General features: G+C 55.8%; 2 protein-coding genes across 2 annotated transcripts in view; one reads left to right on the top strand and one right to left on the bottom strand.

The window, feature by feature from the left end:
- The window catches only part of LOC309595694 (actin-binding protein WASF3-like), a gene marked incomplete at both ends in the record, with an annotated part of 5144 nt that extends 1416 nt beyond the window's left edge, over window positions 1-3728 (bottom strand). Inside the window, 6 exons of the mRNA XM_082322953.1 lie at window positions 209-475; window positions 895-1070; window positions 1262-1379; window positions 1711-1864; window positions 2006-2140; window positions 3596-3728. Of these exons, the coding sequence (XP_082179079.1) occupies window positions 209-475; window positions 895-1070; window positions 1262-1379; window positions 1711-1864; window positions 2006-2140; window positions 3596-3728 (983 nt within the window). The remainder of the gene's footprint in view (window positions 1-208; window positions 476-894; window positions 1071-1261; window positions 1380-1710; window positions 1865-2005; window positions 2141-3595) is intronic.
- A 19152-nt stretch (window positions 3729-22880) lies between these two features.
- Window positions 22881-57047, top strand: SLC16A2 (solute carrier family 16 member 2; the record flags this gene model as incomplete). Its single annotated transcript, XM_082323117.1, has 6 exons — window positions 22881-23211; window positions 48875-49019; window positions 53040-53502; window positions 53969-54112; window positions 54661-54889; window positions 56214-57047. 6 exons carry the CDS (start codon window positions 22881-22883, stop codon window positions 56432-56434), a joined length of 1533 nt encoding a protein of 510 aa, XP_082179243.1. The 3' UTR covers window positions 56435-57047.
- Window positions 57048-69544: the final 12497 nt, after the last annotated feature.

Raw genomic sequence — 69544 nt, 5'->3', positions numbered from 1 at the left:
AAACGTGCTCCTGACTGATTTGGCCTCGGGTCTCACTGGCAGTTTCGGTCCACGGCGGCCGCAGAGGAGGGCTCTCCCCGCTACCACAGCACCGCCGTCAGCCCAGAAATGGGGTGGGAAGCCCCCCAGCCCAGGCAAGCCCCCCACCAAGCTCCCCTCCCGCTGGGCATCCCTCCACCAGGAGAGAAGAGACAGGCTGAAGCCCTACCCGTAATCCTTGACTAAGTGAGGTCTCGGCCCGTTGAGGATAGCCTCAGGCGGCTGCGGCACATGGGGCTGCTGGAGGCGGTTGAGGCTGTTCTGCCGGCTGCCTGCCGCCGGCGCCGGGCGGTAGACATGCTCCTGGGGGGTGGCGGCCGCCAGCACCCCCTCCTTGTGCTCCGCCGGGGCCAGGTGGGACGCCGGGGCCAGCAGCTGCGCGGGGTGGTTGGGGCTCGCCGGGTACGAGTGGTCGGCTGCGTCCGACGCATAAGATCTACAGCACAAGAAAACCCAATGGTTGTACTCCTGGGGGGGCGGTCAGGTGGCCGGGGGTTCAGGGGAACGTGGATTTGGGTGTGTTTTGAGGTTGAGACAACAAAACAAAAAATGATGACAAAAATACAGATTGACAAGAAAGCAGAGAGACAGCAGAGGGGAGGTGGACACCAACAGAGCTGAGCCGGTCTCTTCCCTTAGCTGCTAAATGGAAAGCGCTCCGACTTTATCCCAACACCAAGGCTGCTCCTGAGGTCCAGGATGCGACCCTGGGGGCACCAGCTGTCCATGAAGCCACCATGGGTTTATGGCTTATCACCCCGACCCTGCTGTGGGCAGCGCGTCCCCCCAAAGACGGAGAAGAAGAGAAAAGCAAAGGAGAGACGGTGAGCTAAACGTGTAGTAGGTAAAACCTGCCTATTATCTGGGGACAGTGATCCTTCCGATGACGCCATGTGATAGGGGGATGGTGAGAACCTGTTATCGGGTCGGAACTCTTTATCATACGCCATCATGTTCCACTCCAGGCGCCGGTTGCGGGCTTTCCTCACTTTCTTCACCTCCCGGGTAGAGTCCTCCACCAGCCGCTGCTCCTGGGGACACACACAAGCTGCGGCTCCATCTCCAGCCCAGCTCCTCCGGACTGTGAGCGGTACCCAGGGAGCATCGAGATGCACCCACCACGGCAGGGGGGAGCACGGGGGATGCATCAGGAAGGCGACCGTCCCCCAGGTCCCCAGCAGCCCCAGCTCCAGCCCCCCGGTGTCCCCCGCCTGCCCGTTACCTTCTGCCTGCGCTTCTCCTTTCTCTTATCTTCTGTTGCCTGCAACATTTTCTCCTTCCATAAGTTGAAGAAGTAGGATGGGTCGGTGTAGAACTTGAGGCCATCCTTTTTGTCATCCCTGGGGGGTTAGAGGAGGGAGGAGAGGGAGTTATCAGCCACAGGAGAAGACCCCCTTCCCCTGAGCAGGGGGGGTTGGTGCGATCACAGTCATAAGCTGATACCCCACCATAAACATGTCCAACACAGTGGTCACTACCTGCAGTACCACTGCATGGGGTCACTCATCCCAAGTGCCCTATGCAATGGCGATGGTGGCACAGCAACTGGAGAAAACAGCCTCTCAGCCCTCACCAAGCAGCAAACGAGGTTCACCCCCCGATGCCTCTCCTGGAAAGGGCCCCCCAAGACCCCCTTGGCCCCCCCAAGGAGCAATGCACCAGCCACCCTACCTGTAGGGTGTGAGGATGTTGAGCGGCGGGGGCTTGTCGCAGCGCTGGTACATCTCCATCACCGGGTTGGGGATGGAGTTGCGAGACACGACCTGCTGGTTCTGCACCGTGGAGCTCTTGAAGGCTTTCCGCATGTTGATGTCCTGCAGCGAAACTGGGGGACACAGGAAGGAGAGGGGATGCAGGGGTCGTCTCAGCCCCCCGAACCGGGGCATGGCGGGTGGTCCGGCCCCGAGCACGCATGTCCCACCCGCTTGCGCTCGGCCATCACCCCAAAATAGCTCCAGCCCCTCACCTTCCTCCACGGTGGAGTCCAGCTGCGTCACCTTAATGACGAGCAGGTCCACCCTCTCCTGCAGCGAGTTCATCCGCATGTAGAAACTGTTGGCTTCGTTGAACAGCTCGCCGAAGATGTCCTCCGCGTGCCTGCCTGGCAGAGGGCAACAGGCGCCCGTCACGGGCAACGGCGGCAGGCAGGCAGCCCTCTCCCAGCCCGTCCCTCGGACCGCACGCCTCGCCACCGGCTCCGTGGGGCTCTCTCCCCAGCCTTGGTTTTTTGGGAGCTGAGCTTCATCCTTTCCCGGACCCAGCAAAGTGCTGCACATGGGAGGGGAGCACAAGCCGCCTGCCCTTCTCTGCGCACGAGCATCCTTTTCAGCAAGAGCGGTACCCGTGGGAGACACCAAACCATGGCGGTGCTCATCCTAAAAAGTCTTTGGATCTGCCAGGGCAGATGCAGCCAAAAAAATACCATCACCCCCCGGCCATGCAGCATCACCTGCAGAGACCCAGCCCTGAAGGTGGAAAACCGAGAGCAGAGCAGCAGGGAGAGTGCTATAGCGGGGAGAAGGGGGGAATTTTTTCATTTTAGCAGTTATTTTCCTGCAGCACGCAGTGCATCGCTATGAGAACTCTTTATTAGGGCTGCTCTTATCACAGGTCAAAGTGGGATGCCTGGCAGGGCATTGCTGACACCTGCAGGCTACAGCACCCATCCCGTCTCAGCACCCATCCCGTCCCAGCCCCCAGCCCATCCCAGCCCCCCAGCTCCTTGGGTTTTCCTCCAAAACCACAGATCAAATGGCTCCCAAGATCAAGGCACTTTTGATATCTGCCCGGCCTGTCACCCAACTCAGCCGTTTGTATTTGATTTCCTTTTCCCCTGGAAGAAGTAGCCATGGTGTGAGCACCCATGGGTGCTGCTCATGCAAGGTGCCATGCTGCCAGCAGCTCCCTAAATACAGGGTTTATTTTTCTGGGAGTATTTTAGAGAAGAATCTAGTTCTGGAGGGGGGAAAAAGAGGGGGAGCCCTGAAGAGCCTGTGCTTCTTCCTCTATTTTTAGTCGATATTCAGCAGTGAAATAGGTTGCCCCATTAAACCTTCACACTGGTGTGTGCATGGCTCTCGTCCTCCCCTTTTCTGCTGAGATCAGTCCCAGGGCAGGAAGACAGCCGAGGATTTAGACCTTTTATATAGACTTCTCTTTCACGTAAAGCTCTAAGATTAAAAAGAATAGGTTGGGTTTTTTTAATCTTTCCCTGACCTTCCTATTTCTGGCCAAGTCAAGAAGCAAGGGGCTCGCAAAGGCCTTCCGCCCCCCACCACACCAGCTATGGGAGGAAAACGGGTCTTAAAAATGTCACTATGTCACATTGGGCTTGGCCCTGAGCATCCTCTTTTTTTTAATTAGCTGCATAATTCCCACTGAATTAGGGGTGGCTGCAGCCCGCATGGCTCTCATATAGCCCCCGCTTCTCTGTGATTGGAACTGGAGCAAGCAACCACGGTGTCCCACCAGCATCCCACCAGCGTCCCACCAGCGCCCCACCAGCGCCCCACCGCCCCGTCCCTGTCCCACGCCAGGGTCGCTGAGCCTGACTTACTGAGGCTGCCCAGCTGCTTGATGATGGCAGCCAGCGTGCTGTTGGTGACACACTCCAGCTCACTCGTCACCCCCTCGGGAAGAGCCCCCCGGCACAGGTGCCGGGGCTCGATATTCCTCTTCACCAGCGGCATGCTGCCGGCGAGCCCTCACGCCTCTCCTGGGCAAAGCAGAAAGAAAGAAAAAAAAGAAAATACACAGCTTTTGCCAGTTGCCCACTTTTCCCCCCTATTCCCTCTGCTCTCGGCACAGGGGACTCATCGTTTCCACACTGGGATATGGAGGATACGGCCCACGCAGCGGCAGCAGGGGATGCTCCACGGGTGGAAAGCTGGCGAGCACAGGGGCATGGCACCAGGACAGAGGCGAGGACCACGCCAGGCCCTGTCCCCACCCTCGTGCTCCGCTGACAAGCCACCATGCCCGGGGAGCCTTTCCCACTTACCTTCCCGGAGCTGTGCTCAAACCAGGAGCAAACCCCCACGGGCTGCAGCCCTTCAGCCAGCCCCGAAAAGCCTCACCCGACCCAAACAGCGGCCAGAAGCGAGCAAGCGCTTGTAATGCCATTATTTCCAGCTCAGTGCAAAGCTCTCCGGGGTTTTAGTTGTGCGTGCACTACACCGAGGCAAGCTGCCGTGGCCCCTGCTCGCCGCAGCATCCCTGTGGGCTCCCCGCTCCGCCGCCGGCCCGGCCTGAACCAGGGATGGTTCATTTTCTACGGGACTCAAGGAGATTTAGGGAGATGCCCGCACCCAACGGCCCCATCTCCAGCAAGAGCACCCATGGGAGCTGGCGAGGAAGGACAGGCACGGTGGGGTGGGGGCAGGTTGATATACCGTTGGCATAAAGGGTGAGTGGTGTAAAACAGGCTGAGAAAGGAGAAAAAAAAGGCATTTATTAACCACGGTGGTGTCTTCTGGGGTGCTGCAGCCTGGGACTGGGACACGGAGAGGCACAAAGCGGGCAATGGCCCCACAGGCTTGCACACAGGGGTCTTATGTGACATGAGCGCATCGGGCCTCAGCTCCACTCCCAACGCAAAGGCAAACTGGTGGCTTTAGCATTGAAAACACCGCAAATTGGATCCCGGGCTCATAAGGACCGGAGAGCATGAACAGCCTTGCCAGCTCCCAAAAGCAGCAAGCTGAATCCCCCCATTTCACATCCTGGGGACCCCCATCCATCCCATCTTTCACAAAACCCTGCTCTGCTTTGCCTGCAAAGGAAAACCAGCTTCTGAACAGAGCCGTTAATAGCTGGGAGCGGAGCCGCCGGGCACTGTGACCGGAGCCAGCAATTCTGACCATGAACAGAGCCAGAAATCTGCAGAGTTCACATTTTTTTGGCCCCGGCAGCGTTAGACAGAACAGTTTCCCATTGATAGCACCCGGCCAGCGCGCCCGTCCCCCCGCCAGCACCACCAGCTCCTCCGGAGTTTTCAAATGCAAATGCAAGCTCTCTCCGTGAGAGAGTCCAAAAATTGTTTCTAAATCATTAATATCGAGCTTCCCAAAGGGCTGTTTGTGCTCCCAGATCTGTACGTACCGGGGGTGAACGGCTGGGCTCTGCTCTGCCCCGGGGCAATCGGGGCGCTGTGGGAAGGACCCCAGCCCTGAACCCTCCTTAGGGTTGAGGGATGCCTCGGGCTCGGAGCAAACCGCGTGTTCGCCAGCGCTTCCCAAAGTCACTGCACATGGATGGGGGGGATGGTACTGTCCCTGGCTCCCAAAACAACCAAGAGGCTTCTGCCAGCTGCTTATTTTTTGGCTGAGAAAACTGTGACAGAGTTTGCAGGGGAGGCTCTGGATGTCTGCTGATGGATGTCCGCTCTGGCCACGTACAACCCCTCTTGCCGGGCACCCCCTGAAGCCCCTCGGGCTGCATAAAGAGAGGAGCAACACCAGCAGCTTCACCCCAAGCTCTTTTTGAGTTGGTTTTATGTGTCACCCCAAAATCCACGCTCAGAGGCTGAGCCCCAGCACGTCCCCACGGGGGGTTCCCCCCTGAGCTGCAGGGACGGGAGGGCATGGGGCAGCGCGGTTCATGAGCTGTTTGGGCCCAGCAATTAGAGACAGGGGACAAAGAGCCAGTCTCTGGGACACGGCCACCGGCACCCAGGGCTTTTTGTCCCCACGCAGGGGACCCGGGAGGAATCAGGGCCACTCACACCTCCATCCCCCGTGGGGACCCCAGAGAGGAATGAAGAAAAAAAGAATTCAAGGTCTGAAACTCTTCCCAGCAGGGACAGACACGAAGAGGGGCAGAAGGTGGGTATGTGGTCTGATAACAGCATTTGAGACCATGCCACGGGAGAGCATGCCTGGAGAAGAAAGATCCCTTTAATGTCCCCCCAAAAAAGCTCTAACAAGACCGTGAGCTTGCAGCAGAAGAAACCAAGGAGGAGTTAGGCACACATTTTTAGGCTAGGGTAACCGGGACAGGCAACTTTGGCCAAGCCATAGGACAAACTGCTTTTTAACCTCCCCAATGAATGGCTGCTAACAGGAACACAGGGATTAGAAACCCCTGCCATCCCCTCCCACAACAAGTGCCATCTCAACCTGCTGTAACAGCATCACTCCTGTGCCAGCGGCACCAAACCTCTGACTTCTGGGTTGAAAACCCAACTTCTGACCCAAAACCCGCAATCTCAAGGCCTGTCCCGATTCAGGGGACCAAAACGCTTTGGGTGAGGATGGGCTACACGTGACACCAACTTAATTTCTGGCCTCACAGGCGCATCTTGCTCACAACTACTGAGAGGCTGCGCACAAATCCTGAGTGCTGGTGGCTTGGCCCAAGGCTCAGCAAAGGGATGCTCAGTTATGCCCAGCGCTGCTCCTGCTCCTCCTGATATTTCAGGTAATTTCCAAGCCTTCAAGGGGCTGATTTTGGTGGTAGGTCCTCAGACCTTCAGGAAAGGGCTCCCAGGAGCAGGGATCCGCTGGGCACGGAGGTGACTGCCTGGTGCAAGGTGGAGAAGCCCGAACGTGGACAGAATTAGGCCACGAGCAATTCATGATTTCTTCCATGCATATGGCTATACTGGACCCCACTTCAGTGCTCAGCACCACGGGCCATTGCCAACGCACAGCGTGCACCAGGCTCAGCAGCGACCGCTGTGGCACTCCCAGTACAGCCCAGCTGAGCATTGCCATGCAACCAGTACAGCCACATCTGGGCAGCTGCAGGACCAAATTGCCATCTTCCCATGGGCACTACTAGCTCTTGATGGCCCTGAGCAGCCTCACCTGGGACCCACACCCCACCCATGGGCCCAGGAGGTTATTTAAGCTCAGCTGGGGGTGTTAGTCCTGCCCTGAAGGATGCTGCTGGTCTCCAGCCCTGCTTGTGGCTGTGCCCTGCTGGACCTCACCCCTGCAAGCAGCTTCTGCCCCAGGTGAGTCCCTCGGGTGGGTGCTGGCACCCGGGGCAAGTCCTGGGTTTGGCACGATCTTCAGGGTGGGTGCTGGACCTATGTTGCAGCCTTTACTTTGTCCCTGTCTCCTTTGGCTCTTGCCTCCTGGTCACTTGATTCTGGGTGCATCTGGGGCTGCCAGCAGATGCTGCTGCCTGCTCTGCCTGCTGTTTGCTGGCCCTGGAGGGGTGTGATGGTGAGCTCCTGTGCTGGGGTCACCCTGGGCTCCCACTTGCCTTCTCCATGTGGCCGCTGGCCCTACTGCACCCCAGCAAGGGCAGAGGTGGTGAGGCTGGGGCAGCGCCTTGCTCGCAGTGCTCGCTTAATGCGTGCTGCAGTGGTAACCTTGTCCTTGTGCTGCAAGAGCACAGCCAGGGCGGGAGCAGCTGGGGGCTACGCCAGCGCTGCTGGGGGGTGAGACTTGATCCAGGGCAGGTGGGATGTCTGGCCTTGGTGTCTGTGCTCGGGTTGGACATCAGGAAGGGTTTTCCACCTTGCTGGGCTGCTCCAGGTTTGGTGGAAGGTGTCCAACCCTGCCCAGGAAGCCCTGGGCTGGGCTCTGCTGCGAAACGCCTGCTCCAGTGCTAAGGGTGCGAAAAGGAGTTTCTGAAGTCCTCCCTGGGGATACAGGTGTCTATCCTCGCTGGCGATGGATTCCTGTAGGTGGGGATGAGCTCTTCCCCTCCCACCCTGCTCCTGCCCTCCTCTCTGACTGCGGCTCAGGAGACGTGCCAGCCCTTGAGGGTTCAGGTCTTTCTTTCCTTTCTAGCTGAGGGTGCGTTAGGAGATGCAGCCGATGGCTCCGAGGCCATGGGGAGACCCCAGCCACGGCTGACAGCGCTGCCCTGCCTGGCTCAGCACGGCCCCTCCAACCTCACCCTTCAGCTGCTTTGGGATAACGGTGCAAGCCCCGGTGATGCTTCGTCTTCAAAGCCCCCCTCAGGTTTAGGTGGTTATATGGGCTTTTCCAACCACCCTCAGCAAGGTTTGCTTCTCTTTCTTTATTTCTCATGTGATGGTCCCAGTTTCTTTAGGTGTTGGCTGTTCCAAGACACAACCTCAACCAGCCAAACCTTCTTGTGATGACCCGAGCCTTCCCGTTTCTTTGCACATCTCTGGGGTGTGTTTGCAGGGTGAGCGTCTCTTCTGCTGGGCCCGGGAATTGGATTCTGGTATCGCTTACATGGACTAAAATCCACGAGGTTTTGTTGTCTCCTGAGTGGAAGCGAGGAGCCCTCGGTGGGATAACGCTGGTGTCAGGCTGCAGGAGGAGGAAAACGGGAGCCACGAACTTGGCAGGAATTTCCTGGAGGTGGAAGGCAGGAGCGGCACCGGCCAGGGGCTTCCCGGGAGCCGCTGCCATGGTACAGGCACACTGTGGGGGCTTTCCCATCACTTATCTTCTCTCCCCGACTGCTGAAGGAGTCGATAACTATATCTTGCTCTACTGGAAAATGCCACAGGTGAAAGGCAGCGGTGACAGCCTCAGGCCAAGGAGGGACTTGCTGATGACGATGGTAACTGGAAAGCACCTGCTTCTCCATGGCACATAGCTGCTTGCTGGGGTAGCACATTGCAGTTTCCATAATACATCTGTCAAACCTCCTCGGCATCTCGCCAGGGCAGCGGCACTGACCTCCCCGAGCTGCCTGTGCTCTGGGAGATGCTGGGCTGCTCAGCCCATCTCCCCACCGTCGCTCTGTCTGACCGGGGGTAGCTCACAGCAGCCCGTGCATGGGACTGCGGGCCGGCTCGCAGCCTTCTCCAGCTGGCAATGAGCCTTGGTGTGCCCCACAGCCACAAATCCACCCCAGCACCTCCTGTATCCCACCCAAGGTGGGCATCAGCTTGCAGAGGTGCAGCCTTCCACCTGCTTTCCAAACCAAGCGAAGGAGCTTGGAAGGGAACAGCGTCCAGCTCACCACTGCCCGAGCAAAGATCAGCTGAGACGCCCAGGCAAGGGAGGTGATGGGACCAGAAATGAGCTTTATCTTCTCCCAAGGAACAATCAGCAAATTGACCGCAGCATCCCAAACCCTGGAGCTGCTGGTGCTGCTGAAGAGCAGCCCTTCTTTCCCAGACCATGCAGGAGGAGCGCAGGAGGGCTGAAGAATAAGCACTGTGCCAGCCCCGGTCCCTGCAGACCAGCCTGGCAGTGCCATTTGCAGATGCTGGCTCACAGGTGACCCCTACAGCTGGCTCCTTCCAGATGTCACCCTTCCTCTCAGCAGCTGTCACAGCTGGCAGCTTAAGTCCTTGGGGTCTATCAGGGGCAGAAAAGCAGCTCTTCTTTTGTAGGAGGGTCCAAAAAATGGAGTTTCGTGTCCAGCCATTGCTCCTTATATTCTTTGCAATAGCTTTTCATGTACATAACTGTCTCCTCACCTCCACTGCACCCCCAAACCCACTCGCCCTCTCCCACTGGGCAGGGGATTGAGCTGTGACTTGCAAAGCCAAGCTGGATTCCCGTGGCAGCATCCAAAGTGGCCTGAAGGATCATGCATGCTCTGGATGGCCCTGCAAGGAGGGACAGGTTGGGTGACAACATGTTTCTCGGGTGCTGGCTAATCCCCACGACAGACATTTGGTTTGGTAAGTGCCTGATGCTTGCAGCCTCGGCCCCAGTGCCCTGCTTCATATTGCATGAGAGAGGAGAGAAGTCCCCCTGCTGTCACCCTCCTTCACTGGGCCAAGGTGGGACAGAAGGCAATTTTGGGGTTTGCTTTCCATGGCTGGGTGCTCCCTGCAGGAGAAACCTGGACTGGGAAGGGAGCCATGGCAGAGAGGAGCAGAGCTGGGCAGGGAAGGAAGGGGTCCATGTTGCACACTGCTGGCTTGCAAAAACAAATCAGCCATCAAGGTATCTTCAATACCTTGCGTGACGGTATCGAAGCGTGGCACCCAACCGGCTGGATGGCCTGTGAAGCAGCAGCTGGGCTTGTATGAGGCTGCCGAGGGAAAACTGATTCACCGTGTGTCAGATGGCCCAGGCAAACCCTGAGCTTGGATTTGGGGAGAATGGGGGTAAGTCTGCAGTGAGCACAGCCACACCAAACCCCTAAAGGCTGGGAGTTTGGTGCAGCTAAGCGCAGTTCTGGGCCAAGCTTTGGGGGCAGTCCGTTTGCTCGGCCCTTGCAATCAGAGCTCTTACCCGAACTGGGCTCCCCAGGGCGCTGCCGAGCCCCGAGGACCAGACGCTGCCAGGAACCCAGGCTTTTGCAAGGAAGCAAAAGCTTTGGGTGGATGCCAGGAGCCAGAGTAGTGCATAAAAACAAAGTGGTATATTGAAAATCTATTATCCTTGAACAAAAGACAAAAAAGTTTACAAATGAATACCAAAAGAACAAGAATCTTGCAATGCCTGCTCAGGACAGCAACCCGGATTTTGGCGCAGGCACCCTGGGAACGGGGAGGTGGGGAAGGGCTGTGGGGGCAGGAGGGAGAAGGAGACACAAGGCAGTCCTAAAATATTGAAAGGAGCAAAAAAACCCAAGAAAGCCGAGTCGGGAAAAGGACAAGAGGTGGAGGTGACACTCAGCTGGGCCGGTAGGTGCCTGAAGGAGCTTGTCCCACGGTGTTTGGCAGGACAGAGCATCCACGCGAGAGGGCTGGGAAGGATCCCCAGGGTGTGCGATGCTTCTGAGCAGACAGAAATAAGTGGTAGCTGCAAAAGCAGCAGGCTTTTGAGCTGTTGGTTTGTGGAGCTCTGCCACAGGGCGTGCTGGAAATCGGTGCAGAAGGGTTCAAGGAGCAACAGGACAAATCTGCAGAGGACAGACAGGGCCACCAGCAGCTACCTAATGGCTGAGGGGCAACCTCTGGCTCAGGTGGCCCTAAACTCCTGCTTCTCAACCTCAGATGTTTGGTTGACGTGGGCCAGGAGCAGCCTCGGGAGGGAGAGCAGAGCCTATAGCCCATAGGGGCTGAAGCTTTGGCGTCTCAGAAAAAAAAATTAACCAGCAAAAACTGTGCAGGCGGCTCTTTGCAATGCGGAGAAACCTGCTCGCTAGAGCTGGACCAGATCTGCTGATGTACTTCACACAAAATGGAGCGTGATCCACACTGTGAGGACGCGTTGCTCTAATTTACAAAATGTATCTGCGACTACTTTTTAATTTGTTGCTAGCCCAAATGACTATGAACACTACCGGTACAACAAATGTCATTGCTTTGTGTGAAGCTGATAATCGCTCCAGAGCTATTGTCCAAAGGTTAATTAAATATATTAAAACTGGCTGGATCTCAAGCATTCCCCTTGCTTAAAATAAACCAGAGGGCAGTTCTTCAGTGAGGCTAAATTCTCATGATCGCTCTGAGGCTGACGGGTGTGGGAGAAGCGATGCCACTGCCTGCCCCTTCCTTGAGACGTCTGCGTCCAGGTGGAGCCTGGCTTTACAAATGCCTGCTGATGGTCTGGGGCCCCGGAAAGCATCCCAGCCCCATCCTGAGCGAGAAGGTTGGCATATCTCCTGGCAAAGCATCGGGTGGCAAAATGCCTTGGGGACTGAAAAGCCCAAGGATGTGGGACGCTGTTTCTGGTCCCCCATCTGCAGGCTGTTGGCTCGGGGGAGGCTGAAAGCCGGAGCTGTGGACCCGCTGCTCCTGCAGCATGTGTGAAATGAGTTGAAAGGTCTCAGCCCTGATGCCAGGTGGTACGGAGGAATATTTGCTGTTGGCCAAGAAGGGATTAGGGCTGAGCTGCAACTGCAGGGAAAGGGTCAGGCCCTCCAGCCAAAGGGAGGAGGAGGCTGGCCGTCTGGCTGGCCCTGGGGCAGAGCTGCATCGCTCCCTGCGTTGGGGCGACCGGGTGACCCGTGCCCTGCCGGGAAGGCACGTCGCCCGCCCCGGCTGGGAGCGCTGCCCGCACCTCTCCTCCGGTCCATCTGCAGCTCTCCTCCTCTGCTAACTCAGCCAAAGGCGGCTCTACCACGGCTAACAACTGCCAGGAGGCTTCAGCGAACGAACACTTCACAGCAAAGTGCAACATGATGTTAAATCACAGCTAAAAATATTCCTAAAGAGTTTTATTAGTAAATGCCACAGTATTTTTTTTTCCCCCCCCTCTTCTACTGCAAAATGTTTCAGCTCTAGAAACAGCACTTGACTAAATTGCCTCTAAATCACAAACGCCTCTGAAGGCTGGGCTCCGCAACACCAACCTTCGCCAGAAAGCCTGCTTAGGAGGATGCCATAAATGCAACTGCCTCGCTACCTTGGGGTTAGCATAAAAAGCTCATCCCGCTGTGTGTCTGGTTTAAAACAAACAGGCTCCTTAATGTTTTTATCTAAATGATATTTCTTTACAGGTCTGCAACTAGCAAACACTGTAAATTGGCAAGGGGGGTTTCAGGCAGTTGTTTTCCTTGGGGTTTGGGTTCTGTTTGATTTGTCAGAAATGGGGAGCCCTCGGTGCCCCCGGTGCTGGTCATGGAGCTGAGGGCCACTTCATGGGGTCCTTCCCATCCCACAGAAGCTGCTGCCAGCCCCTGGACGGACCCTGCACCACCACCAGCACCTTTTGGCTTCACCTCTGCTTCGGATACAAGCTAAATCCATGCAAACGCAACACCCTGATGCTCTAATGCTGAAGGGAGAAAGGGGGGAAAGAAAGGTGCGGGTGAAACTACACGTGATCCTCCTCTGTCACCCTTCGGCTGCTCTGCGCGTGGCGCCCGTGCTAGGACCGCCTGGGAGCAGCGATGCCAGCCTTCATCTGCCGAGGAGGAGTCGGGGATGGGGCGGCGGGAACAGCAGCACAGATCCCGGCTCTGTTTTGGCTGGAAAAGATCCCCGCTGGCCCAGGAATCATGTGTTGTTTTTAATGCCTCTTTATCACTGAAGGCAAATCTTCAATGACATTTTTTTCCCTTTTGTGCTCAGCTCATTAACAGAAGGATCTCTCTCGCTCGCTGGCGGTTTGTGTGAGCAGGACGCTGCTGAACAAACCAGCCTTATTCTCCCCAGTATAGAAGGCGCTTTGATAAACCCAGGAAACCCTTGGCGAGCGGCAAGGGTCCTTCTGGAAACCCGGCGCTCGCTGCCTTTGGGAACAGCCACAGGACCAGCATCTCCAGCCACAGAGCGCTCCCAGCCAGCTCAAATGCCTTTCCCCGCCGGGGCTGACAGCGCTGCTTCGCCCGCCGGTGCCGTACCTGCAGCCCTGCAGAAATCCCAGTGGGGACTGGGGGACTGGGGACAGGTCCTGCCTGGGAGCTGGTTGCATCCCCTCCGCTCACCGAGACGTGCAAAACGCTGTGGCTCTCGCCCGTGGGGTGCAGCTCAGAGGGTGGCTTTTTGGATGAGTAGCTCTGCAAAAAACCTTCTTGCCTTTTTTTATTATTTTATTTTAACACTTTTGGCTCGAGGGCTGTTGTTCGTAACTTGTCAAGATCTTGGCATCCGCAGCTGATTTGTCATCCACCATAAAATGGAGGATGAGCATCTTTGGTTCAGAACTGGGCCAAGGGAGATGACAGCTCAAAGCAAAATATGCTTCATCTCGAGTTTTCTCTGTGGGCTTCAGCTCCTCGGGAAAGGAGCGGACATTTGAGGTCTAAGTTGCATCACAGGCGTTATGTGTGAGAGCCCTTAGCGTGCTCTGCGTTTGCGACAGAAAAGCACGGTGCACGTTAACCTTCTAGCTGCCAGATGAAGTTTTGCTGGACCAATGCTGTCTTCAACCTCCCCTAATCACCGACCTGTTCAACCCGTCACAGGGGATGCTACTGAGATACAGAGATGCCATCAAAACACCTTTTTTTTTAAAAATGAAACTAGCAACCTCTCTAAAATCCAGGCAAGGAGATGCAGCAAATGAGGGGTGTGCCTTGGCACGCTGAAGTTTTGAAGATGAATTATTTATTCTGCCATTGCTGATCTGCCCATGCATCCAGGTCCTGCGCTCCCCTCCTCCGGCTCGTGTCCGGCAGCGTATCCGGCAGCTGGCTGCCGTATGCCCGGCAGCCCCAGACAAAGCAGCCACGAACTACACTAAAAAGCATCTTAATCCGTAGGTATTTTATCGCGCTGACACCATCACGAGGCAGCAAGAACTCGAGTTTTAAGCAATAAAATTAAAGCTCCCTGCAAGTAGCTGAATCACCGAGCGTGGAGGCCCAGGCTCTGCACCCTCGGGGGGTGTGTGCCTGCCTGCAGCCTGCCTGCAGCCTGCCCGCGGGGGTGCCCTGGGCTGGGGGGGGCTCCAAAGCCCGGGGAGGGCCCCGGGTTGGGTGGGGGGGCCATGCGTGGTAGGTGCCACCAGGCTTCTGCCCTGCTCGGCCCTGTGCCCCCATGCCCCCCACGTTCCCCAGCCAGGGGGTGATGAGCCCTGCCCTACGCTGGCTGTAGGGGCCTCTCCCTGCCCAGGCGACCGCGGGCCCGGCTTATCCTCCACAATGATGTAAAAATGAAAATCAGTGGTGGATCCTCCCTCCTCAAGGTGCAAGGATGTAAAGTGATGCCCCCCCCCCAGTGCAAGGGTGCAAAGCAGCCAGGTACCCCCCTCTTCATGCAGGAATGCAAAGTGACAGCACCCCCCTCCCCGCCATGCAAGGGTGCAAAGAAGCCTGACCCCCTCCCCCTTGCAAGGTTGTAAAGCTGCTAGGAGGCTTTACCCCCCCCATGCAAGGATGCAAAGAGGCCCAGAGCACCGTGATGCAAATGTGCTGAGTGGTTTGGCGATCCCCCCCTCCATGAAAAGGTGCAAAGCAGCCTGACTCCCCCTCTCCATCCAAAGGTGTAAAAGGGTGGAGGATCCCCCCCACCCCATGATGAATCGGTGCAAAGTGACGAGGGACCCCCCCACGCAAGGATGCAGAGCCGCTCGGACAACCCCCTCCCCATGCAAGGATGCAAAGCGACAGGCACTCCCCCACCATGCACGGACGCAAAGCTGGGGGGGACACCCCTGCAATACAGGGATGCAAAGCGGCCTGGACCCCCCACGCAAGGATGCAGAGCGGTGGAGACCCCCCCATCCCACGCAAGGATGCAAAGCTATGGGGGACACCCCTGCAACACAGGGATGCAGAGCGGTGGGGGACCCCCCATGCAAGGATGCAGAGCGGTGGAGACCCCCCCATCCTCATGCAAGGATGCAAAGCGGCCCGGACACCCCCATGCAAGGATGCAGAGCGGTGGAGTATCCCCTCCATGCAAAGATGCCCCCCCCAAGGATGCAAAGCCATGGGGCACCCCAATAAAAGGGCTGCAAAGCGCCTCCCCGATGCCCCGCGATGGGGTGTCGTCCCCCCCCATGCAAGCGCACACATTTGGGGGGGGCCCCCCACCTTCCCCGTGCTCCCCGCATCCCTCCCCCGCTCACCTCCGCCGGCTTTTGGGGGGGTTGCTCTCCGCGGAGGCCCCCGCGGGGCTGTGCAGGGCTGCGGCGGCCGCTCCGCGCCTCTCCGCGCCGCTCCGCAGTGCGCGCACGGCGCATGTGCCCCCTCCGCCACCGCCTCCGCCCCGCTCCGCCCCGCTCCGCACGATCGGCCCCGGTGCGCGGCGCCGGACCGATCGGGCGGACCCCGGCTTATAACTTTTTTTTTAAATAAATACCTAATTTTCCATAGTTGAGCATCGTCTTCTCCGCTTTTGGCATCGCCAGCGTCTCCTTCCTGCTTCCACTGCACCCCGTGATGGCCTGGGGTCTCCTCAGGGTGCTGAGCAGTTCGCTGAGCCCAGGAACCGGAGCAACAAACCCTCATCATCCTCAGCTCACCGCCCTTACCGACCGCTAGTACCCGAGGATTTTCGGTCTTCTCCTGGGTCGTGCCCCACAGCCAGCGCTGGACCATGTTGAGATGCCAACGCTTGCAAGGGCTTCGTCTCATCGTTTGGGGGTCTCTGGCAGTGGGGCTGCAGGGCTGATGCTGCTGCCTCCAAAAAAGCCCCCCTCTTTCTGCAGCCCATGCGTGCTGCTTGGACTCGGACCAGGTCAAAGCCTTCAGCTGGACCTAACAGAACCCAAGTCTGGGTGTCCAGAAACGAGCCCACCTCAGGGCTCTGCCCTTCTCAGGCCACTCCAGCCCACGCAAACCCCTCGCCCGCCTCTGCCCACACTCCAGCCCCGCTGACCAGCAGGGATTTTCCAGGCTGGCCAAGGAGCGACACAAACGACTCGCTCAGTGGCTGGGACTGCGGGAAAATCATACGGCTCTGCCCGTGCCGGCTGGGCATCCATGCCAGGGATGCTGGCGGAGCCAGGGCAGGCTCTGGTGACCCCCTACCCCCTCCTCAAACCCCTGGCCGTGCCCCTGCCCAACCGGGGCAGCCAAGGGGCAGCTCCGGGCTGGAGGCTGGCTGTGCAAGCACAAGGCACCGCACAAAAATAGCACATATTGCTGTAAATCCAGCCGCTACTAGAGGGCAGAGTGAGCCAGGCGAGACAGGTTTTTTAGCTGTGCAAGGGGCTGGCATGTGGGAAAATCTATTTGCTTCCCCTTTCCCCTTCCACTGAGGCGTGTAGGGGAAGAGGGAGAACTTCAGCAGAGCGAGGGATGATCTGTGATACGGTTTGAGGTTTGGAGTGGGATGACTCATGCTTTGATTTTTTTTACGGAGCGCTCCAGGGCTGGATTAAGCCGTGTTTGTAAGGAAAGCACCGCAGCGAGCACCGTGGAGGCAGCGGGGCCAAGCTCCCTGTTCCCCAGCACATCAGGCTGCTGCACCCCCAGCCCCGAGCGCTGCCGCGACCGCTCCCGGTCCTCGTCAGGAAGAGAAACCAAGAACGGATGCGTGGCAAGTCCATCCCAAAGGGAGAGCTGCCATCTCCTGCTAACTCGCTAGGCTGGACCTAGGGGTCTGGCAGGAGGCTATGTCCCGACCCAGTGCCCATCTCTTTTGCAGGCAGTGGTGTAAGGGCAGCTTTGATGTTCCCGGGGTGCTCGGGAACCCCACCTGTGGGTGTCCCCAGGGTCCTTCCTCGAGCTGCCGGGGCAGCTTGGCCGCTCAGGCCAGCTGCTTCGGATTCAGCTTGGGTTTCCTTGGCTGGCTGTGCTGTCCCTGTGCTGCTGCATGAGCTGGCGCTACCGGAGGTGTTTTCATCTCAAAACATGAAGTGAAAGTTTTCCCTGACCCTAACGGAGCCAGAAGTGCAACCAGTCAGGGCAAGACAGGCTGATGCTCCTCCCAGGACTGGTACAGCTTGCATCGGCACCACCTCGTCGCAGGGACAGGGATTCGGAGGACTCGCCTTCAGCCAGGAGGTGTGAGCAGCCCCTCTGCCATGGCCTGTCGTGTCCGAGCCGAGAGCTGCCCGACCCTGCCCGGAGCTGTTGGTCACATCCAGTCCTTGCTTGGAGCAGCTCCAGGGCCCTTTGTGCTGCCGGGGCTGGCAGGAGCAGGTCAGCACGTCGTGAACCCGCAAACTGCCAGGAGCAAATCCAATGGGTGTAACAACCACCTCGGGCCTCAGCCCCAGGAGCCCCTGGACCATCTCCCGTATTGCCTGGGCGAGCATGCTCACAGCCCTCGCACATGCCTGAGCTCGGAGGGCGCAGGCAGCGAGCAGGCAGCGTGCCCAGGGTGCCCCATGCAGCTCGGCCATCTGGTCCACGCTGCAGGGATGGGCAGAGACAGGCAGCACACTGCTCCTGTCGCAGATCGATGGAGAGCCACGGAGCATCAGCTCCGCTCCTGTGTGCAGGGGACCTTTGCTGTCTCACCGCAGCCTCAGGTGGTGGCCAGGCCAAGGGCCAGGGGACATTTTGGCAGACGGTCTGTCATCAGGAGGTCCTTGCAGATCTTCTCTGCCTCTTTACCAACTCTACAGATTAGGAACTTCTCTTTCCGTGCCCGCCCTGGAGCTGTGGGAGGGGACGCTTTGTGCCTGGTGTCTCTGCCGGTGCCAGGGGTGCTGCCACGCGGTTCGGGCAGGGCGCAGGCAGGCAGCAGCACCCGCAGAGCTGAGCAGCACCCTCAGCCCAGGGCTGGCCTCTGCCCAGGCTCTTCCCAGCTCTGTGCGCAGCAGGCGTGGGGTTTTTACCCCAGTTTTTTTCCTGTCCCACTTGCAGGCTGGATCTTAGACCAGCGGTGCCCTCCTGCTCGAGCTCAGCTGCACGAGCCAGCTGCACTGATGCTCCTCCGCTCCCGGAGCGGCTCACCCTGGAGATGTTTGCGCTGGCTTTGCTCTGGGCCACGGGGCAGGAACAGGCAGATCTCCTGGCCACGCGGCTTGCGGAGATGCTCCGGGCTTGCTGCGAACACCATGGGGCCAACTTCATGCCGTGCTGGAGCTGGGATGTGCCCCCCAGCCTCCAAACTGAGGAGCTGATGGGGAATTCACTCTGTCCCCGGATAAACTATGCAATTATCAGTTAGTACCACTAATTAACGAATCATGGGAACAGCTTATCCTGGGGCCACATCCACAAACTTCTCTGCTAGCAATGCCCTGAACACCTCAGGGTTTTAACCTACTTGGAGTCAACAACGGCTCCCGCACCAGTGGCACTAGGGACAAACAGGCACGCGCCGGCACAGCGGCACCGGGGTAAGCACCCGGCCAAAAACCCCGTGACTCCAACCCTCCGTCACACTTAACTCAGCAAACCAAGCACCGGTTGGTTGCCAGGAAGCTGCCAAAACCTGGCTGCTCTTCGGTTTGGGTCGCAGACCCCCAGCTGGCGCAGGAGGAGGTGCTGGGTGCCGTGCCGCCGCACGCGCTCACCTCCCGCGCAGGCTGCTGCAAGGGGTGAGGTAATCCTGGGTAATTCCTGACTTCCATGGAAATGCCTCCAGGCCGTGATGATTATCGCTGTAATTAGCCTCTCTGATTTTTCTTGGTGTTCTATAAAATATTAATTTACAGCTGGATCCTTGCCTCCTTTGTGCGCCGGCTTGAGCTCTTCCCATCAGCAGAGCATCTCTGGCACCTCTCGCCGGGTCCTGCGGGGTTACGCGGCAGAGCCGGGGCGGCCGCGGGCGGCAGGACGGTGGTTGGGGTTGGTGGCTGCGGCCAGGAGCTTCCCCTTCTCGGCAGGAACATGCCCTTGTAGCTCCTATTTCAAAGGAAAGATGCAAAACCAGTGAAGCATTCTCAGAAAGCACCCTTCACACCTCTTCACCTGGACGGTGAAGGTAAGTGGGCAACTAAATCACTCCAGAAGCGCTTTAATACGACATAGATCCATCCTGTTCCTCTGTTTGGGCCAGAAATAGTGTTTTTGCTCAACTGCACGGTAAAGCAGGCAGGGCTGTGGCTGTGGCTGAGCCGGGCCACGTTCCCCACCCAGCCTGCAGCCGCCGGAGTGAACACGGTGCTGCGATTTCCACCACCAAGATGAAGCCAAATATGGAGCTCAAGGGCACATCATGGCCTGGAAACCCACTGCTACACCAGCACTTTGAAGGTGCCTCATTTCTCAGCCAAACTAAGTAGAATTGACTTTAATCTCACTAACGAGGTGGAAAATGCCACCTCTAATATTTTGATCCCGAAGACTGGGAAGGTCAGGCAGAGAAAGGATGCTACGGCATGTGTTTTACCTTGGCTGAGTATCACGGGCGGCAGCCCCTCAGTGCTGCCCGCCGCCGGGGTTGCTTTCCTTTGAAGGCAGTGCCGGCAGCATTGCGAGCCCTGGTACTCTCGCTGCCTTCTCGCCGTGACAAGCCTTGGGCACCAGACCCTGTGTCCCAGCATCCCTGCCAGTGGGTGACTGCTGCCATGTCCCTTCAGGCCGCCCCCGAGTTGTTTATTCCTCTGGGATAATGCACTTGCTGTCTTTGTCAGGCCAGATGTAACGGCTCTCTTAACTACTGCTGAAATCTAAAGAGAAAAGGGTTGCTAATGACAGGCGTACGGGGAAAGGGTCATGCCCAGCATACGAATGTCTCTGCCGGGAGCTGCTCGCTACCGGAGCTGTTTTCCCAGTGCTATCGGCCAAGCACCAGCCACTGTCAGCGATGTTTCGTCTTCGAGGCTTGCTCAGGACAGCCCTACGTGTCCCTGTGCCAGGCCGTGCCACTGTGCAATGCCTGCCGAAACAAAGTCCGGTTGCAAAGCCTCCGGGAATTTGTATTCTCCTCCAAGGCCACACCCCGCCGCGACGCTTCCCAAGGTGTTTGCATGAGATACTTCCATTCGGTCCCTCTTCCCCTGCTGCAAAACCACACACACACATTTTGTAGCTGCCAATTCCTTTGGCAGAGGCTCTGGCACCACGTTTTGGTGACAAGCAACAAGCTGCTGACAGCCACGCTTTGCCTGGGCAACCGGAGGCCCGTCGGCCGCGACATGAGGTGCTGCCTGCCAGCTCCCCAGCAACGTCGGATGCGGGTCCCGGAGAGCCCGGCTCGGCCGCAGCCATCCACCGCATCCCTTACCGAGCCAGCAGGCTGTGGGCTTTGAGGAAAGCCGTGCCGCAGACACAGAAGGGTATTTTATCATCGAGTGCAACCAGGGAAGAGCAGCTTTATCTTTGGTTTTTCTCTTGGTGTTTCATTCAGCTTGTGGTTACAGAGCTGCAAACACTGGGTGTGATGCTCCAATCTCAATAAAAGCTGGTCTTGCCCCAGCGAGCAGAGCCGCCTCTGCCCGATGCTGCCCGTTTTCCAGCTCCCTCCTGGCCGAAGCCTCCACCAGCGCAACCAGCCCAGCCCTTCAACCCCCGCTTCATTCAGCCTCCCCGGGGGATTTTACCCCCAGCCCCGCAGCGTTGTCCAGCCCAGCCCAGAAAGCTGCAGCGAGGCCTGGCACAGTCGGTGCCAGAAAATGCTCTGTCAAGGCCCCGTGCAGCCAACATCCAGGAGAGATGCTGCTCAGTGGGGTTTGCATCTGCTCAAGATCCACAGTCACATTAACCCCCCTGCTTCCCGCTCCGTGAGAGCCTCCTGCAGCTCCGGAGGGGAGAAGTCTCCGTGAGATGGTGTGTGCTATGGCAAAGGGCTCTCCCACCTCTCTCTCTGCTGTTTTTAATCCAGCTCCAGCTCTGCGGCTGCGGGGAATTAGCATTTTGGGGTGCAGCTCTCCTGCGCACAGCCTAGGGTACCCCAAACCCCTTCCCTCTCAGATTGCTGGCGTTTAACAAAATAAAAGCAGCAGGCCAGCCACCTCAGCCAGCCCTATGGCGAAATAGTTATTAAAATTCAGCGCCGCAGCTCCTCGTGTCGGCAGAGGGCAGTGGAAGATGCTCCCAAACCTCCCAAGCCTCCCCTGGCTGTGCTGCGGAGATGGGGATCCGGGGAGGAGACTCCACCAGAGAGGAAGGGAAATAAAAATGCAGTTCCACCAGCAGCGAGGCTGACCCGAGCGCGGCGTTACCGCCGGGCACCCCGCCGGGTCGCGGGGATTTGGGCTCGTCGATCGGCGCGGCCGCGAGGCGGGAAGGCGAGGGGAGAAGGCCGCGTTTCCCGCCGTCGCGCCCCTCCGGCTCGGGTCTCGCCAAGGCACGCGCAGGCTGCTCGGAGGCAGGGAGAACCACTGCTCATCCCCTGGCTGGGAGGAAGCGGATGGCGATGGAGCCGTCCTGGAGCTGGCAGCGATTTACAGTCAGGAGCAGGCAGGCAGGCCAAGGAGAGGTTTTTTTGGCTGTAGCAATGTCCCAGAGGGTCTTCGCGAAGCCCGGCGAGCCGCAGCACGTAGGCAAAGGTGTTCCCACCCTGCAGCCCGCCTGCACGTGGCTGGGTGCTGCTCTCGGGCGGTGGGAGAAGCGGGGAGACGCGGTGCGGCCCTGCCTGCCGCCTCCCTGCCGGCTCCGCGCCCTGCCCTGCTGCCTCGCCAGGCGTTTGTAATTAATACCCCTGGAGGTAAAGAAAGAGCAGCGTGAGGTTGGGATGTATTATTTTACTCTGATAGGAATCTGACACTGACACAGCCATTAGGGTAAAGAAAGAATAATAACTTAGACTTGGCATATATTAAAGCGTAAATACCTTCAGCGTGTGAAAAGACAGGCTTTAATATATTGGTGGCTTTGTAATTATTTATTGAAAGAAGAGAAAAGGCAGAGCTTATTGCAAAACAAGACGGAGGGGAGAGAGCAGCTCCCTGCTGGGTTTGGATCGCCACCGCTAGCCCTCCCGTCCTGCTCGGCGAACCCCAGCGCCCAGGCGACGTGGGGCGACCCAGGGCCCTGGGGAACATCCCGCTGCTGGGAGCAAGCGGCCGGCTCCTCGCTCGCCGCCCCGCAGCACGAAGCCTGCCTGGCTGCGGGGCCGCGTTACCAAAACGCGCTCAGAACTTTTCGGGGTGGGGGGTACCGGCGAGCCAAAAATCCCCCTGGCAAACCCGGCGTGAAATGAAATAAATCCCCTCGGCGGGGCTGCGTTTTGCCACCGGCTCGGCCTGCTCCCGCTGCTTCGTGTACCTCGGCCGGGGCGGCGGGAGCGGCAGCATCAGCCCGCCGCGGCCAGCGAGGGTCCCCCTCGTCCCCCCAGCGCTCCCCCGCCGAGCGGTCTCCCCCCCCGCGGGATGGCTCCCGCAGCCGGGGGGGGCCGCACCGCGCCTCTCCCGGGCCGGGGGGCAGCGGGGGCAACCGGCGGCTCCCGCACCCCGGCCGGGCCCCGCGGGGGCGGTGCTGGCGGCGGCCCGCCCCGGGGCTGCGCCCGCCGCAGGATGCGGCGGCGGGGGCGGTGCGGCGGCCCGACGGGCGATGCGGGGCCGCGGCCGGGCCCGGGGCCGCCTTTAAGCCCGGCGGGCGGGCGGCGAGCGCGGTCGACGCCGGGAAAGAGCCGCCGGCGGCGGCTGGCCGGGCCCGGGGCGGCGGGGGGGAGCGGGCGGGCGGGCGGCCCCCGCCGCAGGTAGGGACCCGGGGGCCGAGCGGCGGCGATGGAGGAGGAGGAGGAGGATGGAGGCGGCGGAGGGGAGGCGGGGAGTGAGGCTGCGGCAGGAGGGGGCGGGCGGGGGGGCCGGCCGGGGGGGGCGGCGGGCATGTGGGACCGGCTGCGGGGCAGTCGGGCGGCGGGCGGCGGCCGGAGCGCGGCCGCGATGGCGCAGCGAGACGAGAAGGGGCCGGCGGCGGCGGGGACGGGCGAGGGCGAGCCGCGGGCCGGGGCCGGGGCCGGGGCCGAGCGGGGGCCGAGCGGGGCCGCCGCTCCCTTCCAGCCCCCCGAGGGCGGCTTCGGCTGGGTGGTGGTCTTCGCCGCCGCTTGGTGCAACGGCTCCATCTTCGGCATCCACAACTCCTTCGGGATCCTCTACATGATGCTACAGAGCGACCTGGGCGAGGGGGAGAAGGACCCCGCGTTGGAGTTTAAAACAGGTACGGGCTCCCCGGCCCCTTTCCCGGGGGGGGGGAGCTGTCAGCCCCGCGGAGCCGCCCGGGCCGGGGGGAGCGGGGAGGCGGCGGGGGAAGGTGCGCGGCTCGGCCGGCGCTGCCTCCCGGAGCGCACCGGGGAGGCGCCGGCGCTGGAAGCTCCTTCTCGGATGCGTTGAACCACGATTGCTCCCTGCCCCCTCCATCCCTGTAGTCGTGGCTATATTTATCTCCAACAGCATCATGTGTTTCTAAGCTCTTATGTACTCAATTAAAAGTAATTAATCTGAAAAGCATGCCCTTAGCTTGTCCTGCCTGGTGTGTTTTGGGGTAAGGAGAGCAACGCTGGTGAATCGGCTGGTGTGTGTGAGCCACCCCCTTTATTTTTTATTGTTACTGTTATTTTGTTACGGGTTTTTCAAGCTGTGTGTCTGTCTGCCTTATCTGCCGGATCGCGCTCGGGGCTGGCTGCGGGAGAGCATCTGCCTCGCCGACACGCTTCCTCCAAGTCGTATCCATTCAGCGGGAAAGCCTACGTGGGGCAGGTCTGGCAGCGCTGCCTGCGCGGTCGCAGCGAGCGCGGTGCGGGGTCTCGAGGAGTTAGCATCCGTTCATAGCAAGACCCACAAACTGCGCCCGGTTGTGTGTTTGGGTAGGACCTACGGGCTCAGCCGGGATCGAGGTTGCGTTGCGTTAACACGGAGAAGGGACGTTGCTTGCTGCTTAAGTAGACTTGGCAGAGGGACACCAGCTTGCCGGGGTGGTGGTCCCGGCAGGTCTGTGACAGGCACCAGTGTTGGGAGGCCCAGCCTTGTCCCAGGTCTTGATATCCTCCCCGAGAAGATCATATCCATCCCCACGATGGATGCCCGTGGCCCACCTTGCTTTTATCTGGCGGGTAGAGACAAGCACTTGGCGTTGAGGGAAACTGCTTGTGGTGGTGTCCTGACTCTGGATGGGACGTGGGCAGCAGCCAGAAACCGAAGCGGGAGCGTGCTGCGGAGAGAGGTAGTGCTGGGGGACGCGTGAGGACCTGGAAGTCTTATTTTGGGGACCAGCGTTGCCTGCGTTCCCTCCGCTCAGCTGATGCATGACTGGGGATCATGGCAATGAGCGCGCCAGGATGAAATCCATTACGAGATACGCCGCACCTACAGATCACAAATTAACTCCACGATACTGTTACCGGAGAAACAACGCCATCGTGTAATTACGGGCAGTAACGGAGTGCCGCAGAGAGCTGCGGACGTGTGGCCGGTTGTAATTAGGGTGATTGATGGGCTGTACGAGTGTGTGTGTGTGTGTGTGATCCCCAGGAAGCTCATCGCGTAGCTCTCTGTTTCCTGCTCCCTGTGATCGTATCTAGAAAGCCTAAGGCAGAGCTCTAAAGGTAGAAGCGGTAACAAAAGAAATTAAATACTGCAAGTTCTGGTGGTTTAAAGGCTCCATGCCCAAGACAGAGGTTGTAGGAGTCAGCATCTGCCTCTTGCTCCTGCGATCTATTTATTTATGGCTATGACCGCACAGAGGCCTTGAAAAAGAAAGGCGTGTGGGTGTGCAAGGTGAACCCGGGCTCGGGAATTAAATCGCCTGGGTGACGAATATGTGCGTTTTGGTCCGGGTGCTTAATGAAGAGGCCGTTAATAACCCCTGCGCTGTGCGACGCGCCGGCCGAGTGCTGCTTCCGTGCTCGCAGGTTGCGGTGCAGGGGCTCCGGTGGCGACGGAGCCCATCCGCCGCGGGGAGCGCGGTACCTCGGGGGCTGCAGCTGCACCGTCTGGGGCTGAGGGCAGCGGGGTGCAGCCTGGGGCCCCCCTCCAGCCCTTCCTCCCTCGCTCCCACCCCTCCCCGCTCAGGGTTGCATAATTTCCCCACGGCGCTCGTTTGCGTGCAAACATAATCAGGAAAATATTGTAGCTCCCTTCCAAACGCTAAGTGATATGGCCTTCCTGAAAAGACCGGTGCTGTCTGTTTGTCCTCTGACGTCTGTCTGCTCCTGCCGGCTGCAAGCAACAGCCAGACCCCAGGGTCCCCTGGTCCCTCACCAACCAGGAGCCAGCCGGGGGGGACGAGGACCTGCTCAAGCACCGGCATTCGGCACAGCCATGGGAGCATCGCTTTCCCTTTTGGCTCTGCTCTTAAATCCCCTCTCTGTTCTCGGGAAGGTGGGTTTGTATCAAAGAGGGGGTTTGGAGGCAAAATGGGGAGTAATGTTGTAAGGCGGTCCGGCATCCCTTTAAAAATAGGGTTATGTTTATGCTAAAGCAGGTACTAGTCTGCACTAAACAATAGCCGCCCCAGCACACGGCTATAATTATCAAGGTTTATTTCTTGTTTGCATTGGTCACGTTTTCTTGCGTTTGATCTTGAGAAACGCAGGATCCGCGGAGTTCAGATTTGGGGTCAGGCTTTGAAAACAAACCCTCTCTCAACAATGCATTGAATGCATAGGCTTCTTTGTTTAAAGAAATATACTGCGCCGCGTATGTCAACAAGCAGCGCCGGGCTGAGGCGGGCTGGCTGCCGGGACCACCGCGTGCCCCTCGCGGCGGGAAGCCAGAGCCGGGACTTTTGCAAGGCACACTCTGTGCTTTCGGGTTTGTTTTCTTTCGGGGGGAGCGGAGGACTGGGGGGGGATCGCTGAGACTGGAACGAAAAAAAAATAATATACATGTGAGCACTCAGCCAGGAAAAAAAATATCGGTCTCCTCTGGTGGAGAGGTGTTGAGTGATGCTTGAAAGCATTTGCTGGGAGATGAATGGTGGCGTTTCCCTCCGGTTGTACAACGCTTGTTCCGGTGCCGAGGGATCCGCGGGGCACGGCCGCTCCGGTGCCGGCCCCGCCAGGCGTGGGCTGCCGCTGAGCTGAGGGACAGATGAGCCATCCTGGCACGCTCGTCTTCCCCGGCTCCAAAAGCCAATTTGAGTGGCAGAGCAGTCCTGGTAAGTATTAACTGAGTGTTGACTCTCTTACATTGATGTCTGCTCTGCCGCCACTTGGATGCTTTCCCAGCGTTGGGAGAGGTGAGTGCAAGGTGAGCCTGTCCCCGGCCAGGGCTGTGCCTGCAGCCGAGGAGGTCCCGCTTGCACCCAAGCCACCCGAGGGTCCTGGCAGGGTGCTCCGGCTACCCGGGGAGAGCCGGGAGGGCGACGCTTCTCAGTGCATCTTGTTCCTCCAAACGCATCCTTGGAGGAGGCTGCCGGAGTGCCTCGTGCCCAGGAAAGCCGGGCTGGTGCATGGACCATAGCCCTGGGCTTACCATATCTCATTGTGCTCACGAGGCCAAGGCATAGCTGATGTCGGCCAAGGCATAGCTGATGTCGGCCAAGGCATAGCTGATGTCATCTTTATACCTGAATTCCTATCTGTTTCGGTCGGGAATTTCTTTGTGAGCGCTGATTTCGCATCCTTAGGACAGGTGAACTTAGCTGGAGAAGGCAATTTTCCTCCCAACGTCGTAATGGAGGCTTGGTAAGAAAGGGTGAGTTTGTTTCTTGGAGAAAATAAAGCATTTCAGTGCCAACAGTCATAGTGAAAGGTTGGGAGGAGAAGCCATGGACAACTCTCTGGGCTGAAGCAGAGTCCCAGGGTGGGTGAGCGTGGGTGGAGCACTAGGAGCTGAGAAGGGAAACCCCGAGGAGAGCGTAAATGGCAAGAGGTAATTCTTGGAAATGGTCCCAGCTAAATTTCAGCAACACTCCAGAGCCCGGGTGAGACCGAATAGGGGCAGCTGCCACGAAACTGCACTTTATTTAGCCCACTGCAACGAAAGACATCTACCCCAGGTGTTAGGTTTGGGCTTTGGGAAGGGTGAGGGCACTTTTATCGATGCTCTTAAATACAAATTACCAACCAGTAATATATCCGAGACCTGTGATGGGTGTCATCACCCAGTGCTGGCGCCCGGGAAGCTCCTGTCTCCTGAAGGTGACGTTGTGGTTGTCACCTTCTTACCCAAATCTGCAGGATTTGGTGCTTTTCTCAATTTCCAGGGAGCTGCACTGGCCCCGTTTCACAAATGCTTTGGCCAAGGACACCGTGGACCTCAGCATTCCTGGGGGCTTCCCCACATCCATCTGGGTTTCCAGCTCTCCTCCGCATTTCCTAACCCTGCGGAGGGATGCGCTGTCATGAGCAATATTTACATAGCCTAGATGGGGATGTAAATCCAGGAAAAAGAGCTTAAAAAAAGCCTTTTATCACCCAGCCCTGCTAGCTGGGGAGTGCAAAAGGCACCGTGGAGCTTTCCCAGCTTTACTGGGGGTTTCTCATGGGTGGATGCTGGTGTGCCAGCACTGGGCTCTTCCCCAGCTCAGCTTCCACCATTCTGGGAGACGGAGCTTGTGATCGCAGGGAGCAGGGGCGAATTTCGGAGGAACTGGGTTTGCATCTCTTGAGCTGAGTGCAAGGTGCCGTGTGAGATAAAGCAGCCTGAAAAGCAAACCAAACACAGTCATGTCATTAAACCTGGTTCTTGAGGCCGTCAGTAGCGATTAAGGTCATTAGGAGGCCGGAGCGCTGTTTCTAAGGGAGGTTCTTGTTTTTAAAGACTTCAGGGGCCTTCTCAGCCAGCACATTGCCATTTTAGTGGTTTTTCATTTCTTTTTAAGTGTCCTCCACCAGCCGGCCAAGGGATGCTCCAGTCTCAGTTATATTTCTGGTGGCCGTCATCTTTGAGTGGTGGCAGCTCCCGTGACCTTGCTGTGGTGTATGAAGAAGTGGTGCGTAGGGCTGTACAATTGGTTTGGTTTTGTTTTTTTTTTTTTGGCCCTTTCAGTTACAACAAAACAAACAAAACCACCCCACCTTGCGGGGTTTTGATTGTAGTTTAAACTTTGAAGGCGCCGGGTTTCAGCTCCGTCGCTGCGACTGGGCTGGGAGGAGGAGGAGGAGGCATTGGAGGGCGAAGCGGGTGGGTGCCGCAGGGTGCAGGGCTGGGATGGATGCGGAGGTGCGGGGTGAGATGGGGCGCGATGCGGTGCAGCGCCGCGGGGCTGGGGGGCTCAGCAGCAAAGGAGCAGTTTCATTTCCCATTTGGGGGGAAATCCAGGAGTTTGACAAGTCACCCTTTAATCCCCTTAAAAACCCTCAGCAGCTGGAAGCTGACCATCAGCTGTGGCGGTTGATATCCAGCACCTTAAAATAGACCTAACCCATCAGGTTGGGCAAAACCCCGTAGCCGGAAGGCGCTGCTGACCTCGCTGGCTGTGCCCGTTGGGCCGGCTGCGCATAGCTCGCGCGGGCGTTGTCACCCGCCTCCCACCTTGTGTCCCCGGGGCAGCTCCTCTGCCTCCCTCCCTCCTTACCCTGCGTGTTTATGGACGTGTCCGTCCACGGGGCAGCACCGCTGGGTGCCCTGTCCCCCCATGCACCAGGCGAGCGGTGGGAGAAGCCGTCTTCCCAAAAATCCGATGGCATGATGGAGACCACCAGGCCAGGTGGACGTGGAGCCAGGGCTCCCGGGTCCCCCGTGGGGTTGGTAGGGCTGTTTGGGGAAGGAGGAATAACTTGGGTTTCCACTATCCCAAGGCTGCGAGCCCACCGGCGCTGGCAGGGCTGGGCTCTGTGGGGTTGGCAGTGCCCTGGTTGCTTTGGAAAGTCGCCGGAGGGATGTCTGCAGCCTGGTTTTGTGTCCTGCAGTGCACAGGGGGAAATTCCTGCTGGGGCATGGGTGGCAGTAAACAAGCTCAGCCACCGCTGCGCTAACAGGGAGCTAATCCCGATGGGACGGTGGCACTGGTACCCGCTGTGCCCAGGGGGATTTGTATCCGTCAGCAGCATCTCGATATAGGGCCTGGGTAACCTTTTGCTTTTTTACCCTGGTGACTCCTTGGGACCTCTGCCAAAGCAGCGTGGCGTGCGTGCCAGCAGTGGAGTGACAGTGCGGCTGGGCGAAGTGACGGGGACCTCGGCGGCGTTTGGGTCGGTGCCACGTGCGCTTGCCCTGGCCCGCCGCCCCCACCGTGGGCTCCCAAAGCAGTCCCCCCTTGCTGGAAACAGCTGAGGCTTCACCCTGGCTCAGTAATTGGGGTTTTGCCCACTTTTGGCTGGTGTCTGGATGCCATAGGGAATTTTCTGGCATGTCACCAAATACCTTGGTCTCTCCTGCTCAGTTTTTTTGGATGATGACCCTTCAGGGGTTTCCTACGAGCTGGGCAGGGCATGGAGGAGGATGCCAGCATTTCCCGACCAGGACAGTGGCCGTGCACCCACCTCTTGCAGCCAGCGGTTTCCCTGGAGAGCCACTTTTCCCCGGCTTTCCACAACCATGAGCCTCTGTGTCCATGGCATAACCATACCTGCTCTGGCAATGGGGGACAAGAGGACCGGGTACCCCCTGTATACCAGTATAACATGCATGCAAAAGCACTGCTGTACTCATTACAGAAGGGATTTGTTGCGTTTTCCCTTCCTCTGCCTCGAAGGATTGATTATTCCCTATTGCAAGGGAAGGAGATGCTGCCTTTTGGCATTCATCCCTGCAGGAGAAGGCCCGGTGGAGGGGTGTGTGCCGGGCTGGGCATCGCCCTGGGGGCCCTGCCCGGCTCTCGGGCTGGGGCGTTGCCTGTGCCCACCGCGGGCGCTGGGGAGCTCAGTTCACTCCAGGCTCTTTCCGTTCATCCACCCTGAGACAGTTGGGGCGGTTGCAAAACCCACATGACGTGTGCTGGGAATTGCTGCAACACGCTCGCAGGTGCGAGCCGTTCCAATCTCTCCCAGGCACCTCGTACAACAGGTCCTGCCAGCTGCCGGGGCAGGCGGGACGCGGGGCTGCCCGCAGCACCCTGCCTGCACCGCTGCCTGCCTGCGGCATGGACTGCAGGCAGCAAAGCTCCTGCCACCACTTCATCCTCCGTCAAGCACACCCCGTGGGGCAGGGGTGCAGCCGTGGAGGGTGGCACAGCCCTGCGTTCGATTAGCACGTTTACAGGCTTTTTTTTCCCCCTTGCCCTTTTATTTGTAGATCCCTAAAAAATTACCTGATGCAAGAGCTCCCCCCCACCCCCAGCACATCCCTTGAGAGCCGGAGTGGGGCGAAGCGTCGGGGAAAGCCCTCGGGAACGGCTGCCAGGTCGCAGCCCTGTGCCCGTGGCGGGTTGCTTCGCTGGGACTCGTCTCGGGCATGCCTAGCAGCCGTGCCGTGCCATACCGTGCCGTGCCGTGCCGCCGGCTGCCCTCCATGCGAGGAGCAGCTCTGGGTGCTCCGAGCAACCTCCTGGGCTTGCGTGGGACCGGTGAGGGGACGGTGGTGGCGTGCTGGCAGCTCAGCCCTGTCACCCCTTTGCACCTTTGCTTTGCACACCCCAGGGGAGCTCCAGCCTGGAGATACCCCGTACCTACATCCCTGCATCCCGCAGGGCACAGACAGAAGAGAGTTGCACCACACCGCTGTGATACACGCTCCCGGCGCTGTGTCCTGGTGCAGGCACCTCAGTGCAAGACGGAGATGGTATTTTGGGGTCGGCGCTGCCGGCAGTGCGGCTCTGGGAACATCTCGTCTCCAGAAGCCTATGGTGGAGGTGATGAGCTCACCGGACCCTGTTTCTCCCCATTTTTGGGTTTTCTTTAGCTCTGGGTTTGGATTTAGCAGCTCAGTGATGGCTTTTAGCTTGCTTTCCCTGATGCAGAGCGGAGAGCAGGGCTGCAGCCGGCCTTCCCGGGGCTGACTTGCTGGGGTTTGCCCCAGGCGAACGCCGGGGCCCTCCTTGGGAAGGAGAAACAACCCTCCCACAGTACCTGCAGTGAAGGAACCTGCCTTGAGCACCCACCCATCACCCCGTCCCCTGGGCCCAGCTGGGACCCCTGGGGCACGCAGCCCCCCCAGCACCCCCAAAAGCCCCTTTCTTGGCCATCTTGCGTCAGGCACTAAAACAAAGCTTTTGTTTCAAACTCTTGGCCTTAATCTGTCCGCCCGCAGATCCTGTGCGTAAAAGGGAGATGAAATCCTTCCCTCTCGGGGGGATGTTGCGCGAGCGGGTGTGTCGGTGCTTGCCAAGGAGTCAGGCGTTTCGGCCGGAAGGTTTGTACAAACCCCGCGCGAAGCAGCGGGAGCTCGCTTAATAAAGCTGGAGCCCGCCGAGGTGGAAGTCAAATCTAATGGCAGCACCTTAAGTGAGGGTTGTGCCTCCTGTGCACCGTCTGAATCGGGTCTGATGGAAAAAAATCATCTGTGATTAAAGATTGCCGGTAATTACATAATGGGTATGCACCAGATGATGCCCAGACAAGCTCCTTCCTGGGATTTCCCAACTTTTGGAGTGTTTAACTTTGCAATCATCCTAAAGTGTTTCTAGCATGGGGGGGGGGGGGGGGGGGGTAATTATTGGTATTACGGCAGCACCCAGCACGATTGCACAAGGCTCAGCAGCAGCACGGTGGCCGCTGGAGCCGGGCTCATGGGCGAGCCTGCCTCTTCTAATAGCTGGGGCAGCTCTGCAGCATGGTCAGGCACGAGAGATGGGTCTCCCCTTTCCATATGCAGCATTGCGATGGCAGAAAAGAATAGAAAAATAGGAGAGAAAAGCTGCTTTTTGGGTCTATCCGCGAAGCAAGCAGGGCGGCCAAGGCCGCGTGCTTGCTCCATGGCCAACCAGTGGTGAAGAGGCACCGTCAAGACGTTCTTAATGGCAGGCCACCTATTAATCCATGTATTTTAGCAAAACCCAGTTCATTTCTTAAGGTTTGTGTAAGCAATGGAAGCGGGGAGCACTGGGGGTGGGGGGAGCTTGTCCGGGATTAAACTCGCCTGAAAGCCAAGCACGCCAAGCTCGCGAGCCTGGGGAGAGCTTAATTAAAGTCAAAGGAGAAGCGTTTCCAAGAAAATAATACGGGATATTTAAACGGGATATTTTTGTTCTGAGCCCAGAATGTCTCCTTTCCCTCTTCGGTGTCAGCTTTAATAAAACAAAATGAGATCTCCAAGAAAAACAAATTGGAGCTCTTAAAAGGCGCTGCGGAGATAAAAATCAGTAACACTGTTGCTGGTAACACCTTGGGTTATTAAAACGGAAAGAATGCTAAAGATGCGATTTGCATCGGCCTTTCTTGTGGCTGCGCCCGGGCGGGAGCCTGCTCGCCCTGGGAGGGGGGCGCGGGCTTGGCATGGCCCCGGCGCCCTTCACCGTGGCCTCTGGGCTGGGGTGGGTGTGCGGGGAGCGGGTGGCTTCGCTGGCCAGGCGGATTGGGGTGTATTTGGGAAGCGGTCACGCGGGTGGGATTTTGGAGGGCTTTATTTTTTTTCCTAAGGTGGGTGAATGCTGCTCTGCCGAAAGCTGGCGGCGTCAGGAGCGGTGCTGCGGTCCAATACTAAAAAGCTCGAAAAAAAAAAAAAGCATGAATCAGGATTCAGGGGGTGTCAAACTTGAAAAAAACAAATTAAACAGAGCTGATCTTGTTGGAAAGGATGCCATAGCCCATCAGAGCTTTCAGAGGTGACAAATGTGTGGATGAAAATACCAAGCTGGACTTATTACGGCCTGAGAGCTGCTGGGTACGGCTTTGCTCAGCACCAGGCTGGGGGACTGGAGTCACCTCCTCTAAAACCAGTGCCCCGATCCGGCTGGTGCAGCTGAGCGTGCCCCATCCCGTACTGAGGGGCTGCTCTCAAAGTGGCCCGGCTGCTGGTGGGCTCTCCCGGCTGCGTGCCCACGGCTTGCTGCTCGGGATGCTGAAGCAGGGATGCAGGGAGGGCTGGGGAGCAGCTGGTGATGTGGTTTTGCACTTTGGTCCCTCGACTATCCACTTCTACCTTCCTAAGGAAGAGTGGGTTAAAAGCTGCTCCTTTTTTTCCATGTGCTTCCCTCCTGGCCGGAGCTGACCATCTCCTGGTCGGAAGCTGGCGGGGGCACTGCTGCCTTCCCTGGGTACCACCCAAGGTCTGCGGGGATGGAAGCGGGGCGGCACGCCAGTACGGGGGTGATGCTGCTGACCCAGCTTCAGCGCAAGGAAGCCCAGCGCTGCCAGAGGGTCCTGTCTGTCCGTCTGTCTGCCAAGCAGGAGGATGCTTTTGGACAGGGTGGCTTTAAAATGCCTGGTGTGATGCCGTCCACCCCATAAACCCAACCCGCCCCTGCCTGCCAGTGGGACAGAGGTGCAGAGGCCAGCTCCTGCCTCGCTGCCGTGCCCGGCTCCATCAGATAAGGCAATTATAGCTTTATCACTTAATTGCAGAGTATAATAATAGCAGAGTGTTAACTGAGATAGGATGTTGCCAAGGGGTCAATATTGGTGGTGTTGGGTTTGGGTTTTTTTTTCTTTTTTCAAAAACTCGGCGGGGCCTCAGCGCTGCTGGAGGTGTGAGGTCTTTGTGGGGCTCCTCCTGCCCGTACCCCACTGCGTCCCCTGCCCGTGGGGAGATTCAGCATCAAATAAAAGCCGTGCCGACCGCCTTGATGCCAGGGAAGCTCGCCTGCAGTGAGTGAGAAACCAGCCTGGGAGGGGAAAGTGTGAGGACCGACAGGGATGTTGTCTACCACTTTCTGGATAGCTTTTCCCTTGCGCCTTGGGAATGCGGTTTCCATCCCTTGCAGGTTTTTCCTGTCCTTGGCAGGTTGCAGGGTGCATGCTCGCCGCTGCACGTGGGCATCGGGCTAATGCTGGGTAGCCGTATGCCCTCGGGAGGGAGAGCAGGGTGCGCATCCTAAAGCCCTTGCACGAGGCTTTTCCGCTCTCGGTGTTGCGTGTGAAATGCTTGACTGGTGCCCCTGCACCGAGATGGGCAAAGGAGAATTTCATATTTGGCAACTCTTTCCCAGCCTGCTGAGGCTGGTGCGGGAGAGGCGAGTGGGGCATCAGCACTGATACCCGGAGCTCTGCTTGCCCCTGACCCACGGCGTCCCGGTTTTCCACTGTCCCCACGGAACCCTGTGGCTGTCACGGTGGTCGTGTGCTCCCGGTGTCAGGATTCAGGGCATTTCTCTGCCCACACTGGCCTGGCTGGGGATTTTCTGCCTTGAAAGTGGGGATTTTCAAGACCCATATTGGTGCAGGGTAGGTTTCTCACCAAGAACTGAAGTTTTGCTGTGTTTGTCCTGACATCTGCAGGGTAGGGTGATAAAAACTCAGGACATCTGGGGACAGGGGATGGTGTCGCAGGCTTTTAGCTGGGAGAGCCTGGCCCTTGGGATCTGCATTTTGGGAGAGGGCCTTTATTAAGGGAGATTCATATAAAAATCAAATGTGTTGCCCGAAGCTAAGAAATCATGGCAGACTTTTTTTTTTAAGCTATTAAACTCTGCCCTGCTTCAGTTCATCAACCAAAGCCTGAACCAAACAGCCAGGAGTGGAGGTACTTCAGGTCCTGATTTGACCTCTGTGGCTTGCTGTTAACCCTCGCTGGCCCATCCTAAATTACACCCAGAGACAAGATTTGCCCCAGTCTGGATGTCAGAGCTCGTTTCTCTCCCTTGGGACAACATTTTTCCCACCCACCCAATCTGCAGCCTCCCCCCGCCATGGTCTGTGCCCCACTGGCCTCATAAAACAAAACACGCCACATTAAAAAGCAGAAAGCTGTTTTTACAGCAGGGTGGCGGAGAGTTTTTCTGCTCAATGAAGGCGGTTGCTTAGATTTTTATTGTGGGATGAAGAGGGAAAAAAAAAAAACCAAAAAACTGGTGGGAAGATGATGCTAGGCAGAGCAGCATGAAAAGCAAGGTCTTTGGGGGTTTTAATGTTTCCTCTGCTTCCAAAGCAGGAATTAGCTATTGCAAAATGTCAGGCATTGCCCCCTGGCCACACGCTGGCACTTTTTGCAGCAGATAGCCCTTTCTTTTATTACTTGGGCCATCTGGCTATGCCAGGGCAAAGCTCAGGCTTCGTCTGAGCATTTGAATTTGGGAAGATGATGAGGAGTCGAAAGAGCAGGGTGCCGGGGCCGGTGTGCAAGCGGCAGGTTGTTGGCTGGCTCCCCCATTAGTCAGGGCTGGTGACGAGTCAGTCTCCTTTTCCATTTTCTTATGAATGAATCAGTTTTGGCTCAGCCCGATGGTCAGACTGGTTAAGCGAGAAGCAGCTGGTATTAGTCTCATTAGCAATCAAGACAGAAGTGAGCCTCTCCCCGGCTCTGCAAACGTCGCGTGATCCCCAGCCGGCCCGTAGCCGCTGTCTCGGTGCCCGGCAGGACTGGCAGCAGCGTGGGAGCCCCCCGAGCCCTGGCTGAAGGGGGGTTCTGCTTCTCCATCACCCCGTTCCTGTAAGCCTCCGTGCACCTCCTGGCTCCCCAACCCACTGAAGCTTCATGGCCAGGTTAAACCAAGTGGCACAGGCAAATGGAGATCTGCATCCCATACTTTCTGCTGTCCTAGTCCATGGTCAGTGCCGCAGCACGGATTTTTTTTTGGGGGGGGGGAAATTTCAGCTTTGGGTTGCCTGCGGTTGCTGCTCGGCTGTGGCCAGGGAGCACGGCTCGGCTGCGTTTGCCGCTCCAGTCCTCAGGCGGCCCCAGTTCAGAGTTGCTCCTTGGCCAGAAGAAAGGGCTGGACATTTTGCCACGACTTCGGCTGTAGCAGTTGGGATTTGGGAGCCCGAGCAGGGACCCGGGGAAGGGGTGTGCAGGCAGCAGCGAGCTGTGGGCTGCCTCCACTTGGCCCCGTGGCTACAGACCCCCTGGTGCAGATTTACCCTGGTCTCACTGGTCTTTCCTTCGTCGCTGGCACACGGCACACGCACTTGGCCTCATGGTGGCATTCGGCACCCTTGCCCCGCTCTGCCCACCCGTGATGCCACCACCACGCACGTGCACCAGCTCACCGTGGCCAGGCAGAGCTTGGGAAGGGGGAGCCCCATGTCAGGGTCATTGCAGAGGCTGAGCCCCTCCTGAGCAATCTGACGATGCTTCAGCAAACAGACGGTCCCCAGTGCTGTCACGGGGCGGCGGGTGGGCTGGTGTCCTCCAGCAGAACTCCGTGGTCCGGCGCTGGGGTGAGTGGCAGGGTTAGATCCACCCCACGCTCGGGGCTTTGCAAGCCAGGGCTGCCTGTGGCCCCTCGCATCCCTCCCTACCCCAAAATCCTGGGGGGCTTCAGCTCTACGCTGCTGAAGCCACTCGGCCCCTGCTCTTCCCTTTGCCCCTGGGTGTCAGGGGGCTTTGTGGGAGAAACTGGAGCTGAGCCGCTTGAAAACAAGCCCGGGGACTGCAGCATGTGTTACCTACAGCAATCCCATGGCTGGTGCCTGTGGTAACAGGGTAATTTTGATTCCTGCCCGTACCCCAAAATGCAGTATTTCCATGGGGAGGAAGAGGAGGCTTGCTGGCCATGGAGGTAGGGTGTATGGCTTTTAAACCCGAATCACAGGAGGACCAAAACTTACCCAGTAACTGATAGAAACCTTCATTAACCTGCCCTGTTATTTATTCCGATTTCAAAGCCCTTGATGCAGCAAAAAGCAAAGGCATTTCTCCGGGGAAGCGCATTAATGTTTCACCGGGCTTCGAAGCACTTTGCTGCCGAGGCACTTTAAATGGTACGGGCTGTCCCCAGCTCCCCTCCGTCTCGTTAAACATTGTGCGGCTCCGGGGAAGCCACGGCGCGGCTCTGCCCGCAGCCGTCGTGTGGGCTAAAGCCCTCAGGAGGTTGCTTTTTTAATATATATGTATATGTGTGTATATACATAGATGCACACAGGCGTATATATGCACATATATGTATATGTGTGTGTATGTATTATGGATCCCCATTCAAGGTGCATCGGCAGGAGCTGGAGGGCTCGGGGCTGGGTTCCCGAGATGCTAATGGGAAACACGGGGCTGGGTACCATCCCACGCAGGAAACCCCGACGCCTCGGCCGTGGCTTTTCTCCACTCGCCCGGAGCATCGAAGGGCAGGGCTGGCCCTTCCCCGCACCGCGGGGCAGCTGCCGAAGCCACCCGGCGTCTGAAAAACTTTTAAATGAGAGCAGGTCAGCCAAAAGTAACAGCCCATTGGCAAAGGGGTATAACCTGTTTCTTGTTGGGGAAAAAAAAAAATTAAATAAAATAAAATATTGCTGTTCTTCAGTTTCCTTTAGCTATCGGATTTGCTTAATTACAGCATGGTCTATTTTTCTGAGATATCCAGGTGTTCTCAAATGTGTGCTTTAATGTAAGGAAACTCCAAGAGATTAAAATCACATGGATATTTTACCTCTCTTTTGGCCTCCGGGTATTTGGTTTAATGATGATACACAGGTCTTGCGTCGCTCGGGGATTTTTTTCCCCATCAGTAGGCTTCAGGAGCACTATCCAGAGGCGTTAGTGTCTCCGTGCTGGAGAGCCAGGGGAAACTCTCCAGCACCAGAGGAGGAAATAATTTCCCGATAGCCATCAGGAGAACAGCCCAGATCTTCCACCACGGAGCCATTTTGCCGCACGGACACGGCTAGGGCAGCCTGGGATGCTGCCCTGGCTGTGTGCCCCCTCAAGGGCTCTGCTCAACCTGCTTACAAACAGCTGGTCTTCATTTATTTTGATTTCTAAAGATATTTGCTCAATGGAGGAGGCTCCCCGATGGATCCCCAGCGCGGTCAGTCATCACCTTGCGCCATCCCTCGCGCTGCAGGAGGGTTTGGGCTGGGGCTGAGCACCGGCACCGGCCCGGGGAGCCGCCGACGTGGTGGGAGAGCCCAGGTGGAAGAGGCCATGGCAGGGAGGTGTTATCTCCTTTGTGAACGAAGCTCGAAGCTCGGGGGCAAAACAACTTAAAAGCCGACTGGCGCAGCCTGGAGAGGGGCCTCCCTTCGGAAAGCGCCCGCAGCAGCCGCGGCTGCCGCCTAGATTTTCCCTTTCATATTTCTAGCCCCGTATATAGTCTGGTATTGGGCGGACTTTGTCTTCGGGGAAACTGGGGCCTTGTTGGGTGTAAGCAAATAAGTAACATAACTGAAATATTTGGATAATACTCGGGCGGGCAGCTCTGCTCGGGTGCTGTGGGGGAGGCATCGCTGCCGCCCCTGCGCTCTCTGTTTCGGGGCGCTTGCCCCAGGGGGGCTCAGGCTGAGGGTGCCGCAGCATTTTTTTCCCCTGGAGCTTGGGGGGGTCCATGGGGTGGTTACGGGCCGGGGGGATGGAGGGGAGGATGCTGTGATGCAGGTGGGTGCCGCTGGGAGGAACGTGGAGGATGCTTTCTTCCAACCTCGCTCATCCTCAGGGTGCCCCAGCCTTGGCCAATTAATTGGGACAATTAATTATTAGTCAGTCCCCAGGAGGGACGTGGAAAGGGGTCTCCACTGAGTACCGCGCACCGGGAAAGGGTTGGGTCAACTGGGAGACGTGGAGGAGAGGAGGGGGGACGATGTGCAGTGCTGAAGCTCGGGTTGGGGTTGTTCCTGCGAGAGGAGGGAAGGTGCATCACTGCCTTCAGCTGCCTAAAAAGTTGCAAAAAAAGGTAATAAGCTGTTCTCTCTGTCCGGTGAGGGACAGGTTGCAAAGTGATGCTTTGAAATTTTGCAGCAAGGAAGGTGTTGGTTGGGAGAAGTGCAAGAAGACCAGCCCTTGTCTAGGGAAGGCTGGAGATGCCCATCACCGGAGAGTTTGGAGAAAAGGCTGGGCAGAAGTCCTCCAGGGCTGGGAGGACACCGGAGATGTCCTGCAACGGCACCTATTGGTCTAAAAAATGGTGGTTTAAGTGTCTGGGCTGGGTGGAGGAGCTGTGGCCAGGGCTCCTGGGTTTGGTCTCAGGCTCACTGTGACTCTCTCCTTAATGGTCAGGGTTGGCAAAGGGCTGGAAGTATTTTTCTTTCTGAGTATCCCTTAATTAACTGAAAGGGAAGGCTGTCAAGTACCCACTGGGAGGGGAAAAAGATCTTCATGAGCAGCCCAGCATTTCGCCTCCATTTATTCTCCCCAGCCTCTTTGTTTTCCCTTTGAAAAAAAGGGTGTTTTTCTCTTCCCTCCATTTAACTGCTATTTATTTGCTGGTAAATGGAAGGAATTCAGCTGGGATCAGCCCGGCTCCTGCCAGCAACTGGAGTTGAAAAGTTTCCGTGGGGAAGATGTAAGAGCAGAGCAGGGGGGTTGTTTTCCACCCGCCGCCCGTCCTCGCTCTGCGGGCCCCTGCAGCACGGCCAGCCAGGTTGGGTGGGTTTAAGTCTCCTTTTTGACTGGGATGTTGACAAGCACCCATGGGAACTGCAGTGGGAGGAGCGCAGGCATGGGCCAGAGGGTTTTTTCTTGCCATTAATGGGAAACAGAAGATGGCTCAGGAGAAATTTGGCAAAGAAGGAAACTTTTCTGTCTCTTCCAGCTTGGAAAAAAGCATCCTTTCTCACCCCAGCCTCCCCGCAGAAGGCGGAGGGTTCCCAAATGCAGCCCAGGCGGGGTTTGCTGGCGGTGGGGGAGAGGAGACAGAAAGCTCCCGGTGATTTCGCAAGGGATGGAGCAGTCTTGGGCCACCAGCCGCGTTTCGGGAGGGGTACCTAACCTGCCTCCCGCTGAGGGCCGGGAGCCCTTCCGTCTTCTCCCCAGGGGACCGGGGTGCCCCAGGTGCTTTCACCCCAGTGTAAGGTTGGGGATTTTGGGGTTCTGCAGCCATGCCTTGGGTATAATATCACCACGTAGATGGAGAAGCGATGCCAGCTGAGGTGGTGGGTTTGCACTGGGCATAGGCACCTGTAGGGATGCACGTGGATGCTGTGCCTGGCCGGGAGATGAACCACCGACCTTGACATAGACCTTGCCTGTTGGCATTGCCCCCTCAGCCCGGCCCATGAGCTGCGGTGCTCTTTTGCCGTCTGCTCTGATGTGCGCTGGCCGGGAGCCACGACCTCTGCGTCCCAGCAGCGTATCAGAAAGCCAGCCGAGCCGCTCCGAGCCAGGGAAATGCCGTACCAGTCACATGCATGGGATGGCTGGCGGGGTGCAGGTGAGCGTGGGGCAGGGGGTGAGGTGCCCCCGGAGTCGCCATCCTGCTTTTTTGGGGTTTCAGGTGTCCCCCCAAAAGTGGCAGCACTCATCTGGATCCCTGGCTGGGAAGCGGTGGCTGGTGCTGGCTAGGCATATGCCGTAACGCTGCTGGCCCGATCCTGGTGCCGGTGCCGGTGCCAGGCTGGGACGGGCGGGCAGGCTGCCCCTCTCACGGCTCGTGTCCTTGCAGGTGCCCACCCCCTTGCATCCTCCCTGCCCTGTTTGCAAATGTGGTGGTTTTGCCTTGGATGGACGATCACGTCTCGCAGAGCCGTCTCTTGGTACTGGTGGTCTCCAAAGGGAGATAAAGCAGTGGGGTGAATTCCTGAAGCTTCTCCACCCCCGTCCCCCAGCTGCACTGTCCTCCCAGTTTTCTCTGTGCTGCAGGAACTGGTTACCAGTACAAGTCTGCCAGTTAGAAGAAGCGGCCACGGTGGGGATTCGGAGGAGATGACAAGTTTTTGGGCTGGGGGGAGAGCAAGGGTGTCACCACTGCCCTGTCGGCGACGGGAGGATGGCCATGGCAGGGCACGAATGCTGAGCTGTTCCTAAGCGAGCGCTTTGCGCGCTTGTACGAGCAACTGGAGGAGGTTAATCATAGTCAAAGCTCGGTGAAGTTTGGTCAGGTCATGGCTTTTCCAAAGGCTTAAAATTTCGGACGTGCAGCAGCCGGTGTCCGGGGCCACAGCTGACCCATGCTGTCCCACTGGAGTTAATCATTGCCGTCGGCTCCGGGACCTGCCTGGCTCCAGCAATGGGAACTGTTTCCCCAAAAACACAGGGTGAGGAGCCAGCACATGGGGCCTGGAGGAAACCCCAACCTGCCAGGGTGCGTTGGGCTGGGGAGAGCCGGACCCCCTAACCCTGACCCCCAAACCCTAACCCTGGCCCTAACCCTGACCCTGACCCTCACCCAAATCCTAACCATAACCCTGACCATAACCCTGACCCTAATCCAAACCCTGGCCCTGACCTTGACTCTGATCTTGACCCTGACCCAAACCCAAACCCTAACACTGACCCTAACTCAAATCCTAATCCTGACCCTGACTCTAACCCTGACCCTAATCCTGACCCTGACCCTTTACTCTCCCTTTCATTTTATAAGGTAGATATTGTGTTTATTGCCCTGTTGGAAGCAATGCGGTCACCCAGAGTGGGGCAACCTGGAGAAGCCGCTGGCAGCCGCTCGGGACCCCTCCACTCTCCCCACTAGCCCCCATGGGCCCCATGCTGCCGTCTACACTTGGGGCTGGACAGGGGGGAAGGACCTGGTCTGCTTCGGTCACCCAGTCCCAGCTGGGAGGTCACTGGGGGGCTACTGGTGCAGCCCCTATGGTAGGAGTTGTGGCTGCTGCATGCCGGGAGTGCGTAAATCCCAAATTGCTCCAAATTAAGCCGAGGAATCGTGAAACTTGGGGTCTGGCCCCCGTCTGCTTGCATCGCTGAGAGTTAGCTGGGGGCTGTTGGTGGTTCCCCACCGTGCTTTGCCCACCCTCCCGCTGCAGAGCTGCCGAAGAAACACAGGGGTCCTGTCCTTCGGGTGAGTGCCTGCATTACAGGGGGGACATCCGAAGGGCATCTCAGCTGGGGAGAAAAATTCTATTAAAAAAAAAAAAAACCAAACGGAAAGATGGAAAAAATCAAGAGGAAGGCCTCCTGGGTTTGAAACCGTGTGTTTGGGTGAGCACCAGGAGCTGTGGGGGCAGCCGGACCCCGGGCCGGTGCCTACGGTGCTGTGCTCGCTGCTGGTGTTCCTGATGCTGGAAAGCATTTTTTTTTTTCATATATATATAAAAAAATACTTTTTTCTCCCTGTGGGTGTGTTTTGAAAAGGGGCTTGAGAACAATGAGGATTAACAAGCAGATAGAGAATTAAATGCAGGGTTTGAGTCTTCAAATGTGTGCACATTTCGGAGCGCCTGTTTGTGCCAAGATAAACTCTGTCAGGAATAAACATCGTTTTACATGAAAGGCTAATTACAGATTGGCGCTCTGCGAGCGGGAGGAGGGAATTTTCACCAATTAAAATGGAACTTTTCTGTTTTTCATAAAATTGCTGGATTAAAACGCAGCCAGGGGCTGGTGAGGTGTTTGACAGCGCAGTTGATGAAGGGGATGCTCGCCTCTGGGACGGGCTTTTTTTCTCCCAGTACTAAAGAGGCTCTGCCAGTTCATTCGGGCAGGAGCTGCGTTAGGGCACTGGTTTTGCCCAAGAGCAGCTGAACCCCAAGAGATGCCCTCCAGGCGTGCAGCCCCAGGCTTTCACCCAGGGAGATGGGACATGGGCAAACTTGGAGTCACCCAACATCAGGAGAGATTGAATTAAGAAGATCTCCAGCCTTCTTGAAGGTGTAGGTCATGGAAAGACATCTAGATGGGATGTGGTGAATGGGAGCCCATGTTGAGATGAAGTTGTTGCAACCATAGCTCCTATTTGTTGGGTAACTTTAGTGTGTGGTAGGTGAATCATCTCTCAAAAATTGTAAGCCAGAAGGCGATGTGGAGAAGAAAAACCTTCCTGGCCTGCCGAGGGGAGTGCTGGGGAGAAAAATCCAGCCTGGGCACATCGGGGGGGTTTCAGCTGCAGAGCACGTGCTGCCTTGTTGCTTTTGGATGGACTTCACAAGAACTTGCATTTCTGGACCAGCTCTGGAGCCTCTGAGGCCGAGCGGGAGCAGGGCTGTGGACGGGGTGGACGTGCTGCAGCTCAGACATGAGCTTGAACGCCATTTTGCTCTAACCGGGGTCAAATTTTATATTTTTGGAATGAAACGATGCAAAATGTGGCTGGGGCTGAGTTTCTCCAAGACCTTCAGCGCACAAATCTCAGGCGAACACTTCACGCCTGTTGCTTGCCAAGCAAAACCACAGATTTGTCTCCATCTCTACTTAACATGGCCACAGGGCAGCTAATATTGGGACTTTTCTCTCACATAAGCTAGTATCTGTCACTTAGTGGTTGCAGGAGCTGGCCTGGGCATCATCTCTTAAATGTCCCCTGCGTCCTTGGGAGCAAGGGAAGGTGGAGAGGCCCAGTGAGGAGAGACGTGGTGGGTTTTTTAAAGCAAAGTACGTTCCCAGCCTGCTCTGCTCCAGTGCCCTGTGCTCCTGACCCAGTTAAAAATTGATTTTTTAAAAGTCTCCTATGGCAAAGACTGGATGGACACTTGCTGGGTCTGGTCTCTGAGAAGTTGTTGCATTATCCATGGTCATGGGACAATGCTGCAATGACGGTAGCTGCCACTTCTATGACATTCACATTTTTCCTTACTCTGTCCTAATACTGCCACAAATGGAACACTGAAAGGGTCTTTAGTCAGACCTTTGAATAATTCCATTTATTCCAATTTTCAGGCTGTTTTGGAATTGTTTTTGAAAGAAGGGAGGCGGGGGGAGAAGTCAGCCAAACCTAATAAAGGAGGACTTTGTTCTGAAGCTTTAGGGTATGGTACCAAGCAGGGCTTGCTATACAATTAACGAGTTTATCTGGCTTTTAGCTGCACATGATGCACGGTGGCTGCTACCGCACCACACCACCACCTCCTGTCCAGAGGAGCCCGGCTGCTCTTCAGCTTCGGTTTGCTGCTCTTCAGCTTCGGTTTGCTGCTCCTCAGCTTCGGTTTGCTGCTCTTTAGCTTAGTTTCCCTTCCAGCCGTGCATTGTGGTGGCCTCCTCAGATGTGACTTTGCATCTGCCTTTATTTAAGGCTTGACCAACCTTCCCCGGGATGTGCTCGGTCCGCGGGGGGTGTTGAGCACATGGGGCGAGCTGTTGGGAGCGCTCCAGGTTTTACTTTGAGTGAGCAAGAAGATGACGCAAATGGCTTTTTAAAGGGCGCAAGATAAAACAGCTGCTTCGTTTTTGCTGCAGATGTGCTCCGGGCGGCATGCATTAGCTCCACGGAGGGGGGTTGCAGCCCTCCGCTTCCCCACTGCGTCTGCATGGGCAGGGCCACCAGGTTGCTTGGGCTCCCAGGCCACCCGAAAAGGGAGCCAGGTGGGGCTGGAGAGGGCTTTGAAGATGCGTGATGAGGTTTGTCACGCCAGCAGAGCTTCCCTGTCCCCAGAAAGCACAAGTCAAGAAATTACTTATTTCTTGGAGGAGCAGTACAGACAGGGAGATGGAGGCGAATTACCTTTGGCTGCCCCATCTTTCCTCCAAGAAATGCCAAGTGCCTGGGGAAGGTGACCCTCTGCAGCATGTCCCCGTCCCCTCCAGCGGCCGCCCTGTCCCAGCCGCACGGCGCGAGCGGGAGAAGCCGCGGGAAGCGAGGGAAGACACTTCCTCCAGCGGCGGATCTGAGGTCACCTCCTGGTCCTTGATCCCTCCAGCCAGGGGTATTTGGGTCAGCGGGGAAGCACGGCTGAGCGCGACGTCCCTTCCTTCTCTCTCCCTGGAGATTCATTTTTAAAGGAACAAATAGGCTCAGCTGCAAGTGCTATGCAGTACGATTTTTTAATGATGTTTTTTGGAACAATGAGCTAAATACCGGGGGGGTCTGGATCTGCGTCGCAGAGCGTTACGTTGTCCCCTGTTGTTTCTCACCTTCCTGCGCCCACCTTGCTCTGCTCCGTGGTGCTCAGAAACCTTTTTCTACTCGGGGAAATACCGGCCAGGAAGGAGCTTTTCATCCTTTTTGGATGGCCTTGCTGGAAAGAAGGCTGATCTGGTGTCTGGTGCGTGGGGCCCGCCTGGACCGACCCCGGGGGCTCTGCCCACCTCTTGCTGCCATGAACACAGAGATGTGGTGCTCGCAGCCCTCCCTGGCCCCTCGGCATTGCCAGCCCCATTGCAGGTCCTGACCCCCACATGCCAGCCCTCCTCTGCCACAGGGTCCCCAGCAGTGGTGTCACCCACTGCCAGGAGGATGTGGTGGCCGAGGCACACCTAGTCCCAGAGCTCCTCCATCATGGGCACGGCTTGATGGTGCAGGGCTGGTGGGCAAATGGGTCACCTCCCTGGTTTTTACTCTGTCTTGAGCCCAGAGTGAGCGGCGCTGGGGAGGATGGCTCGGCTTGGCCACGTTACCCACATCTCCTACACCACTGCATCACCGTTCTCCTTGGAGACCTTCAACCGCTGGCTTCCCCTGTTGAAGGCTGTGTTGCTGTGGACCTGCCACGGCCTAACAGTTTGGCTGTCTTTGTTAACTCAAGGTGGGAAGGAGCAATTTAGCTGGAGCGTTATCCCCCCCGTGCCATGATGCTGTGGGAGAGCTGCTGGTGGGATGCTCTCCTTGGTCAACCTTTCTGCTCCAGCAAAGGGGCACCAGCCCCATGCTGGGCTCTTCCCATACCCCAGAGCATCCTCAGGACCACCAGGAAGGTCCCATCAGCTCTGGAGGAGTCTGGGGTTGCAGGTGGCCTGGGCTCGGGTGGCAGCTTGGGCTGCTGCCGTCCCCCAGCCCGCTGCCATCCGGGCCGGAGCAAGCAGCAAGGAGTGGGGTGCGTGCACCCAGGGGGTCCTGGCTCCCCAGCTGCTGTTTTATTGCCTTCAGGAGGGGCTGCGGGTGGGAGCAGGGTGGCATGGACATGGCTGGTCTCGGCGTAACTTGCAGTGCCAAGCAGGGTCAGCGGAGAGGTGGCTATTGGGGAGGGACAGCACGCATTTAGCCACCTCCAATACTGCCAGCCTCCAAATCAGAAGTCATCTTCACTCCTCCTTGCAAAAGGAGAGTGCTTTAAATGCCTTGTTTTAATTAAAAAAGCGGTTTCTGAAGCCTTTGGTGTTTCTGTAAAGGCATCCCTTGGAGAGGGGGTTTCTCAGCTGTCACCAGCCGGGTCCGACCATGGCAACTCCAAAACCAGCCCTCTCAGCTGGCGGTTCCAGGAGGTGGTTGGACTTACAGCACCTCGAGACTTGATCAAATCTTAACCTGACTCCTTTCCAAATTCTGCACAGCTCTTGAGCTCCTTCCAGCCCCATCCTCAGCTGGATTGAATCCATCGTTTCTTTTAGGATCTGCTTGATCGCACCATGCGGCTGATAAGGCTTCGTGCCTCTTGTGGGGGCTTGTCTTTGTGTGTTTCAGTATATCTCACCCAGATTATCAGCCGCAGAGGGCTGTGAGGTGTGGCCGGGCTAGGAATTAACCATCTCATCCAAACCCCGTGGAAATCAGAAGCAAAGATTCCCCCCCTTTTTTTTTTTTCCTGTGGGCTTTAAATCAAGTCGTAACTTCTCCAGCATCTGAGGAGCTGCCGAAGGGAAGCCCTGACTCAGGCTGGTTAAGCCCCTTCTGGTTTCCACCGGAGGAACGGCTGCCTCTCCCCTTCATGTCCAGGAAAGTCCAGGAGAAACTTCAATACCATGTTACAGTTTGCCAAAAATAAACCCTTCATCCCCTGGAGCAGACGCAGGGACTCCGGCTCCGTGTCTGGAGGGCAGGTTTGGGGCTACACTTCACCTGAACCCCATTTTTCTTTCCAACCCATGGTTTTCTGCCATGGCTTTCCTCCAGCCTTGCCCTGACCCAGGTGAAAGGAGATCATCGCCATCATGCTGGGGCTAAAACAAGGCGGTCAGTTGTGCAACGCGCTTTCTGGGGGCTGTTTCGGGGTGAATCATGCCAGGACCGGAGCTGGGGCCGAGGCGGCTTTCTCCTGCCCCCAGATTTTGCCAAGGTTTCCTTCCAGTGCTGGAGCTCGCCCAGCCCTCCCGGCTTCCCGGGGCTTCGCTGGGAAGCGCTGGGAAGACAAAACCCCGCTCTGGAAGTGAGGCTATTGTTCTTACTAATTTTAACTTGATGTTCTTCCCCAAGTCTATTTTTATTCATTGCTTGTGGTAAGCCCTTTCTCTAAGGTAGAGCAATTTGCCACGGGACTCTTTTTTTGTGTTTACCAATTTTAATTGAGTGATATCTCCTCTTTACAAACCCAAAGCTGGAGGAGCTTTTAAGCGCCCGTTGCTGAGCCTCTCGCCCCAGGTTTGCTTTGATCTCCGCAGGTGAGTATGCATTTTTGGGGCCAGAGATTGATATTGCTTATTTGCATGTAAATCTCCGTGTTATTAAGATCAGAATCTGGCCCTTTAAATTTAATACTTTGCTTTATGCTTTTATTTCCGCGTTTCTTAAAGTAATTTCCAAAAATAACAAACTTCAAACGTGACGGGGCCATCTAACGTTTTACTGCCTTGGCTGGAGTAGAAGGAACATTTCTGGAAGTATATTATCCAATTTAACGAGCCTTTCCCATCTTGGCTTTGCTCCCACCCCTCACCCCCTCTTGGAGTTGTTTTGGACGGCTCTTTGGAGCCGTGCCACCTAATCCTATTAGAAGGACTTTCATTACACTGTGCCTTGTGTTTATAACCAAGAAAATCAGCCAGAGAGGGGGGTCCTCTCCCTCTCCCTCGCCCTTTTGCACTTCGCCTGGTGTCGAGACGAGAGCCCAGCGAGTCCCACGAGGTTCCCGCGCAGCCCTCGCTTTTCTTTTTATTGCTCCGCTCTGCATTTATTAAGGAAGACTTTGGAGTAAATTGGGTCCTTGCAAACTTATAATTAATTTGGAAGGGTCAGTTCTTCCCAGGCTAGCGAGGGCTTCTTTGTGTGGTCCTTTTTGAAAGGCAGAGGTTGGAGAGGCTGTTATATAGCTGGGATTTGCTTTTAATAGGGACCTGGCTATTTTCTGAAAATCTCATGGCTCTTGAAGGACGGGTTGTTATTGTGTGGGGCTGTGCTAAAAGGGTTTGCAGAGTGCTTGGTTTGGGTGCAAAAAAAACAACCCCAAAAAAAGAATTAAAAAAGCAAGGAGCACATGTCCTGGGGTCTGTCCGGGGCAGATCGTGCTTGGCCTGAAGCTGGAAGATGCTCCAGGAGGTCCCCCCTGCTTGGGTGCCACGTAGGGCTGGGGCCCCCTTGTCCGTCCGTCTGTCTGCCCTGTCTCGCGCCCTGCCAAGGGGACCTCTTGCTTCTCCTCAGAGCTGGTAGACTGAGATTTTTTTCCTTACCACATTGCTTTTCTTGAAATCCTGCCTTTCCTCCCCAAAATAGTCACAGAAACCATTAAAGAGAGGAGGTGGAGGGCAGGGAGAAGACGACAGGCTGAAATAATCTGCAAATAATAAAAGTTTCTGAAAAAAGACAGCCAGCCAGACAGTGGTTTTCTCCAGAGGTTGGTCGGGAGGAGACATGAGCTCACGGTCCCGCCTGGGTTCGCCCGGCAGGGCCAGGGATGTCATCTAACCGGGTACAACCTGTGTCCCCCCACCAGCTCAGCTGCAACAAGAAATCCCTGCTGAACGTGGGGCGAGGGGGAGGTGAGGCAGTCCTGGCTCGGGGCAATGGGGAACAGTGATGGATGAGTGTTGTACCTGGACGCGCAGAGCTTTAACTCAAGATATGAAACTCTTCATAGCCAAAGGCAGGGAGCAGAGGGCTCTGAGGAGCTCGGGGGGCTTTTGGCCGTGGAGATGTCCCCTATGGAAGCGGCATCAGTGGAGGCGTCATTACGTGCGCAGCAAGGGCCGTTAGAAAAAAGCATTAGAAAGCTCACTGCCTTTCCTAGGACACGTATGAACCCAGCGGAGGGGAATAAAAGGAAAACCTGGCTGTGCCTCCATCTCACAGGTGAACAGCGGGACAGATTGCGCCCCAGCCGTGATGCCGGCGGGCAGTGCAGGCGGTAACGCTGTTATTTATGAGCTGCACTGTTAATTAATGGTGTGATGGGGCTGCCTCTCTGCTGAGACCACCTTCAAAGCTGGAGTCGGTCCCTGGTTGTTCTCCTTCTGGCACCTGTTTGATGTCCCACCCTGACCGTCGCCTCTCTTCTCTCTCTCCCTAGCATGGGTCGGCTCCTTGGCCATGGGCATGATTTTTTTCTGCTCTCCCATCGTCAGCATCTTCACCGACCGGATCGGCTGCAGGACCACAGCAGCCTCAGGAGCTGCCATCGCCTTCATCGGACTCCTCTCCAGCTCCTTCACCAAGTAAGGCTGCAGGGGGGTCATCCAGCTTTTCAGCGAGCTCCTTTTGCTCACTGTTCCCTGCAACCTCCCTGCCTCCACATTGCTGCTGCCTTTTGGGGCAAAGCAGGTGGTTTCCAGCCAGATGAGAGGTCTCCTGGCATCCCTACAGCCCACGTGCGTGCAGCCTGTTTCTCTCCAAATTGAACCAAGTTGCTCTTTTGTCCTTTTATAACAAGAGAGTGAATTTTACCTGAGCGAGGGAATTTATTTTATGGGATTTCAGCCCTCAGGTCCTTCATTTGATCTTTAGAACAGGCGGTGAGAAGTTGGCGCGCCTCTTGCAGGCAGCTCCAAAGAGACGCTCGTGGACAAACCCGGTCTTCTTTGCAACCAATTTCGCATTTGGTACTGAAAGTAAATTAATGCTTAAAATAATATTTGATGGGTTACACCTGGCAAGAGGGAGTTTCCATGCAGGGCAGACGGGGAAGGGGACACAGACGGGGTTTGGAACAGTTTGTGCCGTTCCTGCGCCGGCTGGGGCGTTTGCTGCAGCGCAGGGCGATTGCTGCTGCTCATTTTCCACGGCTGAGCCTGTGCCATGAATTTCTGCTGGCAGGCGCTCGCCGATGTGCATTTGGGTGGCAGGTGTACCTGATTCGATGTGAGAATCTTTCCAAGCCAAGACATTTGCATCTTTGTGGGAGCAAAAAGAGGTCACCTCTGGCGTACTTTATGCAGCACTTGTTAAACGGAGTCTCAAAGGCACCGTGGAGACACCCTCCAAAGCATTATTTGCCCCAGTTTTTCTGAGTAAAAACATTGCTTCGGGTTGGATTTCAGTTAAAATCAATATTGTTTTAATTAAAATGCTTCAAGAAGTGGGTTTGTTTAAAGCAAATACACACTAGTTTCCCGGAGGGTGACTTGCCTGCGCTGTGCTCCTCCCTGCCCGCGCGGGGCAGTGGGATGCCAGCTCCCTTTCATCCTGGCCAACGAGACCCTCGTGCTCGCCCCAACCCTGGTTCCCTGTGGATACGTTTGTGTGATGGGTCCCCGCATCCCCAGCTGCGGGAGCCCCCCATTGCGCTGGGAGGCGGGAGGCAAAGTCCCCGGTACCGGGGCCGATCGCAGCCAGGGGAGTTGGGATGCTAAAACCATCTCGGGCAGCAGCACGGGCAGCGGCGTGGAAGGAACCACCCTCGGCGACTTCCTCCGCAGGTGCCACCCCTTTGTATTTCAAAAGATAAGAGTAATTGGGGAAAGTGCAGGCGGTCCTGAGGGAAGGTATGCCCGGGCTCCTGGCAGTGCCGAGCACAGGCGCTTCCCACGTAATCTTGCTTTCCTTCTAATCAACGAAGCTTGGACTTTTTTTTACCCCCCCCCCCCCCATTATAAAATGTTTGCGCAAAGAAAAAGAGCTCTTGGGACCACATCGCTGCCAGTGGCTTGTTGTGTTGGGCTTAAAAAAAAAAAAAATCAAACAGTACAGGCAAAGAATATTATTTCCAGGAGAGCTCCAGAGCTGAAATCCCCATTTCCTGCCTTTTCGTGCTTGGTTCACATTCCTTTGGCTGCCTTTTAAGGGAGAAAGGAGCCCCTTTGCAGCTGGACCACGGCCAGGGAATCTGCCTTCGGCACAGCCGAGCCGGAGCCGGAGGAAGAGCAGCGGGCCTGCGGGATTTGGTAGTGCTCCATCTGGGTGGCAAAGGCTGGTCCCGAAATTCGGAGCTAGTGGCTCCTGCTCGCCCAGAACAATGGAGAAGCTTTTTTTTTTTTGTCCCCTTTGCCAGCTCCCCCAGCCACAGCTGGAGATGACCCACCCGGTGCTGGCCAGGCTCCATGCACCGGTGCAAAGGGAGCTGCTGTTCGTGAGCTGCTGCTGTAAAGGGAGATGCAGCCTGGGTTAGGTGGGCTCAGGCAGGGCTGGATCAAGGCTAATCAACCCTTTATCTCCTGATTTCTCTAAAATGGGTTTGCTTTGTCCAAGCAGAGGAGCAGTGGTTCCCAGCATTGCACCGAGCTGATCCAAAAACCCACTCAGCCACCAAGCCTGCACAGTAGGACCCCAGCACCCATGCTCAGTGCCTCCTACTCGCAAAATATTGGTTTTTTTGTATGAAAACCACTAAATAAAGAAAATATGCTGAAACGCAGAGCTTTGGGGAAGGCTGAAGTTTTCTGGATGGGGTTGAGGCGAGGGTTTTCCTCGCTTTGCTGCCTTGCACCGGGGTGTCTCCTGCATTCGTAATCAGCTCAAGCCACCACAGAACTTATGGGCCCTCAAGAAGAGAGAAACCCCAGTTGTGTTAAGACTTCACCTTCCCTCCAGTTTTAAGGGGGCTGTTTTAGCGTGAGGAATGGGAGATGGCGGCCAGTTCACCAAGGCTGCCTTTATATGGCCTCCAAATCCCTCCCAGCCCTCCTCTTCTGCACCATTAAGTGTTCTGTGGTAGGGTTTGAGCCCCTTTTCATCTGCTGCTCCTTCCCCTCCACAATTTCTGCCCGGTTTCTCCTGCAGAGAGAAATCCCCCAAACCTCTGCCAGCGGGGCTGAACCAGGGCCATTCCCTTTGTGGGAGGCAGCCGTTGGAGGGAGAGCTCCTTGTCCCAGGAGATGTCGTTATCCATGGGAGACCTCGTTATCCGAGGGAGACGATGCCACCCTTCCCACCGGAGAGCAGCTGGCCGATTCTCAGCGAGCAGGGTGGGAAATCCTGGCTAAGAAGTATGGCTGAAAGGAGCCCCTGCTCATGCAGGGGTGTCTTAGCGTCAACGGGGAGCAGATGGGAACCGTGGCATTTGTCTCCACTTATCCAACGCGTCAGCTTAGCTACAGTACCAAAGCTGGTGTGGCCCAGCTGAGATGGCCAGGGCTGGTGCGTGGGAGGTCGGAGACAGCCTGCGTAGCCCAGCTGCTTGCCTGGCTCCTGCAGAGACGGTTTCTGATGTGGCTTCGTTCTGGAGGAGCTGGAAATTGCTTTTCATGACAGTCATTTGTCTTTGAGCCGTTGGGTACAGCAGGCACGGTCTGCTTTCTGCTTGGCTAGCTAAAGAGATGAGTGTGTAATGGAAGAAATTATGTGCTTGTAAACGTTTTCTCAACTTCAAACTGCTCCGTTAGATCTGGGCTGCTGTCTTCTCGCTTGCTTCGTGAGCGGCATTCAGTATTTCACATGAATCGTTCTGAGTGTTGGAGTAAAGACCCCGTTTGTGCAGCATCACTTGCCCGGTGAGCTGCCCAAACGTTTCCATCTCACTCTCCTCCCATGCAGTATTTCATGGCAGACTTTTGCAGCTGAAGGTATTGCACGGGGATGAAGAAAAAAATCCTTCATCTGGAGAGAAACACAACGGGTTATTTGCACCGCCTAACTTTAGGCTCCTTTCTCAGCTGCTTCTGTTGGGAAAACTGGGCTGGCAATTGGGAAACGGCTCCTTCCAAGGGCTCTCAGGACTTTCCACCTGTTCTGTAGAGCAGCCACTTCGCTCCCTCCTCGAGTGCAGCCACCAATGTAAGGTACAAATGAGATCTATTAACTGTCTAATTGAAGCTCCCAGAGGAGCCTGGGCAGAAACGCAATGTTCCCTTCCTAAGTGCCTAATAACCAGCAGGGTTAGTGCCTTCTGCTTTCAAACACTGGGTGCAAAACGTTTTCAATTAGTCCTTTTCAGTGGAAAAAAAAATGGATTTATAGCTAAAAATAATCTGCCTACCTTAGAAAATCTTACTTGCTGTAATTTAAAAACCATTCAAGTTAGGTCAGCTTCCCAAGGAGGGCAGGTTGGCTGCCTTCTCCTCTTTGCAGAAAGCACTCCCCAGCTAAGCTTCATTTTCCCGAAGATTTAACGTGCCAGCTGTGAAATGAGGATAATCCTTGCTTTGGCTAGGGAATAAGCTCCTCGAGGTCAGACTGTCTGTGTAGCACCTGTGATAATGTGGGACCTGGGTCTTGACTCCAGGTTTTGCAGGACCGCGGGGGAGAAGGCTTCCTTACCTCTGCGTAACGTAGCCACCTTGATGTGGTTTTTTTTCCACTAGGTCTCTGGAAGTTCGTTATTTCACATATGGGATCCTCTTTGGCTGCGGCAGCTCCTTCGCCTTCCAGCCCTCACTGGTCATCCTTGGTCACTACTTCAAGCGCCGCCTTGGTTTGGCCAATGGCATCGTGGCCGGCGGCAGCTGCCTCATCTCCGTGCCGCTCCCCTTCTTCCTGAAGATGGTCGGGAAGGCCATTGGGCTGGCGCATACTTTCCAAGTACTCAGTGCCTTAATGCTCATCCAGATATTCTTGTCCTTGACCTATCGGCCCATCTTGCCGCCTTCTTGTGACTCTCAACACGATGGGCAGGACAAGCTGGGCAGCCGGAGCATGCGGCAGCAGTGCTGGGCCCAGACACGCAAATATTTCAACTTGAGGGTTTTCCGGAGAAAGACCTATCGGATTTGGGCCTTTGGGATCGCTACTGCTGTCCTGGGATATCTCGTACCTTACATGAACCTGGTAAGAGCCTTGGCTGGGACGGGACGGGGAGGGAGGTCCCTTTGCCCAGAGTGAAAGGGCTCTTCCGTGCAGGCGAGGAGGAGGTGGGAAGGTGGGGATGGGCAGCAGGGACAGAGCCACCAAAAGCCTCGAAGCTAAGAAACTGCTACAGGCACGTCCTGCAAACAGGAATAGTGATGGGAGGAGACACCTTTTTAATGCTCCTGTGTGTCCTCTGCGCCAGGGCGGGCAGAGCGGTCGCTTCCCATGGCTCCCGAGGACAAGCATCGGTAGCGGGAGAGGAGGGGGCTGTTGGGTTTGGGGTGGGCGGAGGTGGTGTGTGCAGATCAGCATGGTGCGGACACGAGGGTCACACAACCAGCCCAAAAGCCACAAGCCCTCTGCGGGAAGTCTTGGCCCTTTTGGGGATATGGGAGGGATTAACTTACTGAGGATTCATGTCTTTGTATCCTTCCCTTCATCCTAGGTAAAATATGTGGAGAAGCGGTTTCAGGAAACCAAAAAGGACTGGATCCTCCTGGTTTGCCTTGGAGCCATGTCAGGGCTGGGGCGCTTGGTTTCAGGCCGCATTGGCGACTGCATTCCTGGGCTGAAGAAGATTTACCTGCAGGTACGTTGTGTCCGACCCTCCGCATAGCTGCTGGCTAACCACCGTGGGCCGGGGGATAGCATCTCTACATCAGTATTGACACTCTGCTTAATAACTGTCAACCACAGATCACAAATCCTTTACCGACCGTCACCTAACAAACACCCTTGTTTGCTGTTAGGGAAGAAAATTTATTATAGAAAGGTATACAGAGAACTTACACACTTGACCTGAGGTCTCGGTGTCAGTTTAGCAATCAAACTCTGTGGTCCCAACTCTTCCCAAACTGCTGGACACCCTCTCACCTTCTTGTGGTTTTTGAAAAACAAACTGCTGAAATCTAGCAGCTAATCTAAGGAGATAATCTAAGGAGATAATCCCTCCTAAAGCTTCTTAAAAGGTTATTCCTAAGGGCCTCTCCGAGATGAGAGCAGAGGATGGATGGCATTGGTGGGTCCAGAGGAGGGGGTAATGTCGTTGCCGGGTTCAGTGTCATCTTCATGACACTTTGTGCTGCCCATCCCCACTCATCCTGCTCCCCAATGACATGCCCACTTCTGTCTTCCCAGGTGGCGTCCTTCATGCTGTTGGGCCTCCTGTGCATGATGATCCCCCAGTGCCGAGGGTTCGAAGGTGTCATTGTCATCTGCCTCTTCCTCGGCCTTTGCGATGGCTTCTTCACCACCATCATGGCCCCCATCGCCTTCGAGCTGGTGGGGCCCATGCAGGCGTCCCAGGCCATAGGGTACCTCATGGGGCTGATGGCTGTGCCCATGACCGCGGGTACGCCGATAGCAGGTTGGTAGTGCCACGGTGCCGGACCTGGACCCAGCTCTTGGGGGGGAGCAGATGCTTGTAGCGGCTTTCACCCGTGGTGGTATTTTGGCATGAGACCAGACATACGATTTTGAATTTTCTGGCTTATCGTGTCACGTGGGGGTTGAGGTACGGGTGTAGCATCACTCCACGCTACGTCCTGTAGCATCTCAGGGCCTTTCTCCAGGCTGATGAAAGGTAACCAGCAGAGGAACGGTGAGAGCAACCCAAGATTACATTAACTGATTTCTGTTGGAAGCTGAGCTAAAAATTGGCAGATATTAGGTTTCTAATAAGTCCTTTTAGATATCTGGGGACTGATTGCTAATCAATCAATAAAGTTCAGCCCCTGGATTGCTGAGTCAAAAGTTAGAGATGGAGACACCTGAGCCTCTGGCTTCCCAAGGCTTGGGTATATGCACAGTGATAACCACAACGTCCTCAACAGCGAGCACTTTGCCAAAGCTGGCCCTTGAACAGCGGAACGTCTGCATCAGCAATCGCTAAGCTAAAGCTGTATAAGCACCTCTGATCTTTCTGCTTCTGGCAGCAACATTCAGTTTAATGCCCTCCTGAAGGAGCACGAGGGTTGCAGACACCATTAGGGTGCGGCTGCAGGCCCCCCTGCATCGGGCTGGCCGGGCACAGGGCTGGGTGAAGGGGCTCGGTTCGTGGACGTAATCCCCAGGCAAGTGTCTACGCAGGAGAAAACTCAGAGGGGGTTTTCCAGTGCCAATAAACGGCAATGCATTTTTCTCCAAGGATGCCTGGCTGTGTCAGAACTTGCTGAACTAACAAGTGCAGAACCTCATTCATTTTTAAGGGATCGGTTATTGTGTGTAACTGGCAGCACGTATTTTTCAGCGACATCCCCAGGTAGGTAAAACATCCGTAAGCAAAGCAGGGCTTCCAGATGGAGGCAATCTGCAGAGGAACGGCCCCTGCCTGCTTTCCTATTACCTCCTGGCCAGCAAGGCGCTAGGAAGAGCCACCTGAAATGTTTGGTTGTTTAACACTGTCTCAGCTTGTGGTTGGGATTGTTTGGGATGTGTCTGATTGTGTCCTGTTCTGGTTAAATAGGAAGGATGGCTGAGGCTTTTCTTCTTGGCTTCCTTGCTACACAATGTTGGCTGCGCACATCCTTTAATCCAGGGCGTAAAAACTCCAAGGAATGCAGTGGAAAAAAAAGATTGTTTTAAAAACCCTAATCTCGTGGTTGAAGCAAGCCGTAGCTCTCACTCGAGGGAGGAGACAAGTCGGTCATTAGACTGATGTGGCTATAACCGCCGTTGTTCTTCTCTTTCAGGATACCTCAATGATTATTTTGAGAATTACGACGCGGCCTTTTATTTTGCTGGAGTCCCTCCCATCATCGGCGCCTTGGTGCTCTCCGTCGTCCCGCTGGTTCATCAGAGGATGCTGAAGAAGCAGCGCCTGGATCCCGGCAAAGACAAGATGCTGGTCTCGGAGGCGGTGGTGAACGGGGAGCTGCTGCCGGGCTGTCCTGCCTCCGAAGCACACATGTAACGCCTCCGCTCACCGACACTCGCTGTCGCCACCAGCAGCCTCTCCATAGCCCAAGCACAGGCCCTTTTCTAGACGGACCATGATTCTCAATGATCGCAGATGCACTATGTTTGTAAAGGAAAAAAAAACACAAAAAGTTCTTCTAGTTAAAGGCTTTTAACTAGCAGAAACGCTCTTTTTTGGGACAGTTTTGATTTCAAAGCTGCCCTTTTTTTTTTTCCTCTAACCATTTTTCTAAGGAGGACTCTCACCAGGATTCAAACTTGATCGATCTCCCGCTCCTCTCCCCAGTTTTCTGTACGTCACGACAGAGGTTTACAGCTAATAAACGCCTTTTTAAAGCAGGCCACAGATGGAGCTTGTTGAACCTTGCGGCTGTCCATCCTTCTCCAGTGTCACTCGGGTGTCACGTCCAAGCGAGACACCCCCTCCCCGTCCAGTTCTGGAGCCAGCAGATCTGAAGGAGGAAACGCTGCTTTAGTCTGACGCACAAACCAAATAAATGGTCGGCGAGTCCCGCTTTCATCTTCTTCTCTCCTCCTTTTCCGCTGCTCTCCCACGCACCCGGGGAGCTGCAGCTGGGACGATGGGGAGCTCGGCCAGCTCCGGTCCTGCCGCCCTCATCGAACGGAGCCACGCGGGAGCACCCCCTTCCTGCAAAATATGCCTTAAAACCGCATGGAGAAGACCAGCAGGTCCCTCGGCCACTCCGTTTTCTCACCCAGCGACTAATGATTGGGCTTCTGAGGTGCAAAAGAGAGGGGCAGCTCTCAGCGCAGCCCACGGCGGCTGGCTCTGCAAGGCAAAAACCATGGGCAAGCCGCTGAGACGGGCACTTCGGAGGCGTCAAGGCACGCAGGGTCGGGACAGAGTCCCGTGTGTCATGGGTTCGCTCCGTGCCGGGAGGTGGCTTCCCTGCGGCCAGGGATGCGGGGATGCAGCCGGCTCGGGGCACAGGGTCCCACCGCTCTTTTTTGGGGCCGGTCGTGTATTATGCAGCAATAACCATGAATCAGTATTGGCAGGGGAAGCCTGGTGTTTCCAAAACCTGGTGTTTAAAAACCTGGCAGCGTTTAACTTGTAGCCTGTGCGTTGCCGTGCGGAGCCGGTGCAGGGTCAGTGCCATCCCTGGGGGGGAGAGGGAGAGAGCTCAAGAAAATCACACAGCCCATGGGTACGAAGGCAGAGCTCAGCCTTGTGTAGAAATTCATCATCTCCAGGCGTCACTAACGAGGGTGGCATGGTGCAAGGGAAGGCCTCCTGCCCCGGCGGGTCCCCGTGCAAATGAGGTGCCGGCTGGAACCGGGGTACCTTTTCCTGGGAATAATAACCCAGGAGAGAGAGCAAGAAACAAAGCTCGCGTTTATCCTGGCTGCAAAACCATCCTTCATTGGATTTTCATTTTATATACCTGTCATTAAAAACATGAGAAGCCTGAAGAGGGACGTGTGCCATGGGAATCATCCCTCGGTCCCTGGGCGAGTGTGAGGGTTTGTAACACCAAGACAAATCTTTGCTGTGGAAACTTGGGTTCAGTGGAGGCCCCCTCCCGCGGGCAGCGGCGGGACCTTTGTATATAGGCTCAGGATCCTGCATGCCCCTCTGGCCCTGTTTTTAATCCACGTTGGCTAATGCATTATGTGGTCTTGTGGCCCTTCTGTCCCCATACGAGCTGGAAAATTAACTGGTGTGTTGTGACGTATCTGTTTATGACTATAAAATGAGATGTCTGTTTTTGTCTCTTTCTTCGATACGCTTTTCTATGACTGTTATTAGCCTTCACGGCCCGTATTGCATCATCTGCTGCGGCCCTGCTGACCCATGGCTCGCTTTAAGAAGCCACAGGAGGCAGCAGGAGCTGCATCGGGAGGCAGGGCATGCATAGAGCCGGGCATTGGGGAGCCAAACCACGGTGCCCTTGCTCTGGCACCCAGGCTTAGCCTAGGGCAGGGCACTAAAGTGATGCTTTTCAGGTGAGAGTGTTGGCAGTGGGGCATCTTCAAAGCCATCTGACAGTGGAAGGAAAGAAATATGTTGCATCGTAACTCCTTTTGTGAGTTTTGGGGCTTTTATTCACATCGGAGTTTGATGAAGGTCTTTAAATCATATTTTTGACCTTAATGTCCCCCAAAGGAGAGTTTATGAGGGATTTAAGTTCAAGAAGTAGCTTCTACAGACCAAGGAGAGGACGAGCAGAGCTGCCTCAAACCCACGTCTGGCCTGAGCGAGTGGCTGCACGGCAGAGCCCACCGATGACTGCACCCAGCTTTATATGAGACTTCGTGGCAGTAAAACATCTCTGGCTCGTAAGGCGACTTATGGTTCAAATCCCAAATTTCTACAGATTTCCACTTGCCTTAAATGCTCCGCCTGCCCACGAAGGTCTTTGTCCCGGGAGGAGCCTGCATTCGGTGCGATGGGTGCTTAACGCCGCAGCGGCATCGGACCAGCTCTGTGTCAGCCGGGAGCCAGGTTTCTTCCCAGGAGGGATGGTGGTACCCACGTTCATCCCCCCTGAATTTTGGTCTTTACCCACAGCTCTTATTATCTACCCTCTAGGAGATTTTGAGTGATGAGATGCATTCATGGACCACCCATGTTTGGTCGAAAGACTCCACCCCTCATCCTATCCCGGACCAATATCTGGTACCAGCCTCCCAAACCCACCCTCGGCATCTTTGTCTGATCGAGATCCTGCCCTTGGTCAAGACGAGGGCCAATTCTGCAGCGGGGAAGGCACGTTTGGGCAACAGCACTGAAAGGTTCGCCTCGTCTGCAAACACGGATGGGAAGGGCAAAGGTTGGAGTAGTCTGTCAACAGAAAGGGGAGTATTTGGGGGTTTGTTTGTCAGCTAAATGCTGCTGTTTGTCCCTTGAGTGTCGGGCAGCTTGCAGGTATTTTTGCAGACTCATGGCATGGGAGAGGTGGGATTGGAGCGATCTGAGCATCTATAAACAGGGAAAACTGCATTGGTCTCTCCAAAACATCCTTTTAGCCTGTTGTAGGCTGGTGCTGTGACACCAAATAGATCCCTGCCTGCTGCAAAAAGCTTCATCCTAAAAGCCCTCCTGTTTCTTTCTCATCAGGATCCACTCGTCCTGGCCCAGCGCACCCGCGTCCTCCTCTGGGCAGGCGAGGGCTGAACAGGAGCCAGCGTCCACAGCGAAAACTACCTTTTGCTCAGGTTTTAATTAAAAAAAAAAAACAACTCCAGCCTTCTCCCTCCGCTGCGAGTGCCGGGCTGTGAGTCCTGCCCCGCTCTCTTGCTCCGGGAGGGGAAGGTGGAGGCACCGCGGGCTCGGCTGTTTGCGGGAGCCAGCGGGGGCACGGGAGCGGGGTCAGGTCCCGCGGGGATGGGAAGGGGGTGGAAGGGAGCGGGAAGGGAGCAGCTTCGCTCTGTGCCCGGGGTGTTTGGAGAGCTGCAGGCGCGCGTAGCCTTATGTAAGCGTACAGCAAGCACGGGACATGTCCCAGCAGCACCCTGCTCGGGGCTTGGCTGGGGCTGCCTTTCTAAATCTTTAGCTTGAGGGTGTTCAAAAAGAAGTTGCTGTCTTTTCTTCTTTTTTTTTCATTTTGTTTTGTTTTGTTTTGGTTTTTTTGCTGCTACAGAGTGAGGCGCCAGGTTTAACTCCTCTCGCTCTGGCTGAGGGATGGAGCGGGACAGCCGAGCGGGAAGGGCTCGGGGGGTGGTTGTGTTGTCAGCCTTTCAGGGCTGCCCCGGCGATGGGAAGGCTGGCAGGGCCACGGCTGCGGGAGCAGCCCGGGAAGTGCCATGATTCATGGCTTAGTGCTTTTTCGAGCAGTGAAACAAAGCTGGAACCGTCTGCGGGAGCTGCTTCACTGCAGCGTGCCCTGCCCCGAGCTCCTGCAGCCAGGGAAATACATGTTTCTAAGTCACATAGCTTAAATTTAGCAAATTCTGGCTACTCATTGGTTGGGGTTGAGGTTTCCTAACATTTCGCTGCTGTGGGAGCTGTGGGAAGGCCACATCCTAATTGCCATCAAAGCTTGAGGGCTTTCGCAGGTCTGCTGCGGTACCGTGGGGTTTGGGGACCCCCAGTTTCAAGCCATTTTGGCTCTGCCTCCCACCATCGTGGCGGTTTGGGGCTGCCAGTTTGGCCACGCTGGCAGTCGAGGAGCTTCCTAACCCTCCGGGCTGAGCTGCCTGGTCCGGAGGAGCTGGGAGAGGGAGGTGGCCGGCAGCTGGGCAAGGACATTCCTGCCCTTCCGTGCGTGGCAGTGCCACAGGAGCATTTTGCACGGCGATAGAGGGTCTCTTTTGGCGTTGGTACGTTGGTGCTAAGAGCGATCTGCTCTGGGCAGTCTGATTTGGTGCTGAGGATCTCATCCACGCTTGCTCAGATCACTCCGGTTCAGCATCTCAGGAGGCTTAGGGTGGATTTTAACCCTGGCTGACATCTGCGTCTATATGCGGCCATACAGTCCTCAGAGTAACAACCTGCATAAAGGTGAACTTGGACCAAATCCTCTGGACGCAGAGGGGGACAGATCCAGCCGAGACCCTTGCTGTCCCTCCATCCTTCACTGCAAACCATTACCCGGCTTTCACGTACCTAACAGAGTTTTGTTTGGGGGTTACCTTGGTTATTTTAGCTTCAATAATTTTCAGGCTGGCAGAGTTTGCCTCTCCTTATCCAGCTGGAAGCAGAAAACTGGAATGACTTTGAAAGCCCCGGCTCCTTTGCCAAGGCAAGCGGGGCAGTACCTTCCCACCACCGGAGCCGCTGCCTTTCTGCCACCAAAACCCGCACTCGGGCAGCTCTTTTGGGCACTTCTGTTTAAATCTCAGCCGCTCTTGTAACCTTTGGGGAGAATGATGTGCTTGACAAGCGCTCCTCAAATACTCCTCCGACATCCTCTGCGGAACGCCGGGCGGGGACGGAGCTGGCACCGGAGAGGGGCTCTGCTGGCAAGCAACAAACCAAAATAAAGCTGTTTCCTTTCTTTCCGAGAGCCGTTGGAAGGAAAGCAGACGTGGGGATGGATGGAGCTGCCATCCCTATGCACCTCAGAGTGGGCTTTGCCCCGGGGGCGGCTGCAGAGGTGACCCTGCCCGTGGCCAGGGGCGAGCATGGCTCCGGGCGCTTTATCAGCTTGGCATGGCGAGGTTATTGCTGGGCTTTGGCAGGCTCATCCCGTTTTGTTGTTTTATTTTTGCAAATACTGCAATGCCCTTAGTGCTCCCACCAAGGACGGACGCTGCGAGTGCCCCCGCGTCTCCTCTTCCCACCACAGCCGTGGTGGCAAACCACCGGCACCGCCGATCGCGGGGATTGGGTCCCCGCTCCTGGCAGAGGCGAGGCAGGAGAGGAAAGACACAGTCCCTCCCGTTTTCTGCAAAACACGGCTTTGGAAGGAGGTTTCGTACCTCCAAAGTTTCTCCTCTTTGTAACATACTTCCCAACGCTCACCCTACATCCACCTCCGACTGTCAAGGCAAGCGTAGCTCTTAACCATAGCGTTAGAGGCAAGACTTAGTGTCTATTTTACTAAGGAATGAAGCTTTCTTTTTTTTTTTTGTACATTTTTAATCGTGGCGTGTAAGACAAGTTGTTTACTGGAGCAGGTTTTTGCATAGCGTTGATGCTCCGCTTCTGGTCGGTGCCGGCCAGATTGCCTGAATGCAGTTGGGTTTTTGGCTGCCGAGTGCATTCAATCCAATCGTTTCAGGAAAGGACACGACTTCTCGAGGCCTGAACTTTCCCAGCATATCCTGTTTCAGCTATTTGAACCCATTAAAGCAGGAGACGGGACTTCTTCAGGGAGGCTGATTAGGCAATTAGGAAATTACCCTGCTCTCCCTCCCCTGCCCTGAAATCCAGCAGGATGAAACCAAATATTTGCTTTCGGATGGGTGGATTTTGGAACTAATTCCACATAAGAGCACTGGGGCGGAGGTCTGAATTTTGGCCATTTTGGGTAAGTCATGAGATGGCTTGTTTTTAAAGCAGGACCTCCAAGCTGCCATCGCCCCCCGTTCGTGGATCCCGGTGCCGTGCCTTTCTCCAGCCCTGCTGCTGTCCGGGGCCATCGCGGTCGGCGTTAGCTCCAGCCCCGATGGAAAAAACCCTGCCCGTGGGTTTTCGGGGAGGGTTGTATTGCTTTGCCCTGCCGATGTGCTGGTAACGCTCACCCTCGCCGTGTCTGTACCCACCAGAAAGACTCAGTAAAAGGCTGCAAACACCGTCGGTAGCTTTGCAACCCCTTTTTTTTCCCCAAACCAGGTCCTGCGAGGTGCCCGGGGCTGCTGGGCACCCTGGGCAGGCCTGAAAGCGGCCGTTCAATTCAATGCAGAAGTCAGACCCTGAAGTCTAAAATTATTCCTTTTTTTTTGACATCTGCTCCTTGTAAGCGATTTATATTCCCTTAAAATTTTGTATCTGGAAGTAAAGTATTTGAATGTGTGTCTTAAAATATGACTATCCTTTCAAAATGTGAATTTCTGATTGTTGGTATACAAAAAAAAAAAAAAACCCTACCCCATATTAGCACATTTTTGTAATTAATGTTTTATGAATGTTGTTTAAAAAAATTGTGTAGAATAAAACCAGTTTAAAAAGGAAAGGGGTCTGTGCCTGAGTCTCGCCAGGTTTCCTCGCCCCGTGGCCGGTGGTGGGCACTGGTCCCCCAGCAGCTTTCCCGGCTGCTGCCGACCCTCTGCCCGCCGCCTGCCCAGGGTGTCAAAAGCAAAGGGGCTGGAGAGGTGGCGGTTTAACACGGGAATTATTTTTAGCAAGTCTTTCGTACGCCTTGAGTCGAGGCTGTGCCGAGGTCCTGGTACCTAACGGGGAGAAGAGGTTCCTGAGGCGAGGCAGAAGGGTGAAAGCTGGAGGTGGTGTGGGCGGGTGGAGGACGGTCCTTGTCCCACCCGAGGCATCGAAAACTAAAAACAATAAAGAAAGAAATCCCTGAGAGCATCTGGGTGCCCAAAGTGGTGTCAGTGCTTGGGTGAGCCCCCAGTGACGTGGACGGGTTTCCCCTCCGCTCCCCTGGGCACAGCTTTGGGTCTGGTTTTTATGAACGGCGTCTTTGGGGGGGCTGCAGCTCGTTGGCGTCTCTGCTCCCCGGGGGCTGTTGCACAGGGACAGCACCAGGGCTTTTTTTAGTTAGTAGTAGTAGTAGTAGTTCTTCCTTTTGGCAGCGGTTCAGGGGCACGGTGAGGCCTTCTGCGTCTTAGCGCTGGTGATGGGAGAGCTAATCTTTTTTGGCAATAAGAGCAGTTATGGGAGGGTTGAGGACGGGAAAGACCAGGGATGATTATTCATAAGTGAGGTTACCATGCCTGTGAGATACCGAAAACAAGGCTTTTATCAGGGGCTTTATATTAATGATTTGTTTATGCTAGGTGCTTTAATTGACGTTAGACAAAAGCTGATGTATGCATTAGTTTTACATAGCCCAGGCTTTTTTTTTTTTTTTAATGTGCATCTCAACCCTTTTTCAAGTTGGGGATATTTACTGTGAACAGGATTTAAAAAAAAAAACCCACCGGGAGATAAGAGACAGTAAACAGAGATTCAAAGGGAATGAGACTACAGCAACGAGCTCCTCCGGAGGACTTTGGATGGAGGGACAGAGCAAGGAGAGGTAACGCTGCACCCGTTCCTGGGAGCAGAAAGCACCGTGCGAACCCGCGGAGCTTCATTTACGGGTATCAAAAGCAGCAATGCTAGCCTAATATTGAAACAACCTTCTTGGGATGGCTGTAAATTGAGGGGGGGCTTGGGGGGTGTGATAAAAGCGGGCTGCACACCCAGAGAGGCAATGGGGGGGGGGGGAACCCCTGCCCCGCTGCTCCCAGCGCCCCAGGAGCAGCAGCTCATCACAGCCCAGCTCCATAAGTGCCATATAAATAAATATATATATATATATATATATATACACATACCTACATCTCTCTCTCTCTCTCTCCCCCCGTAGGTGTGTTTGTACGTGTGCTGGCTGAGCCCAGCCACCCCCTGCTCTGCCAGGCTGCTGGATCCGGCCCGCATCCAGGGAAAGTCGAAAAAGTGGGGAAAAAAGTATTTTGGAGCAGAGCAAAACCCTGAGTTTTTCAATAGAAAGGCTGCAAACTAGAAAAGACCAAACCAAACAGCAGCAGCAGCAACAAAAAGGATGTTTTCATTACTGTAACACAATAGTTAAGTATTTATCTATTCATACATTAAAATTGAAATATCATGGATTAAACCAAGCTGATTATATATAATAGTTTACGTTTGTACTTACAAAATGCCAAATTTACATGTATGTTTTATGTATTAAATATGAACCACGTGTCAATGTTTTATATTAGTTTAATAGTTATAAATTACATATATGTTTTAAATATACATATGTGAATGGCATATATGATACCTATAGTTACACTGAGTTGGTTTTTGAAGTGAAATGTCTGTATACACACACACATCCATGTACGCGGTGCCGCTGGGTGAGGCTGACCGCCTGCAAGCGGTTAACGGGCGCTTGGAGGCCGCGGCGCGCTGTGCCCAGCCGCTCCTCCGCTCCTCTCCCCGCGGGCTCCGGGCTGGGCTTGTTTTCTTTCATTGTCTTCTTTTCCATCTGTTTTCTTTCTGCAGGACTGAAATATTATAATCCTTCAAAAAAAAAAAAAAAAAAAAAGCACCAAAGGAAAAATAGCCCATCTGCAAGTGCCTTTGAAGGACTTGAAGGATGCACCAAGTGGCAGAAGCTTTTTTTTGTTGTTGTTTTTAATCATCGCTGCCTGTAAATGCAAATCTTTCCTAGAGCTGTTGCTTTGCTGCCGTTATTGAAAGGACGGATTTGGAAGAGGTCCCTTCGCAGGGCTGTTCAGCCGCACCCACGCTCCGCAGGGCTGCCGGGGCCGTTGCCGGGGGTCCCCTGCCCCGAGAGCGGGGTGCCCAGCGCCCCTGCCCGCGTACCGGGGTGCGTCACCCAGGGGGAGAGGAGAACACGCAGGGGGGTGAGCGATGGGGCGGGATGCGCTCGCTTTTCTTCAGGTTGGGTTTTAGGGGCTGTTTTAAATGCAATATGGGAAACCGCTTAATACTGGCAGCAGGGCAAAGCAAAGGAGGAAAATGCAGATATATGCTTAGATCTAAGGCAAACACAGCGCAGGGGAGGGGGGAAAAAGGGGGGAAAAAGAGAGCAGGAGGGAGGGGAGCGCCCAGGCTCCCCATGGTCCCGGCGGCGGGGGTCTGCTGACACCAAAGCTGGTGCTGAGCAGGCAGCACCCTGCGGCGGGAGGCTGCCCGAGCCCACACCGCCGGTGCGGGAACAGAGAAACACCTTGGGCTGCAAGAAGCGCTGATTGCTTTTGGACCCGTTCGCTTGTGCGTGCTTTATCCTGGCCGAGGCTCTGGGGTATGCTTTTTTATCTTATTTTTTGGCACAAGAGCTGCACTAAACAAGTCTCTCCCGATCACCCACGGCCCCGCTCGATCCCACGCTGGAAACACAAGAAGCGTTCGGGGGCTTTTTCGGGAGGGTTGTGTAAACAGCCCCTCCCGCGGCTGCGGGCTGGGGCGCGAGCGGGGCCCCATGTGTGTCCCCCGCCATCCTCGCAGGCTCCTGGCATGCACCTCTTCTGCCCAGGATCGGGATTTTTATGGTTATAAATCTGTTGTCATCTCATCTGGAGCATTGCTCCGGCCGGGCCAGCCCCAGCATACGTGCCCAACACCACATCGTCCCCAGCAGCGCCTGCTGCCCTCCCGCTCGGTCCCAAAGCGCCCCGGACCGCGGTCCCCAGGTCTCTTCTTCTGGACCTGCTCTGCATCCTCGCAGCCAGACCCCGAGAATCCCCATGGTTTTGCTCCCACCCGTATTCTTCTTCCAGCTGTGTTGATGTTTTTACCAGTCCCACTCAGCCGAGCACAGTTCAAAAGCCTTTTATTTTTTTACCCTTCCTTAGTTTTCCATCAGTTTAATTCACCTCCTCTTTCCTTCATCCCTCCATCCCTTTCCATCATTTCCCGCCCCCCTTTCCCTCCTGGCCTCGCCACGCGTGCAGGGAAGATGGACCAGGGAAGATGGACGAGCAGCACTGCCCCAACGCCAGCCGACAGCCATCGGCTTCCAGGGCATCGCCCAGCCTCCCCGCCCCAACAAGTATTTCAGTTTATTTAGATCCGTCTTTATAAATTAAAGCAAGATCATCCCAAAGGTGCCAGCAGCAAAGGCTGGGTCATTTCCAAGTTTATTTAGGATTTATTTAGTTTATTGAGAAGTCAGCAGTACCTACAGAGATGAAACTGTTTCTTCCCCTGTGTATTTTCCTGCCTTTCACCTGCCTGGCGCCGCGTTCCCCTCGGCCGGCAGCGAGCGATGCTCAGGCAGGCACGCAGCGGTCCCACCTCTGTTCGCGCCTCGGCATAGATCCCTGCTGTGGGGGTCAGGAGATGAACCCGGTGGGCTCCTGAAATACCTTCGTTTCAAGAGCTTGCACACCCGTAACACCCTCCAGCATCAGCGAAAGCCTGCGGGCAAGGTCTGGCTTTGCAGATGTGGGGTTTCGGTCTGGAGCGGTGTCGCCAGGGCCATTTCACTGCTGTGAAAGGAAAGACTAGAGTGGGTATTAAAGCCAAGAAAGCAAGGCAGGCACCTTTTGCTGCATGGCGTTTCATACAGGACCCATCACAACGAGCAAAGTCGCTGCTCCAGAGCAAAAAAAAAACACTGGCCTCAAACTTTCGGCCTGGAGAACTCACATTCTGCAAATCCATCCTGAGAAATCAAACCAGTGCAAAAAAAGAAAAAAAATAATCTCTGCTGGCAGAGCCAGGAGCCTGGCTGGCTCCCCTCCCTCCCAGCGCTGCACAGGGCATCGCTCTGCCGGCTGCCGGAGCCGCGGGGAACCTGCCGCAGCCCCCGTCCGGCTCCCGCCGCCCGAATCCCACAAGGATGCCGCCTCGTAAGCTTTTTTCCTTGAAAACCCAGGACTCTGATGGCGTAGGGTGCCAAAACTCAAGAAACCCTCAGCAAATATGGGTTGGCTCCTATTTTATGAAGTAATCATTGTTGAGGGGACTTGACGCTTGGATTTTCACATGCTCGGCTTAACAGGGGATTTATTCAGGGGAACAGTTGGAGCATGCAGCATCAGCATCTCATTAGCATCAGAGACAATGCCCCTCCAGTTTAAGACTAAAAAGTGGGTTTAGTTTTCCCTATATAACTTTATTGTAAGGGTTTAGGGAGTCAGGACAGAGCTGAGTTTAGATTCGTTATATTAAAAGCCCTGAAACAGATTCAATCACACTTGAAACAGCTGGGAAGGGCAAGCGGGAGAGCAGCCAGCCTTTGCTTTTCTCCCCACCTCTCTATTTCCAAACACTCGATCCCACCGAGGAGCGGTCAGAAGAGCCCTTTTGGAGGTGAGAAGCCCCCGAATGCGTGGTTGTTCCCGTACCCCCATCGCTTGGGGACGGCCAGGTTCGCCAAACACAACCGTTCTCCTCCCACCCAGCAGCAGGAGCAGCGAAGCGGCCAAACACATTCCCCTGCGAAGGTCTGGATCTGCCAGGGAAATATACCCTGAAGGGAGGAGTAGGACGATGGAAAAGGTTACAGGGTTTAAGCACCGACAGGAGGAACGAGGTTATATAAAGTTTTACAGGCCAGAACAAAGACCTCAAATGTATTAAAGAAAACAAACACAGGGATGAAGTCAGCCACACACATGCTCCACAGCTGGTTCAGACTCTTTAAGCAATTTGGGGATTGACTGACAGTTTTTAAGGAACAAATACAGGGCTACCCAAACTGAAGGGCTTCCGACAGGGAGACGCGGGGCTGGAGCCGGCGACCTGGCAAAGAGCTCCTGGTGCAGAAAGCCTGGGAACCGCTTGGTGAGTGAAGTCACCGAAATAAAAGCTAACGCCTATGTTAAAGACTCAATTTCAGATCGAACTGTACACTCGCAGAGCAAGACAGACCACGGAGCTCGAGACGAAGCATGTGGGAATGGGGAAAAAACCCCCGACCTTATCCAAGAGTGAAGCTGGAGCAGAACCCCGACACAGCGCATCCCTGGAGAAGCCCAGGACTTTCCAGCTTACCGAAGCAGAGCATCGCTCCCAGTGCTGCCCGGCACCAGCCCAGCTGTGGTACCGCTGCCCACGTCCCTGGCACCCAACACCCTGGGTGTTTCCAAGCTACGCGCCGCCTTTCTACCCCGCCTTGCGTTTCGATGCCGGCACGCTCCTCTCGGGGAGCGGCTCCCACTTCCTACTGGAGGTGAGGGAAGCGCCGATAATAAAGATAGCTTCCCACGCCCTAAAAAACTTCCTTTCCACTCAAGTAAGCATTTGCACGTACATCAGCTGCTAATTTTAGGACAAAGCTTTTAGCCATATGCGAGAGCTTCTCATGAAAGCCGCCGAACGCTGCAAAGCGCGTTTCTAGGGAGACTCAGCCCTGACGGCCCCGACCGCCGGGCCCCGGTCCCGACGGGCACCCGTAAAAGTCACAGCTACGACTTGAAAGACAGCTTGCAGACAGCGCTTTGGTAACCCACGTTATCCACGGACAGGTTTACAGAAGTCTGGGACATAGCGAGATTTATTGCTTCAGTTTTATATCCTAAGGAGCAATAAATTCTTCTGAGAAGTTAACTCTATACCATTCCGGCTCTCTCCTTTCTGCCCAGCCTCAAGGGAAAAGGCGTACGGAGGAAATAAATTCCTGCCACATCCACCATCATTTACTCCAGCGCATTCCCACCGTAAGAAGCAGAAACCCAAGGAGTGATGATCAAGCACAAAATGAACACTTCATGCATTTTATTGAGTCTATTTAAATTTGCATTATGACATCTTACATAGGGAACAAACTCCTCCTAAATGTTAGCTATCAAATCTGGTCAAACTGTTGTCCAATGACCTCAGAGTACCATTTTGTATTAAACAAGTCCAGTATAAACAGATGTAAAGCACTGTACAAAAAAAAAAAAAAAAAGAAAAAAAAGAAAAAAAAAGAAAACTGTTACATTCTTGGTTGAATTCAGGGCTTCCCAACCAAACCCAACAGCCTTACTAGCAGACGGTGAAATTCAGGAAGGGGTCTGGGGTATTTTAGCTCAAGGTAACAAAACCAGATAAAAC

This window comes from Platalea leucorodia (genome assembly GCF_965183815.1).
Source record: "Platalea leucorodia genome assembly, chromosome: 10".
In the NCBI taxonomy this organism is placed as follows: Eukaryota; Metazoa; Chordata; class Aves; order Pelecaniformes; family Threskiornithidae; genus Platalea; species Platalea leucorodia.
Note: the sequence above shows the minus strand (reverse complement) of the source record. Positions and strands in the feature narration are given on the sequence as shown.